General features: G+C 41.2%; 4 protein-coding genes across 12 annotated transcripts in view; 1 reads left to right on the forward strand and 3 right to left on the reverse strand.

Moving 5' to 3' along the window:
• Positions 1-1,688: 1,688 nt before the first annotated feature.
• On the reverse strand, positions 1,689-7,008 carry gmppab (GDP-mannose pyrophosphorylase Ab; the record flags this gene model as incomplete). The annotated part of the gene is made up of 12 exons (XM_080833817.1): positions 1,689-1,817; positions 2,624-2,792; positions 3,171-3,263; positions 3,423-3,469; positions 3,555-3,652; positions 3,783-3,917; positions 4,613-4,743; positions 4,922-4,981; positions 5,333-5,525; positions 6,093-6,196; positions 6,520-6,617; positions 6,969-7,008. The coding sequence occupies 12 exons, from the start codon at positions 7,006-7,008 to the stop codon at positions 1,717-1,719; spliced, it is 1,269 nt and encodes a 422-aa protein (XP_080689943.1). The 3' UTR covers positions 1,689-1,716.
• Positions 7,009-16,480: 9,472 nt separating this feature from the next.
• Positions 16,481-23,899, forward strand: LOC308363099 (uncharacterized protein; the record flags this gene model as incomplete). Its single annotated transcript, XM_080835873.1, has 5 exons — positions 16,481-16,544; positions 19,142-19,417; positions 19,525-19,779; positions 20,053-20,187; positions 23,643-23,899. 5 exons carry the CDS (start codon positions 16,481-16,483, stop codon positions 23,897-23,899), a joined length of 987 nt encoding a protein of 328 aa, XP_080691999.1.
• A 34,227-nt stretch (positions 23,900-58,126) lies between these two features.
• Positions 58,127-58,885, reverse strand: LOC308362831 (leucine-rich repeat-containing protein 3-like; the record flags this gene model as incomplete). The annotated part of the gene is made up of 1 exon (XM_080835559.1): positions 58,127-58,885. One exon carries the CDS (start codon positions 58,883-58,885, stop codon positions 58,127-58,129), a length of 759 nt encoding a protein of 252 aa, XP_080691685.1.
• Positions 58,886-71,024: 12,139 nt separating this feature from the next.
• The window catches only part of LOC308361605 (poly(rC)-binding protein 3), a gene marked incomplete at both ends in the record, with an annotated part of 6,531 nt that continues 5,466 nt past the window's right edge, over positions 71,025-72,089 (reverse strand). For all 9 annotated transcript variants that reach the window (XM_080834011.1, XM_080834010.1, XM_080834008.1 and 6 more), the window contains 2 exons: positions 71,025-71,198; positions 71,882-71,934. In XM_080834011.1, coding sequence (XP_080690137.1) covers positions 71,025-71,198; positions 71,882-71,934 — 227 coding nt within the window. The remainder of the gene's footprint in view (positions 71,199-71,881; positions 71,935-72,089) is intronic.

The following is a 72,089-nucleotide window of genomic DNA, read 5'->3' on the forward strand; positions in this document are numbered from 1 at the left end:
CCCCAGCCCTTATCACACACACCCAAACACCACACACACACACACACACACACACACACACCATCATTACCCCCCATACACACACATTCACTGACAGATTCCCTAGGGTTAACAATCACAGCGCAGCTTTGTTCTCTCACACGGAGCCCTCTCTCTCTCTCTCAAACAAAGCCCCCCCTGATTGCCTCGCACTTGTTGCCTTTCAAGGCCAATCAATGATTTCTTTGATTACTGAAATGAAAATTAAAAAAGAAAAACAATTCCCAACTGTTACGCAAATGTGGCCAATTAAAGTCACACAATTAGCAGGGGTCTTTGAGAGTGAAGAGGCCGTGTTAAAAACTAGCAATCATCTCACGCAGAGAGCCATTTTCATCTGCTTCTACCCAATATTGAGAGCTTAACCTTGCACACTCCGGAAACACAAAGCCCTTGTGAATAAAGAGGGGCACTAATGCAGTCCTACTAACACTCCATGCATTCAGCAGTGAGACGAGATGACTGTAGAGTCACAGCAACACGGTTTACACTAACAGGTTATCTGCCAGTGCAAGGCCCCGGCATAGAACACAGAGATTATTAAAGGTTCTTGGCTACGCAGCTATGGATCTGCTTAAAATCATTATGAAACCCCAGGTTGAGCGAGACGAGTTAACATATAAAATCATTATGAAACCCTAGGTTTAGTGACACAAGTAAACGTATAAAATCATAACGAAACCCTAGGTTTAGTGACACAAGTAAACGTATACAATGATTATGAACCTCTAGGTTCAGTGACACGAGTAAAAATATTAAATCAGTATGCATCAGTATTATCAGTAAAGTCATATGCAAGCAATAAAGGCAAAAGTGCTTGATGATGCTCTGTATCAGAGATGCGTAAGGCTCTTTTTGACTGTCATGTCTTTATCATGGCCAAACTGTAGACTTAAAGGCCTTGTTGCCATGTTCCACTAGTTGTGCTGGTAACTTGGTATTGTGTTATGGAGTGATTAGCTTAACAGGTAGCTAAACTGGTAGAGGGAGAACACCAAGATCATAGGCACACATGCTGATGGAAATGGATATCTGTACTGTAAGTCACTCTGGATAAAAGTTTCTGCTACATGAATTAATAAATATATCATGAATGAAAAAAAAAAAACTCAGTAACAGTAGGGAGACTTGGGTAAGTGGTCCATGTGAATAAACATCCAGCAGTAGCTGTGGCTCCCCCTTTTGTTGACTAAACTAAATCAGTTTGGCAACTCACGCATTTTAAGGACTGTATTTTTTTTGCTTATTGTGGTCTTTGCTTCAATCTAAGCAGCTACCAAAAAAGTACCAAAGAAGAAAGAGAAAGAAAAATAAAAGGCTGCATGAGTCAACCAGTCAGTGGCACCTATGTCAGTAACCATGCACCAGACTACTTCTGTTGCATTTAGCATGGTTGTCTATTCGCATAAGAGTAGTCATGCTCATAACATTTGGGCGTGACAGTGCAAAAGAGCTCTTCAAGCTATTCACATATAGCCTGGTTGCACAGCTACACATCATCCTAGTGTTCATGAATATAACATCTGTCCTATGCATACATATACCAGTACTAAAATCATACCCTTCAATTAGATCTTAGTGTCTCAAATCCCAGTATGGATTTCACAAACTTTTCCCTTTGTGAGTACCAAGTCATATATCCACTCCTCTCCAGTCTCTCTGTGCCCTGTGAGAGGCCTAGAGGATGATTTGGTTCTTGAAGCTTCGGTTCAGGTCCTTGTGAGGCAGAACTATGGAGTTCCGGATGATGACCTCAGAGGGAATGTTCACGTTACAGCCTGGAGGGAATGAAGAACACAGACCTGTCATAAGCAGTAGGGGGTGGACAGAAGAACTAGTGTCTGAAGGGGCTGAAGTCCAGAAAAATAAGAGTTGAACCGGGTTCGTATACCCTCAAGCTTTTGTGCTATATATAGTAAACTGTCTCTCTCTCTCTCTCTCTCGCTCTCTGTAACTATCCCCAGCTCTCTCTATGTCTCTTCAATTCCTGCTCTGCTAGCAAAAACTGCCCCCACATCTATCATTCCTTCAGCCTCGTTGTAAAGAATAGATGTGTTCACAATTGCCCTCTCCGGTGAAATGAAGGACTCGCAGAAAACAGGCCAAAACTGGGCAACAGTGAACGAAAAATCAGGGCTTGTATTTACAACAGATGAGAGTGGTCCAGTTGAGCTACAATCAGTCTGCTTTTTTCTAACCACGTATCTGCCTTTTTATTTTCAACAGGGTAAAGTCACACGTTCAACGTTGAATAACTTGAAATTCCTGTTATTACAATATCATGTGTTATGATGACAGCTGCAAAAGGCAAATCTGAAATATATGCTGTAGATAAATAGAAGTGAATCTTCACAATTCTGTCAATCATGGGATCATTAACAGCATACAACAGCTCCCCCTAGTGGGCATGCCTCTCCTCACAGGGCTTTCACATTTTGGCTCGATATTCACTCCTCCTCCTGAGATGCCCCTTCTCTGAATGTTTTTCTCTGATCTGCATAACCTGGCTAATGTAATCAACGGAGCCCTTGATTACCTGAACACACGTGATTGGTCTAATCAATAGCAGCCTAATAACACATACCTAGGATAGTGATGGATGGAGTAAGTCCGCCATCTCTGAAGAGCGTCTCACTGTCCATCTTGGCGTAGGGGTCGTTGGGGTTGGGGTCACTGGGCGTCCCTTCAACGCGGGCCCACTTCCCCACGGTGCTCTCCCATCCCACAATGCTGTTCAGGACACAGCTGTGGTCCTGCAGCCAATGAGATTGACAGGGAGTAGATTAGTGTATGAATGCAAGAAGTGGACAAGTGGTTTATCAATGTGGCTAAAAAGATGTACCAAAATAAAAACATATATTATTATATTGTTATATTTTATTGTAAATAAAAAATAAAACTGAACAATGACTGTACTAAGCAGCTCCCTGGATAAATACATGGATAAATAAGTGTGCTAAAATAATGCACAGTAACAAAGAAAGAAAGACACTGCATGAGTGAAAACCCAAATCATTTTAACCATGCGCTTGAGCTCTTTAACAGCATTTCGGCTGTCTAATCACTCAGAGGAACCCATGCTAAGAGGACCATGCTAAGAGGACCATGCTAAGAGAAGTAAAGACACCTGCCTGTAAAGTGGCTCCGTGTAGGATGATGGATTCTCGGACTCGTACCCCCGCACCGAGACACACACCTTTACCTATAGACACATTGGGACCCAGCTGGAGGGAAGGGAACAGGGGGTCATTTATGAGTGAAGGTAGCAGATGGTAGGTGTGTGTGTGCATGTGTGTGTTTGTGTGTGTGTGTATGTGTGAGAATGAGAGCAAGAATGAGAGTGTGTTGTGTGTGAGTGTAAGAAAGTAAATGAGTGCACTCACCACAGCTGTGGGGTCAATGTTGGCCGTTGGATGAATGTATACGTTCCCTGGAGAAAGCAAATACAATCATCATTAGTTTTCAGTGTGTTTGACACAGAGAATAATGATTATGGATGAGTGAGGTGTAATTACCGATGATCTTTGGGCCTCCCTCCTGGTTGACAGCAAGCCTCTCTGGGTGTGTGTGGTGGTACTGGCTCAGATACAGACGGCTGGCGTATATTGCTGATCTGTTAGGACAATGCAATTTAACATTTCATGACCTTTGCATTGTATAGAAATTCCTTTGATAAATTCAAATAAAGATGAATAAAAGTGTCTACTGAATGACTATAAAATAGGGGCGCTCTTCTTTCTCACCCTGCTGATTTGATCTGGCTCCAGAAGTGCTGTGTTTTGTAGACGCAGAGCTGCTGCTGCCCGGCCAGCGCTGTGAAGATGTCCTGCTCCAGGTGGATGACCTCCGCCCTTTGCCTTCCCAAAGGCTGCTCATCCCTGGGGAGATAAAAACAGCGTTATACCCCCACAGACTCACAGTTAAAGGCACAGTACACAACTGTTCTGAAAGGTTGTTGATATTTGAGCTCAACAGCCAATCAAGTTGCACCCTTCTCTTGCATGCTCCTAAAGCAATGTGTTGATTGGCTGTAATAGTGTATGGCTTGGCCTAAGTCACAGGACCACAAAAATCAGGAAACAATATGCAGGAATTTACCATTTTTTTGAGTTATGTTTATAAAGGCAACTAGTCATCATCAAATTGAAGTTGAACTGAACATCCAGTCAAGTTCACCCTTCCCTTCAGTGTTGCTATAGGGATGTTGTAACACGTTGTTGAACACGTTGTTGTAACACGTTGTTGAACACGTTGTTGGAACACGTTGTTGGAACACATTGTTGAATAGTGCATTGCCACTCTGTTTGTTTACCATTTAGAGAGTCAGGACAAGAGGAATGTGAGGTGAATTTTACTGAAATTGACAAAGAGTGTAACAGATTATAGCCAAAAACTACACCTTAAGGTGGTTGGGAGGGTGAAGGAAAGAAAGCAGAATGGGACGTGCTATTGTCCACTCTTGAGCTATATCATATATAGGTGGTACTGTAAGGTCCACTTTTAGAGTGCAAGTGTGAGTAAATAAAACAAGGAATCAAGGCCATGAATTAGTGTGGTGCTCTGGCAGACTCACTGCAGTCGCTCCTGCTGGTTGCGTTGGAACACTGCCCCTATGTGGACAAAGATCTCCGGGGTGAACAGGTAGATACCGCAGTTGATAATGTCACTCACAAATGTGCTTGGCTTCTCTACGTAATGCAGCGCCTGAAAAAGGGATTGATATTTCACTTGACTAAGATGAAAAGCAAGATGACGAAAAGCAAGAAAACAAATACATAGAGGTTCCTGCATTATTATAAAGTAATGTATACAATTACTATACACTATCCCTAACATAATATGCTGTAACTGGAGGTGAAAAAAAAAGTGTTTCTACAGATACCTCATTAGTCTGCTGGTTCACCACAATGCAGCCGTAGTTGAGTGACTGTGTCCTATTGGCCTAAAGGTGGAAGAAATAAAATGTAAAATACTAAAAGCTGCGGGAGGCGGAGCTTTTCATTTATTTTATAAAATAAATCAAATCAGTTTTTGTTATCTTTAAATCTGCTAAAATAAACCCATTAGACTCAAGAACATGCCTCATGAAGCTTATAGATAACATATAAAACACAAAGAAAGTGCGCTAAAGATTTGACATAAATGCACATCCTAAAAGTCAATTTTACTTTACAACAAAGAACCCACTGTAGAGTTTGAATAAAAAACAAACTAATCCGATTAATTTTTATGTTTGCATAGATACATCACTAAGCAACAGCTATCGATGGGTCTGACACCACTTTGAACTCACAGTGGTCCCCAGAAGAACGCCGCAGTGGGCGTCACTTTGGTTGCCGTGGAAACGCAGCATGTCCAGCAGGGGGAACTCTGAGCAGACATCTGCGTTCATGAGGAAGAAGGCAGAGGGGCCGCCAGACAGGATCTGGTCCCGGAAGTGATAGATGCCACCTGCAGTTCCCAGGGCAGCGAACTCCTGAAGGTACCTACAGTGTCCGGGGAGACAGATACCTCGGTAAAACAGTAACAGGACGTTTTGGACACCATGCTTCCATAGTATATAGATGCTGTTTGCAGTGATGAACATCAAAGAAAGTGGAATAAAAAACACAATCAAGAATTTGAGGGCTTAGCCCAAAGGGATAATATAAACACTTTGTCAGCAGGGATAACCACGTGGTGGGTCTCTGGCGTTCGAGGATATCTTACTATGCTTTCTGCCATGCAAAGATGTCAATTCGCCCCCTTTTATCACCTCTGGTCCAAACATGCTCTTACACAGGCAGACTAAGTGGCACCTAATAATCTAAGTTACACACACACAGAAACACAGAAAAGCCATGTTCCTGCTTACATAAGCACACAAAATGATCTCTGTCATGTTGCCATGCATATATATCATTAACAGAGATGCTTTACAATCAAAGATGCATCTCTTTAATCTCTATTTGCAGCCTACAGGTGAATCATTTGAGTGATAGATAAACATGCTATTACAGTGTGACTATTCTGTGGCCCTGGAAGTGGCATAAATTCATGCAGAACAAGCAAACCTGACTGAGATTTTAAACTCTTGTTGCATAGTCATCAGAAAGCGATTGAGCTCCTCATTGGGTTGATAAAAACCAAGCAGTATTATCTCCTTCATACCGGGCACCTGGAGAGAGTGACGCATGCATTACATGCTTATTACATACACACATACACACTTGGTGCATCCCCACATACATTTGCTTTTGGGTTTGCTAGCCCATCTAACAGTAGACCTACCCCAAAAACTGAGCTGGCAGGTGTGTGAGTGTTTAATGTATATTCTTGGAGTGCCGGTATATAGAATAATGTTAGAATGTTACATGATATTTAAAAGCACACATCAAATCAAACAGTTTTTACTTTACATCTTCTTTATCTAAGTGCCAAAGACAGGATGAGGTTTTCCAGGTACTGGACCAGCCTATATGGTTTGCAACGCCATCCCACCTTAGCACAGGCCTCAATGTGGTGTTGGAGCATGGGGACACCGGCCACTGGGAAAAGGGGTTTGGCAACCTCGAACGACAGGGGGCGAAACCGTGTCCCTGGAAGAAAAGCATCAATACTCTATCTAGTGCTGTATTCATTCAAGATTGACAGTGAATCCAAGTTAGGAAATATCGCGCACGTTTGACAACACATATAGCCTACGCAAGTTTTTTACGCAAGTCAATTGCTTTCGATCCATTTTGACTTTGAGCCTACGGTGTTCGGGTTATCTTAAAGATACACAATACATAGAACATGCGAACAGTGGTGGAGACAGGTGCCGTCCGGTCATGTGACAGTTCTCTGTTGGCGACATCATCTGTGCCACGTCACCTCGAAACGACTGAATGAGCCTACTCTCATTCATTCACAGATTAGACGTATTCATATGAAGTTGGTCTACTCACCTTTCTGTGGACCTCCGATTAAAATAACCGCTTTCAGCATCTTCGTCTTCTCTCTCAGACAGGACTGTGCAAAATCACTAGAATACCGCAGCTATGTTATCACAATTGAATCCAAAGGCTGTTTTGAATAGAATTATCAACACTGCAGATAATCAGTTCGGGTTCTTAGTGTCAAAATAAGTTTGCGACTAGCTACCTATTCAAGCTCAGCCTTATTTTTATGTTTGCTCTCTTTGCAAAGCCTTTCCTTTCATTTGCCCTTTTCTTCATTAAAAGATTCTGTGTTTATTACAGATGTCTCTTATCTTGTGTATGGAAAGGAGTAGCAGACATGCGGAAGTAGGACGGCACAGTGAAATCCTTTGGACCCACCCCTTTTCCCTCCCTAGACTGACGTCATATTCCCCAACAGCCAATCTAACTGTGTGATTTTCTGCCCCAGACCTATTTCATTGACTGTTTTCAATGTATCATGTATTTTAGGCCTACTGTCCAGTATATTAAACTATATTGCTATATAACTATATTTAAGGTCTGAAACTAAGAACACTGGGCCAAAATTAGGCATTTGCTTAAAAGAAGTCGGATCATAATAGAGACATTTTTTTCAATTATAATATTATGACAGAGGAGGAAGGAATGAAAAGATCAGAAGTTAAAATATATATTTCCAGATGTCTGACAGTGACAGAAGCAATGACTACTAAATCTTAATTTGCTTAATCTGACATTATTTAGCAGACAGAATTTTCTCCCCGAGGATTTGCAGTGCCAGTAGAGCAGATACAGCCTGTTGTTATTACCTCTGGTCTGCATTGTTAACACCTTGCTCTACCTGTTGAACGACACACATACACCTTCAGATAGGTTTGGTCAGCCAGTCTAAGGTTTTCTCTTGTCTTGCTTGGTTTTCAGTGCTGCTTCAAAGAATAACCATTAACCCTCTTTCATGAGCCTTACAACAAGTTTGTTGTTTGGACACCAGTTAATTGGTTAAACCAATGATTTTCTTAATCTTGCCAAATAAATAACAGTTTTGTGATGTAAACATAATGAATGTTCAGGGGAAAACGCCCACATTCCTACTCTTGACTGTGTTTTTGTCCACCCTTAGTTTACTAAGATTGCTACATTGTATCAGTGGTAGTGGATCTCATTTTGAATAAGTGGTTAAAGTTATAGATGAATGATTAATACATAAGATAAAAAGATGTATAGGTACATATTTAAGTGTTTAAGCCAGACCATCTTCTGAATAAAGTTCTGGTTAGTTTATAGTCCCTCACACCCTGGACACAACCTATTCCAACTCCTCCCCTCTGGTAGGTGCTACAGATCTCTGTTCACCAAAACCTCCAGACAGAAAAAGAGTTTCTTCCCCCTCGCCGTCTCTTAACTCAAAAGCTTACCCACTGTGGCACTGTGAAATAACCCTGGATCATTATAATAACCAATGTACAATTACTCCAGCAATAAATCAAACTTATTTATTTCACCCTTACTGTATAACCGTCATACTCATACCGTATAGTATTTATTTCTCCCCGCATTTCCTGGACTCTCCACTATTCCTCCTTGTATATACTTTTTTAGACTTCTTGGGCTGTTAGACCATTGCACTGTTGTATTTTTTTATTCTGTCTAATATGTGTAAGCACACTGAGAGCCACTTTACCAAGACAAATTCCTTGTTTGTGTTAGGTTCCGTAGGGGGGAAAAGAGACCCAATAGCAGACCGAAATTACTGGCAAAAACTTGTGTTTATTTGTCCACAACAGGTTACCAAAAGGGTTCAAAAATCAAAACACAAAAGATCCAAAAATGCAAATTCACAAAATCCAAAAATACCGAGCAGGCAGGGCAGAGGGAACAAACACAAAAAGCAAAAGACTTATCTTCCAACAGGCAGAACGGTTACACTCATGATAACAGGTAACAGGCAGAGTCTTTCTGACAGACATAGGTGACGATCCGACATGAAACAATGGGGAGACTGAACTTAAATACAGGAGAGGAGACATGTAATTGGTGGGGAGCAAACAAGTGGCAGGAGAAACTAATCAAGACAATGAATACTGAACTGATTAACGGACAGGTGTGGTAATTGGTGACAGGGGAATCCAGGAAGTGACAGAGGGCAGGTGGGGGCGGAGTCTTAGGACAAAACAGAAAACACATGGCATAACAAAAACACAAAAAGCACATGTAAGAACAAACACAGGGAAACACAAGGCAAACAACACACACAAGAAACACGAGACAAAACAGGCAAACATAAAATAGACCGAGCAGGATCCTGACACTACCCCCTCCCTAAGGGCCGGATTCCAGACGGCCCTTGCAAAACCTGAAAGAGTCCGCGTAGGGTGGGTGGAGGGGGTCAAGGGCAAGGCAGGTGGGCAGAAAGCTGGACACAGACCACAGGTCAGGAAGCTAGCCGAGTGGACGGCCAAAGAGCCTGGTGGATGGCCGGGTGGGTGGACAATCATGGGCAGAATGTCTGGCGGTCGACCGGACGAGCGGCCAAACAGGGGAAGAGTGTCTGGTGGCCGGCCGGATGAGGACCCAAACAGGGGCAGAGTATCTGGTGGCCGGCCGGATGAGGACCCCAACAGGGGCAGAGTATCTGGTGGCCGGCCGGATGAGCGGTCACCCAGGGGCAGAGTATCTGGTGGCTGGCCGGATGAGGGCCCAAACAGGGGCAGAGTATCTGGTGGCCGGCCGGATGAGCAGCCAAACACAGGCAGAGTCTTTAGCGGCCAGCCAGGTGGACGCCCAGAATTAGGTAGGAGTCCGGGAGCCTTGTTGGGGGCGACGAGATAATGACCCACCTCCTCGACGTGGGCCTTGGAGAGCAATGCCTTGGTACCAGTGATGACTGGGGTTACCGGGCCGGTGGATGGGGTAGTCGTGGCGCCTGGACTCACTGGTTCACTAGGACTGGAGGCAACAGGGACTGGGAATGTTGCACCTGAGACAGGTGCATCCGGGAGGCTTGGGACAGGGCCGCCTGGGGTGCTTGGGCCAGGGGCGCATGGGACAGGAGCGCATGGGACGCTTGGGATGGGGACAGGAACACAGGCGCCTGGGTCACTCGGAACAGGGGCAGTCTGGGCAGCCGGGACGCTGCGGACAGGGGCAGCCGGGACGCTGCGGACAGGGGCAGCCGGGGCACTGCGGACAGGGGCAGCCGGGGCACTGCGGACAGGGGCAGCCGGGGCACTGCGGACAGGGGCAGCCGGGGCACTGCGGACAGGGGCAGCCGGGGCACTGCGGACAGGGGCAGCCGGGGCACTGCGGACAGGGGCAGTCGGGGCACTGCGGACAGGGGCAGTCGGGGCACTGCGGACAGGGGCAGTCGGGGCACTGCGGACAGGGGCAGTCGGGGCACTGCGGACAGGGGTCAGCCGGGGAGCTGGAACTCGAAGAGGTGCAAGAGTCAGCCGGGGAGCTGGAGCTCGACGAGGTGCAGGGGTCAGCCGGGAAGCTGGAGCTCGAAGAGGTGCAGGGTTCAGCCGGGGAGCTGGAGCTTGAAGAGGTGCAGGAGTCAGCTGGGGAGCTGGAGCAGGAGTCGTGTCCGCCATCTCCAGCTCATCTGTGTAGATGAAGTGCTGATCACGCATGAAATAACCCCCACCGATCCACCCACCGGGCTCACAGTGGAGTGTAGGAACGGGGATCCGGCAGGGTGCTGGCACTGGCACTGGTGTGAGAGGTGCAGGAGGTGCTGGAGATGGAGTCTTAGGTGCGGGAGCAACGGAGGCGACGGCGGTCATCTGAGCAGGGGCGGGTGCTGTGTCCATCTCTTCCTCCTCATCCGAGTCACCCTCAGAGTCATAGGCCTCCCAGTCATCAGCACCGGCTGGCTTCTCAAAAAAGCGGTCCCCCAATATAAAGCCCCCATCGATCCACTCGCTGACATCCTCCTCAATATCATAAGGGGGTGCTGGAAGCGGAGGGGACGAGAACAGAGGTGGCGTTCTGAATGGGGTTGGCCGGATGGCCAACCGACTACCCGCAAACAGAGCGTCTCGGCTGGGCCCGGGTTCAGGAACTGGTTGTGGCGAGACCAGAGGTGGTGTTCTGAATGGGGTTGGCCGGATAGCCAACCGCCTACCCTCAAACAGAGAGTCTCGGCTGGGTCCGGGTTCGGGCTCAATGACGCCGCTCTCAGACCACTCACCCTCTGAGAACTCGTCATCGGTAACCCAGTCCTCTCCACTCGCTGAATCACCGTCCCAAAAGATCTCCCACGGGAGCAGATGTATGGCCTCATTAGCTTCAAAATCAAACGGTGTGTAATACGGGTCAAACTGTGTTTGTCTGTTCTCCATCAGGTTCGGGTCCGCTGGGTCCATCTTGGTCGGATCGTCCTGTTAGGTTCCGTAGGGGGGAAAAGAGACCCAATAGCAGACCGAAATTACTGGCAAAAACTTGTGTTTATTTGTCCACAACAGGTTACCAAAAGGGTTCAAAAATCAAAACACAAAAGATGCAAAAATGCAAATTCACAAAATCCAAAAATACCGAGCAGCAGGGCAGAGGGAACAAACACAAAAAGCAAAAGACTTATCTTCCAACAGGCAGAACGGTTACACTCCAGATAACAGGTAACAGGCAGAGGCTTTCTGACAGACATAGGTGACGATCCGACATGAAACAATGGGGAGACTGAACTTAAATACAGGAGAGGAGACATGTAATTGGTGGGGAGCAAACAAGTGGCAGGAGAAACTAATCAAGACAATGAATACTGAACTGATTAACGGACAGGTGTGGTAATTGGTGACAGGGGAATCCAGGAAGTGACAGAGGGCAGGTGGGGGCAGAGTCTTAGGACAAAACAGAAAACACATGGCATAACAAAAACACAAAAAGCACATGTAAGAACAAACACAGGGAAACACAAGGCAAACAACACACACAAGAAACACGAGACAAAACAGGCAAACATAAAATAGACCGAGCAGGATCCTGACAGTTTGTGCAAACTTGCCTGGCCAATAAAACCTGATTCTGATTCAAAAGAATATTAAACACGTCTACATGTAGGCCATTTTAAAATTAAATTTTTGTTCATCTCACACAAATGAAAAGGTATAATTTAATTTGTGATATTATCCTTCAACAGATATAATACCTCACACTCATGCAAAATACAAAGTGACACCAGGTGACAGTAGCAGTTAAAAGACTGGCAGCTGCCCTAATACACTCCAGATTTCTGCTGCCTATTTTAGTTAATAACTCAAATATATTCACTTACTTTGGCAATGGCATTTTGAATCATATTACCGCAGCCAATGGGTTAGCTGGTGGGAGTGTTGACTTAAGGGATCATTACTCACCTATCCAGTAAAATATATACTGTAATATTACTCTTGTGGAGTACTTAATGACTGCGGATTCATCAGACTAAACAGAAGTAGTATTTACTATTTACTTAATTATAATCATCATAAACTACAGATGGAATCATGTCCTTATTACTGAGACGCTCAATCACACACATGCACGCACACAAGCGTGAGAGAGAGAGAGAGAGAGAGAGAGAGAGAGAGAGAGAGAGAGAGAGAGAGAGAGAACTTGTAAGCATACACACTCAAAAACAGGGAACTATTTCTGCCAGCTGGAACCAGCTATTTTTGCTCCAAGACACAATAGAGTATGATCCTCCAAACTACTAATTTGTTTCTGAGTCTCTCTGTTTTTGTTATAAATGCATTCGCAGGTGGGTAACATTTTATTTTAAGATATTGGATCTGAAATCGTCTGAAATGTGTATTAGTTAGGAGTAGCTTTCTTCCTCATATTATTCTAAATAAGAATGCATACATACTACAAATGTAGAGTAGCTCTTTCCTCTTCTCTTCTCACAGATACATGTATGGATATTCATTAGTTCTGTCCTCTTCTCTTCTCACAGATAAATGTATTGATACATTGGAAGGAGCCTCCCTTACCATTATACTTGATTCACCTAAACAAGACGGAGATATGCTAATCTGGAAATGTGATGATAAGGTTATTTATGAAAGGAAAAAGGGAAAGCAGAGTAAATTTCCTGTGAATGTGAATAACAATGGCTCCCTTCTCCTGACAACTCTCAGTCCTTCAATGTCTTGCACATACAAAGCTGAACATCACGATAAAGTAGGGAAGTTAATGAAAAATGTAACAGAAAGGCTCTGTGTGCTTCGTAAGTACTACAATCAACATGTCACAACTTTTGTGAATTCTCTGGAAATGTCTTCTCACATTTTTTGAACTGTCTTCAGTCTGTCCTCTCATGACAAATCCCATGTGGAACTCTGTCTGTTCCAGCCAGGGCTCCGGTCCCAACGTTGGTCGTGAAATGTTCCCCAACAGGTGTGGGAACCCTCCACTGTGGCCCTCAGAGCATCACAGGCTTCAAACGCTCATGGATCCACAACAACAAGGACATAAATGAGAAGAGTAACCCTTTTCAGCCCAAGCAGCATGGGGAGAAGGATCGCTACAAATGTAGACTAGCCAATAGCCTTGATAAACAGGACAGTAATGAAGTCACCATATCATGCAAAGCCTCTGGTAAATAACACTTATTTTTGCATTTCTATGCATTTGTGTGTGTGTGTATTATTGGAACGTTTCAGTGCCATAAAGCCCATGGTTGTCTGTAAGTCATTGCTGAAATGAGCTGCATGGTCCCTGTTTTTCTCAAATTCGAATGGCTCTACTGGTTACTGGTATGACAAACAGTTACATGAGTATTTCCAAAGCATGCAACAAACACCAGCAACAAAAAAATAAATGTAATGTATAGATTTTCGCTCTCTTGCTCTCTCTCTCTCTCTCTCTCTCTCTCTCTCTCTCTCTCTCTCTCTCTCTCTTAGGTCAGGGTCCAGAACCTTCAGATTTCAAGATGTTATACAATAATAAATGGATGATGGCGATCTTAGTTGGTGCTGGGATTCTGTTACTGGTTCTGACTGTGTCACTAGTTGTTGTCAGCTGCAAAAACCGTCGCCTGCAGAACAGGAAGCCTGGTAAACACTTCCCCTTGCCCTCGCTCTCTTGTTGCACAACTACACTTTGACTGTGGATCTTAGTCATCAGCTCATAAGCAAGGTTTCACATCACTGCAGCTGAACACATGGCATTCCAAAACAGATCTTTCAGAGGGGAAGCTATTTGGAAAAAAAATGTGTTTTTAAATCTGATTACTTTCTCTCACTCTCAAACATATGTACACACACACACACACACACACACACACACACACACACACACTCATTGACTTATTCACTTATTGAAGTCTTGACAAGTGACAAATCATGACAAGTCTTTTTTTAATTTTTGTATCTCACCAGACAATGAGGAACTGAGGCTTACCCACCTCCAAGACATCAGCACAGGTCCTCCTCAACTGAAGCAAACTCCTGAGGACCGGGGACACCAGACCCAGGAAGTGGTGCCTGACCCAGCTGCCAGCCAGCCCGATACCCAGCTCTCTACACCCCCCGCAGAAAAGGACCCAGCTACCCCAGTGCCGCAGCCACGGAAGAAGCTGAACCTTATCCCGAAGACCCAAGACTGTGCCAACTCAGATAGTACATAAGCTGTTTGTTGGCAAATCTCTTTTCCGCATATTCATGACATTTATTGTCTTTGGTGTATTGAACTGAACGTAGACAACACCAGTTATTTCAAAAAGGGCTTCAGCAAATGTGGCTAAAAGATTTTTGCAATCAGTTTGACGTTCGAGTCAGAGCAGAGTTGACTTTTACTTTTGATGTTCACTACCAGAAAAACTCCATACATCTACAGCAAATTTGGCAGACATTGAGATACTCTGATCAAAAGAGGTAACTTGATTTTAGAGAAAAATCTTTACAGTTTTTTCCAATACTTTTCACACTTGTTTCAATGGCATGTACGCTTTTTTAAAACATTGAACACCTTCCCCTTATCAGTACACTATGTGAACTATACTGTGGATACTTTTGCTAAAAACTTTAGTTCAAAATTTTGATTACTGTAGATGAAAATATGCTATATTTTGACAGACAAATGAAACTATATACTTGAAAAAATAAATAAATCATATACTTATTTTTGCTGAAATGTTTTCAGTATTCTATTTTGTTGTGTTTGTTTGTAATACATAAGTGGTAATTCAGCGTTTACATTGAAATGTGCATGTATGAAAGAAAATGTTTGATGTATTTGTCGCTGAAGACACTTTTACCACGATTGCTGCTGTATATGTAAGGCACGGGCCATCAATGAGACAAAGTGACCCGAAAATGCACCCTCAACCAAGGTCTGTAGTTGGCAGAACCTTTCATTCACAGTGACTTATAATAGCCTCTGGCATTTCCCAGGAATTGAACCCAGGACAGCTACTTGTTAGACAATGACTACAACTTATCTCACATGGTAAATGTACCACTCTCCAAAGTTGCAAAAGTGTGATAACACAAGTGTGTAATATGACCAAACAACAGATCAAAAAAGTGTGTTCTTGGTGTCATGACAACTGCTTGCCTTGAAATATCTGTGGACTATGAGGGTTTTTATGAAGTTCATAAAAAATGCCAATCATATTTTTATAGGCAAGTAGTTTTGATATCATCTTCAATTTAAATTTGGTGGTCTAAGTCCATGTGAAGAACAGACAAACAGACCTGTTGTCTCCGACTTGCCATCCTGGATATGTACTATGCAGTTCTGTGTACCCGGCCAGAACAACCTACAAACATATGAGAAGAGGTTTCATAGCATAGCATTGCAAACTATATTGGTAAAAGACACTAGTTAGCATGTTAACAAGTTTTTATCAATGCCAAATGTGCTGTTGTTGGTGTTGGAAAGGTTTTAAGATGCCGTTTAGGTAATTAACACGCTAGTTTCAGACCAAAACCTTCTGCTTCTTCAAGTTTCTACAAAGTCTGCATCTCATCAAGTTGACTATCTTGCACATGCAGCATGAGCCATCCGCCACCCTCACAGTGAACCAACTCCGTACACCCCCAAGTGAGGCAGCACTGAAAATGTCTGCATGGTCAGCAGATTCAGTTCCTTGTCTGTGCTCTGTCTTTGGTGATGCATGATCACAATGTCTTAGCCCCCTGCAGCATTTTTCGCCCCAACAAGCTCAAACAAAATACTATACAAACGGATGAAGAAGCGTGAATACAAATCTTTTGAATGCTGGTGTGAAGCTTGACAAATAAAATGTTATTTCTCACATTATTTGCTGCTATTGAATTGCGTATTTGCTGTGTTTAAGTGCAAATGATCCATGCCAGGGTTAAATAAATGAATAGCCTGAATTAAATAAATAAAAGTTGTAACCATGGTCTTATTTGTAAAGATTTTTTTTAAACATGGATGTTTGTTCCTCGTTGCTGTGTGGATGAAGTTCCCCTGATCCTCTGCCCAGATCAGCCAATCTGCTATAGCGCAGTGTAGGACGATCCGCTGATTCACTCAGTCAGGTAAACGGTCTGGATCAGCGATTGTCCACTATGTTTCTGGCTCTGCAAGAAGTTACCCTGATCCACTCAGTCAGCTCACCTGTGTCCAAACAAGGTAAACAATGACTTAAGTATATGATAAGTTATGGAACTTCTGGCAGCTAGGTGCTGAAGGCTAGGCAGAGGGACGAGGGTATGTTATAATTCAATTTTGTAAAGGTTATAGGTGTCAAGTTCGCTTAATAATGCGCGTGAGACAGACTGTGTACTAAGGTTGACATGTTTAATCAGATGCTCACCCCATATCTGACCCCGGCACCCCACATTCACTCCCTCATCCTATTGGTCCCAAGCCTATCAACATACGGCTTCCTATTGGTTAACATACATGTCAATCAACTGCTTTCAGTAACATTGAACAATACCACAATAAGGACAGTACTGAGTGACGCAATTAATCGTTTTAATTTGTATCCATCACCTGGTGTGAGCAGCAGTTGCGGAACCGAAACAATGCTGGTTAACTGTTCCCAGGTTAGTAAAAGGAGAACATTGTAGACAGGAAGTAAACACATGGAACAGAAACATAAGATATGGCAAAATAAGAGGCTGAGGACAAGGAACAGACAGTGAAGAGGTGCAGAGCATGACAAGAACCAACATTATACTGGTAACACATGTGAATTATTTTGGGCCCTGCCCATTGTACCATTGTCCTTACATTAACTGGTACCCCTGCATGAGGACAAAGCTAACGTACTTGCAGACATACTGTATAAGTTACACAAACGTATGTAATCCACTTACTAAATAAATATTTTTAATTAGAGAACAAAACCTCATACATAGTTAATTATTACAAGTTTAAGTTTACAGGTTGAAAAGAAACAAGTGTTCAAATCCTCCCTCTATCCATATGAAATAAGAGATAATATGTAGAGGTGAAAGACAACTGAAGAGATGAGAAAAGGTGCGTGCGCTGTAATACTACATTTGTTCATTTAGCATAAACACTTATCTAAGCAAGGGATAATGTATATTCCAACATACTACCTGCTGACTAAGTTACACTGAATTTCCATTGCGAAAAGTGAATGGAATATTTGCAGAATTATATGAAAGATGTGAATTAGTAGCACAAAACTCTTTGCCAATGGCAGCGGCCATTCATTTTTTTGCAGCAGTCATTATAAAGAAATATTGGACCACTGAACATTGGGATTGCCCATTCTGTTCAACTGACCTTTTTGCAACATTCTGAGCAAATTACTAACGACATGGGATATACAAATGTGCTGTTTTTGTCCTGGGAATAGAACCCATGACCTGGACAGAAGTAGTTCTATCTTAACCTTTGGAGCCCCATAGGAACATTATTTTGGCAATGTCTGTTGGTAGAATAAGGTTTAGTTTCTCTTGCTCTCAATTCATAGAAAGGACCAATACAATTTGAGAATGTACTACATGTTTGGTAGAAAAGAAATTGCAACAGGTTTCAGATAGCTCACCAACACAGCTAACGTCTCATGAAAATAAGCGTCACTAGGTGTCAGTAACTATTCAAAGATTGGTAGGTGCACTAATCATAGGCTTCAGAGTTGTCCTGCCTGTTGCAGTAAATTTAACTAATTCACTTACTTCTACTGCAATTCTATGGCAATTTAAGTCACATTGCATCAGCCTCAAGTGTTTGGCTCTGGTTAATCATCATAAATATGCAATAGAAATATTACTCCAGTGCAGGTCTTTTCAATCCTTGAGCATGCCGAGCTTCAAACACGGAACATTTTTAGTAACACAAATAACATAAACGTAAAACTTCAGGGTCAAGATGCCTGGTGGAAACAACAGTTTGTCTGTTTGGGAAAAGAGGGTTGCCTGACAGCAAGTTAAGGTAGGTGAGGGGTTAAGATGACTTCTGGACCATAGATAGATTTCAGGCTGAAAGCCTTAAGATGACAGGAAGGGGGAGCTTTTTCTTGATCATAATCATCTTAAACCACTGTCAGGTTCATTTCCTCTGAATTTGAACCATTAACCACTCAAGAACACTCACACATGCACAGTCACCTATAAACCGGCATGAACGCACCCCCACACACACTTGCAGGCATTCACACTCACATACAGGAAACTATCTCTCTCAGCTGAAAACTGACATTTTTGTTCCAAGGCTGTTAGAAGATGAACTTCCAAATTGCTTTTGTGGTTCTGTGTCTTTGTGGACTTGAGATAAATGCATCCACAGGTGGGTAATACTTTGTTTAGATCTGTATGAAATTATCTTCAATGTTGTTTTATTAAGTGTAGCTTTCAGCCCCAGTATCACAGTTGTTCTTTTTAAAATGGATATACACTACATATGCTAAGATAATTATATCTGTTGAATGTGTTCTTTTTTAGCCTGATAATTACCGTGTGTTCCAGTGTTTTATATACTATATACTGTGATTAATTAAAAATATTATTTCAACCCACCTGACATTTTAATTAAATGTTTCCATTTAAACAATATATGTAATAAAAATCAAGTAATTTCATCCTCATGGCACTTTTATAAGTAAAATAAGCTGTGGCATAGAAGATGGTGCCATGAAAGGTACCATAGAAATCACAATTACATTTTTAAAGACAAGCGTAATGTATTTTTGGAGATTCTATTATGTGCATTTTCTGTGACTGATCTCATTGTACTCTCTTCTTTCAACACAGAATGTCAAGAAAAGAAATTGGAGGGAGACTCTTATACCATTGTACTGAAATCCGCTAAAAAAGATCAAGATTCGCTTACCTGGAAATGCAATGATACAGTTATTTATCAAAGGAGGAAGGGAAAGCCTCCTTTTTTTTCTGTAAACGTAAACGAAGAAGGCAACCTTCTACTGACAAATCTTAAAAGTACAATGTCTTGCACATACAAAGCTGAACATTTTGATGTCCTAGGGAAATTATTGAAAAGGCTAGAACCGGTCTCCCTCTGTGTGTTGGGTGAGTAGCAAAGCTGAAATGGTACAACTGTGGTGAATTCTCAATGAAATATTCAGTCATACAATCTTTGATAGAACCAAATCGATGTGGTCATCTGTCTCTTCTAGCCAAGGCTCCGGTTCCAAAGTTGGTCTGGGCATGTTCCCCTGAAGGTGTGCCTGTCCTAACATGTGAGCCTAAGAGTCTTCAAGGATATACACTTTCATGGAGCCGCAACGACGTCCCCATACCTGAGAAAGCAAACCCTTTGAAACGCAAGAATTATGCGTCAACGGAACGCTATAAATGTAGTCTTATTAATGATGCGTATCAGGCTGATAAACAAGATAGTGAAGAAGTCAACTTATCATGTGGAGACTCAGGTTAATAACTGTCATCTGTGATTTAAAATGTGTGTGTGTGTGTGTGTATATGTTTGCTTGGATCTTTTTATGGTGTAGAGTATACTGTTATCTGTTGTAAGATGTATTAAGGCATGTTACTATTGTATTCAAGATTTAAATACGCCAGCAGTTACTACATTTTAGTGATACGTATAATAGCACTGTGTATCTGATTGTGAAGCATGATATTCAGTCACTTCTAGTTATATCTTTATCTCTCTTTCTTTCTCTCTGTCTGTCTTTTGTCCTTAGAGAAATGGTTTGGCTATAACAAGTGGTTGATGTTGGGAATCATCGCTGGTGGTGGGACTCTGTTGCTGATTCTGATCGTGTCACTTATTGTCATCTGCTGCAAGAATCATCGGCGAAATCGAAGGAGGCAACGCGGTAAACTCTCTCCCTCACCTCTTTCTCTCTCTCTCTCTCCCTCACCTCATTCTCTTTCTCTCTCTCTCCCCCTCCGACTCTTTGTCTACACACATCCTGTTGTGCAGGCCACAAAGCATTGTGATGGTGCAGCCAGTCTCCCCACATTACACGCAGTAGTCTGTCTGTTCTGTGTCACAGTTGGAATGTAAATTCTGTTTTTGTATACTCCTAAAACTGATACACCAGTTAGGAAGCATTCATTCGATTCATAGACTTAGTTATGTGACAAGAGTTATGTGACAAAACCCAATTCTAAGGAATCTACAAGAATTTAAATTTTAAAAGCCTTTTTGTTTGGTGTAATCTGTCAACATGTAGCATTGGTATTCCACTTTGTTGTGCAGCCAACAACACTGTGTGTATGTACACCAGGGGCCGTATTCACAAAGAATCTTAGGGCTAAAAGTAGCTCATAAGTGGCGAATTTAGGAGAAACTCCTAAAAATAATGGGCGTGTCAGTCTTAAATTTAGGACTCCTATTTTTTTTTACTAAGAGCAATTCACAAAGTATTTTATCCCTAAAAGTAGCACCTAAGTCTAAGACAGCTTAAAACTCCTCATGAGGACTCCTAAGTCACTAAGACTTGTTCACAAAAAATCGTAAGATGGCTGCAGCCGACTTGGAATTGATAAAAGACATTGCTTAAACCGTGAAGGTATTAATATTGTCGTAGAATTAGCGCGGGATGCAATGACACCTTTAAACAACGATGTGTCCCGAAGTGAAATGTTTGGAAACATAAAGATAGCCTATTTGCCTTCGCGGAAAACGCAAATTACGACACTGGGAATCATCAGTCAGCCGTTTAATTCATCAAACTATCAACGCACTGTAGACCCCACATCATCCAACTGTCCAGTTGCCTTTGGACAATCGCCAATTACACAAGATCAAAGTAAATTCCATGGCGATCGCAGGAATGTCCAGTGACGGGACACACATTACAATAATTGCCCCATCAAAAGATGAGGACGTTTTCGTCCACCGTGGCCTGGATGTACCGATGACTCGTGCATTTCAACGGAGAGCGGTCTGCAGCAGGTTTTTGAGAACTTACCAGCTGGATGCCGCTGGGGTGACAGTGGCTATTGGTCCTGGGACCAGTAGGCTTTCGCTTAGGCTACGTTTCACGTTCGTTTCGCTTGAAGGGCCGTATGTGCTGATATTTGAAGTGGTCAAGGGCTGGAAATATAAAAGCCTAACAGTTTGCTGGGTGCTTTAATTATTACTGCCTTGATTACATGCAATTGCCATATTTTATATTGATCGCTTTCTTTTTCTCTTAACGTGCAAAGTGTCATTCCCGTTGGATGCACAAACTTGTCATCATGCGTGTGCATTCTGCTAACTGCACTGTCCATAACTATTTAATATGACTTAATTTGAAGCCTAGCTTATTCTCTTATTTTCAGTTGATATAGTGGGATTGTTAGAGGGACGTCCCAAATGAGTTTTTAATACGAGAGCCTGTCAACAACCAATCACAGTCCTCACCCCTTCTAAACTCGTGCATGAGAATCAACGTCATCCATAGCAACGGTGCTTTTATCTTAAGCTCAGGAGTTTGTATTATCCTTAGTATGAGTAGGTCTCAGAGGTGTTGTGAATCACTTTTAAGAAATTACTCCTACGTAAAATGTTTTAGCGCGAGTTAGGAGCACTCTTAGTGGTAAGATAAAAAGCTTTGTGAATACGGCCCCTGATCCCTGCCCTCTGAGCACAATTTTTCAAGGGAAACTATTGAACTATTTTCCAATCTTTTTAGGTCCAAATTTGTACTAGGGACATGAATTGTAATCCTATGGGGAAAACATCCACGTCAAAGTCACTTGTTTTCACCACTGACAGGCTCATAATGTTAAGTGTGTGACGACATGGAGAGGATCCCTACAGAGATAGCCCTGTGTCTATTCATCTCGTTAAAAGCAACTGTAAAACATTGTTGTTTCTGGATTTTCTTTTCTAGATTTTCTGCGGATGCAGATGCTTGCGTCACAAGATTCCATTGTATAGCCAAGTTGCGGTTGCTGGTTTTAGTGTTCTAGCTCACTAGTGGACCGATATCAGCCCCTAGTTGTCCTTCAGTAGGGCACAGTTCAAAAAAGGTGTGACAAATGTGTCATTTTGAACTTCCTGAAATAGTCTCTGGTTCCATCTGAAACCTGAAGTGGTGGATTACGTTTTGTGTGGGGCCCACTTCACTCATCATGCTTTACCAGTTCTGTTTGGCAAAATCACAACCTCCTAACAGAGACACAAACCAAACTGCTTAAAAGCTCAAATGAAAAATTCAGTTAACACAACAGCAGCACTTTGTAACAGCAATAAGGCACAGCAGCACAATCATTATGCTTTCTTTGCGACATTTTGCGTGATGCTGTCCAATAAATCCAAACTGACCTCATGAACTTGGCCATATCAACCCAATCAGATACTTCATTTTTTAAACGTTTCTTATGGGCCAATAGATTTTAAGACAGTTATCATTTTAACATTTTTAGATTCTTGCCAGTCCGGGACCCTTGTGCACGTCAGAATACATATTTTTGACATCCATATCATTTTGAATACACATTGTGTAGTACCCATTGTGTAGTACCCATGCTCAATGATTTACCTTGAGTTTTTACCTTGAGCCTTTCATCTGGGTGATTGTGTGCAAGGTTCTACGTGAAAAGACCTTGAGGCATCTATGTGGCAGCAATGTTAAGAGCTGGTCTAATTCTCTAAATCCTTAGGAAAGGTGCTTCAATGCTTCCTTTATTATCTCTTTTAGCATAGGTACACTAGACTATCCTTTACAAAAGGAAAGGAAATAATACATCCCACATTTAAGACCCACGTCAATAATATCCGCCGTTGCATAATTATATAGCCTAGTGTAAGTGCAGCCGGATCGGATTCTCTTAGCACTACGGTTGTCTTTTCCTAGTCCTAATTAGTTCTCCTTCATATCTTTCCTTGACCTCATAACATTTTCCAACGAGGTCTGAGTGATCGGCCCTAACAACGCCACTGCAATACGTCAAAAGGAATCTGAAAATGCAATCCAGCATGTTCATGGTTGTTAAGTTTTTTTTTTTTTTTTTTTTACTATATTTTGTCAATCTGTGTGTTTGTTTACTTTTCTGTTCCTCTGTATCTGTGAAAAAACATTTAAAAAAAAAAGGAATTTGAAGATGTTGTACAGACTAGTTACCTTTAAAAACATGCATCAGAAGTAACTTTACGGAAAGATGTCTAAACTGACTCATGACAGTGGATAAAAATCAGCTACCTGGACTGAGTCTGCTCCCTCTTTCTCTCTTTCTCTCTCTCTCTATCGTTCTCTCAGTCTCTCTCCTCATCACAGAATTTCAAAGAAAAATTCTGTGTGTTTCACCCCCAATTTTTTTTTTATCATCTAACCAGATGAGGAGGAGTTACGTCTGTCCAACCTGCAGTACATCGGCACGGGCCCACGTCCCCGACCTAAGCAGACGGCCCGGGGTCAACCAGTGCCCCCCACTCCTGACGAGCAGAGCTACTTCCAGGGCCCAGAGGGCGATCCCACCCAGGCCGACCCCAAGCCCAAAAAACAACCCCGGCCTCGGGCCCCACCCCCTCCTATGGAGGATGAGGACGAGTTGATCCCTCCTTTACCACAGCCCAGGAGGAAGGGGCCCTAGAAGTAAAAGACCTAAGACTCTCGTTATCTTGTTTGTTTTCTTTCTGGGGTCTGACATGATGTGTTTACCTTCTATGCAAAACAATGATATCAATAATAATATTTTCAGTAATACAAAAAAAAAACTTGGGGTTGAATTAAAAAGTGGGAAACTGGTTCCTTGCCCTTTGATTGATGTGTACATTCTTATAGAAAATGTATTTAATTAATTTGGTGTCTGACATATGGAGCTGAATGTTACATTGCACAGAAGTGTTTTAGTGTGAACATTTATGTTATGTTGTGTAGTGTTTTACAGAATAATGTTATTGGCGTGTTCCTTAAAATTGCAAAAATGATATACCTGTCAGTTAAGCTGTGTAAAAGTGCGTTTGAACAGGAAGCATTTAAAATTGCATTTATTTGTACATATAGAGATTTTGCCAAGTAACATTTCGTACAGGGTAGTTCATATTGTCATTTTGTTAGTGCTAAATAAATGTCATTGTTTTGTGCACACATTAATTGTAAAGGCTCTAATTTGTCAATGATGACCTGGCTGTGGTATCAAATTTTTCTGATAAAATTAAAAACATTTGAAGGCACATACAAAAGTGTATGTATGTCTCTGTGACTGTGGTTTATGGTTATCGTTAATTTTCCAAAAAACAGTGAGAACCAGTATATGAACAAACTGAATAGACGCGCCGGTTGCAACAAGCATTGGCCCCAGAGCTGACTGACTGAGCACTCTGTGCTTCGGTATGGCTCCTCTGTGCTTGTTGTACATTGGTCTGGTGACCACATATGCATCTGTCTTAATTGCATTAGTCAAACTCTTTTGATGTGGCCAGCTCATCACAGTGCAACTTGTACTGGCCCTGCTGCATTGTTCCTATGCATGTGAAATATCCCTCCAGTCTAAACGTGTCTGTGTCAGTTTAAAAAAAAAAAAAAACAGTAATGTGGTGAAACTTAGCCTTCATTATTTCCATTTGATGTGATGCATTAGATTAGAGTGAAAATAGAGAATGGACTAGACATTTCCATTGCACTCAATGCTATACTGCTTGTGTCACTCTTTGCTTTACTGCCTGTGTCCACTCTACCGCTTCATAGTGCTTGGATGTAAAACAAATCTGAAACAAAAGTTGCAGGAAGTGTGTCAACTTTTCTTACCCCTCATTCTAAGATTAACACTAAAAGGTCTATATCCCTCGTCCGGGATATTTTTATTTTTGAGTTTTCGTCTTAGAGACATAAAAAGAACAACCACGGAAACATTGAACCCTTTTCTAATATTATTGCTGAGGTCTTCTAGAATAGAATCATGTATTCCATTTGTGCATCAATGTTTTTAGTTAAGCAAAATGTACAAAAACATCAAGGCATGTCAGACAACTTAGAAAAGTCTAAAAGGCCTTGGACCTTAGAGTGTTAAGTGCTGTATACACCCCCTTTCTCTTTTCCCTCAGTCTCTCTCTCACACACACACACACACACATACACACACACACACACACACACACACACACACACATACATACACACACAACACACGCTTATCTGGCAAAGGGATGTGGTTTCAGAACTAAGGCACTGTTTTGTGTGTCACACATGGTGAGCTCTGTCTCAGTTCGTCTCTTTTCCTGTGTTAAAGAGGTGGGGAAGCATGCATGCATCTATGCATCCCTTTGCAAAGTAAGTGCAGTGTTTGGTACTTGTCGGCTACCCTGAGTGGGCCAGTGTAGTCACAGTACATGCAAACTGCTGCTTAAAATTAAACAAGAAGTCAACATCTCATCTGTAAAAGATCATTCCCATGGGTCTGTTGATATCTTTTACAGGATGGGGAAACGGTTTTAATTGTTGCACAATGGCACAATGTTCACAAGCCTATAATATTTTCTCAGCTTGAGGGCTCATTTCATTTAGGCAAAATACACACAAGTGCAGCTTTTCTACTTACATGTTTTAAAAAAACGCTCTGAGGATTGTATTGGAAATCTGTTAATAACCAGTCTAATGCAAGATCAGTCTTTTAATGAGTCATTAGTAATGAGTGTATTAGTCTTCTGCAGAAGGATCAGAAACACACAGAGTGACAAGCAGTCTGTGAGAGTGGGATGAATTCTCTCACAGGCCGTGTCTATTTAACAGAGTTACAGAGATAAGAACAGCGGGGAGTATCAGCACACTATGCTTTCAAGGACAAAAAAAATCACCCCAGTCCTTTTTAATATTTCCCATGGCATGCTTTGAACAATGACATTTGCAATACGCATTCTTTTTTTAATACAGGCTATTAACAGTTATGAATTCCTGAAGTTGAGACCCACAAAATCTGTATATGAGTCAAACAACATTTATTTCACTTTTTTGATGGCGACAAAAACTTCTATACAGTGCCATATGACTATATAAGCTACACTTACATGCAGTGCCGGTTAAAAGTCTGCATATTCCTAACTGAATGAATGTGCTCCTCAACTGAAAGATCTGATTAACTAAAAGACTTCACTTAATTGTTGTTCTCTTTTAAAGACAACCATAAGCGGGTGAGTTTGTAGGAATTAATATAGGAGTTTTTTTGTACCTTTGATTTACAGATATCACAATATACAATATATAAACAAATTATGGTTAACAGGACATATAAGTAACAGCAACTATGATTAATGACAATATTTCATGATAATGTCTTACTACTGTTACTACTACTTACTACTGTATCCACTTATTGCTGCATTACCTGTATTAATTGTACTTCTACCTCATTCACTTCATTTCACTTATTACCACCACTTTACTTACACCTGCACTTTATATACTTATCATATCACTTCAACCTCAATTGCTGCTAGTTCCAATTCTGTTTCTATTACAATTCTGTGTCATATTCTACTTGTTACTGTACATATAATATTTATTCACTTTTTCCGCTTTACATATGCACATACTCTGCACTTTTATTGCTATTTTGCACTTCTGGTTGGATGCTAAACTCGTTTCGTTGTCTCAGTACTTGTACTCTGTGCAATGACAATAAAGTTGAATCTAATCTTATCTAATGATTACAAAATTAAGATTAATAATAAGGTTTATGTGTATAAACCCTCCCCAAACAATTTAATTAAATTCATAACTTGACCCCATGCACACGCTATTTAAGGAACAAGAAAGAACTGTGATAAGAGTATAGTATCAGATGACAACGGTTCTGTTTTCCAGTTCTCGTTCACGAGTTCTCAACGAGTGATTCAAATTCAAACAAGGGGCCCTTGTTTTCCAAACAAGCCCATAGCATGAATGTGCATGCCCTGCTCTTAAGAGTTAGACCTAGGCCTTCTTAATGGACACTGTCCATGGAAACTGTGTTGAAATATCACCTTATTTAGTGACAGCAGATCACATCATAGCTGCCCTTTGAACTTCATAGCTTCAACCTACATACAGTATAATTAACGTGAAGGCGTGACATGAAAAACTGAATTTTCTGCATACCGTACTAAGGAATAGACCCTCTTCGAGAAGGCATATGTTTTCAAGCACGACTTACTGTAAGTTGCAATGCTTTTGGGAAACACTCCAAAAATGAAAGATGATTTGTAGGAGGGATTCTATAAAATAGTCAGGCTTACCATACTTTGGGAAACGCCCTTACAGACAACTGGTTTAAGCCCCTCAGAGCTCCTGGTTTCAAATAAGCTGGGCCAGAGAGAGATGTGAAAGTAGAGGTGAGAGAATACTACTAGCAAACTAAGGGGTTAACCAAGGTGTCGAAAAATAACACAAGTTCTTGGATGGCACATATGCGATACTCATGCAAGTAGGGCTACAACGTGTCTGCATACTGATACAGAGTGAACAAACGAAAACAGAGAATTTTGAGAGAAAATTACAGAAAATCACAGCATGTGTATACAATTATAGTTGTGCAACCAGGCTTTAGTGTGCCTTCCATCATTTGTGTTGTTTTGGGCCAATATGTGGGCTGATGTGACCCCAGCCAGCTTCCTGTCAATGACCATCTAGACAGGAAGTTGCTCACACTGTATTTGGGTCATATGAAAAAAAAGAATACTGGTTCCACTGTCCCACTAGTGACAATATTTTGTCTAAAAAGGGTAAAATGTTGTCTAAAAAGGGTAATCCTTTTTCTCCACTATGTTTAATATGACCTGTTGTCCATAGTAATTACAACATTACAACTAGATGTTTAGTCCTTGGAGACAAAGAGAGATAGACACTATCTTGTTCAAGTACATTTTTTTTTTACCTAAAAACATGTCAACTCTCAGATTAAGAACACAGCTGACAACTTCCTGGGTTTTAGTTCAACTGACTCAGCAAGAATACTTAAAAAAAAGGGCTAAATGCCATGAGCATAATGAGCAAAAATGTGATGTGAGTCAATATTGTGTTGTGTATAATATAAAAAAAAGCAAAAGTCCAATGCATACTGAAGGGGAGAGAGCAATCCACACACACCAGACAGAAACCAATCATTATGTGACAGAAATATCAGTGACCTCAGAAATCAAAGGCATGTGCAATAGGCAAAAAAAATACGAAACAGGTCAATACGTCAAGTGTCAAGTTTAGATGCATGTTTTCACACATAAGACATGCATCCAGAGTTTGATCAACCGTGTTCTTGCTCTCTTGTGCCTCCTTGTGACCCAATCTGTATTACACTGTCAGCACTAGTTCAATTTTTCAGTTTTGTGCCGAAGAGCTGTTAAGCTCAGATTGGGTCGCATATCTGACGTCCATTTTGAATCTTTGACATGTAAGTATATTACACAGGTGTGTACTCACTTCTGTCGAATACTGTTGAATCAAGCAAACTGAGGAAAAAAAGACAATGGTAAGGGAACAATAGGACCAAAGGTGTTAGAGGCGGTAGCAACAAAAGAAGAGGCATCTTTATGCAAAAGAAAGGGAATGACGACATGAAAATGCAATTGTGATGCTAAATGAACATTTATATTTCGTAACAATGTGTGAAAATGAGTGAAATGTCTGCTTTCTGTGGGCTTGTTAAAATTCCCTGCATTCTTTAAGGCTGAAAAACAAACAGACAAAAACAATAACATGAAACTGTAAGAATATCATACAATTCTTTGTAATTTCAGGTTGCTTATACTGGCAGAAACTTACCACTATAGATGGATTTAAGGATAAGAAGCCCTAAGCACTGACATGGTCAGCAGTCTGTTGAACAAAAAATCAACATAGCAATATATCACATACATCTACATTTGTTTTCTGTACAAGTGGTTTCTAGCCTACATTAGTTCAGACTTGTGTGATGTGTGTTACCTCAGCTGCAATGGGGAGTCTGGAGAGCCCAGCCAAAGGTGGACAAGGCTGCATAATGCCTTCGCCCATTTCACTTGCACATACTGTATGAAGAACAAACAAGACAACAATGATAAACATTTAGCTCTAGTTGCAGGAATATGATATAATGATGGCCTCTTTGCCTCTCTGTTCCAGGTTCCTGGTGAACAAGACCACTGATGTCATTAGCATGCTGTAGATCACTATGCCAACATACTAATCAAGAGGTTTACAGCAGGGCTGGGTAATGTGCTAATAATAACACTAAAGAGAAAAAGAGGAATTTCACCAATTTACCTGGACAAAGACAAGTCTTTTTCAAACCCTTTTCAAACTATAATTACAGATCACTGCATGTAAAGCTCTAATTCAAAAGGTCTGATATAGGACCATACACACGGCAGAGTTACAACCAATATACTGCATGCAGTGGAACTAATCTCAGGGCATTAGAAATGATCTTAAGGCTGAATATGTTTAAAAATGGAACTCTACTGTAAAAACTTCAGAAATATTTAGCCAACTAAGTGATCTTATATAGTGAAGACAACAACCTTAAGTCTCTCAGTCTGTGAGATCACTCCATTTAAATATCACACTGACTCAACAGTCAGGTGTTGTTAGTAGCACACTGTCGACAAACTCACCTGCTCTTTTCCGGAACATGTTAGCCGGTGGTCCATTGGTTGGGGGTCCACTAGCTGGGCCTCCCCCTCCTGTTTGACTGCCACTGAGGGGCATCAATGGAAGGCCTATGGATGGTGGTGGAACAGCTTTAGTCTTTGGAGTAAAACTAAATTGATAAGCGTATCTTATCTAATGAGTTCTGTTCTCATTCTGTGATCCATGGGTACTATTTGATTTTACAGATGCTGAGAAGCTTGTCCACGCCTTCATCTCCTCAAGACTGGACTACGGCAATTCACTGTTCACTGGTATCACTGGCAGGAACATCCAAAAGCTGCAGTACATCCAGAACAGCGCTGCCAGGATCCTGATGAGAGTCAGGAAATACAACCACATAACCCCCATTTTACACTCACTGCACTGGCTCCCTGTCTCATCCCGCATTGACTACAAAGTCCTCCTACTCACCCACAAATGCATAAATGGTCAAGCCCCCCCTTACCTGCAAGAACTCATCACTCCCCAAACATCAAACCGCCCCCTCAGATCCAATAACAGTTTGTACCTGCAGATCCCAAACACCAGGCTACGGACCATGGGCAACCGGGCCTTCTCCGCTGCAGCCCCGCGACTGTGGAACAGCCTCCCGGACCACTTAAGGGCAACACAGACTGTTTTAAGACTGGCCTAAAAACCTTTTTATTCATAAAGGCATTTCCTACATTTAAAAAAAACTTATAATTTTCTTAAGCTGTGCTTTTGCTGAGAGCTGTTTTTTAGCACTCTGAGATTCTGCTAGAATGAAGAGTGCTCAACAAATAAAATTAATTATGATTAAATAAACTGCATTATTATTATTTCTAAAATGTGTTTTTTTTCATCTGCATTTTATGGGTTGAAAATCTACTCTAATCTACTGGTTGAAATCAGACCTGAGCCGAACAAGGCCAATGCTGATGTAGAGTTGACCGACAGTATACATCTACCTCACTGACATGATCTTGCTTCACAGTCTCCTCCAGCAGCATGCCACTGAGTGTTGCTGTGGCCACATTGGTGACTGGTTCCACAACCTCTTCCTGTATCAGAGGCTGTAGATGGGGAGCCTCCATGGTAGCAAGAGCAGTTGGCTTGGTGCCACTCGTCACCTCCTGCTGAGAGGAGGCAGGTGTGACACGTTTAATTTGTTCAAAGCTCTCATTAAAGAACGTCTGCACATAGAAACATCCTGTTCGCTACAATTGACTGAATTGTTTATTACTAGGACCATAGCGAATCAATCTTTTGGCAGTCTGTTTCAGCGTTCCGTGTATGTGCTGTGTTTGTGCTGTGTATTGTGTTTAACTTTGTTGTCTTGTCAAAGCAATATCTTGGTCTGAATTAATATGGCTGATTTAAAACCTTCCCCTGCTACGACTGTAACTTTGGCTCGCTTTGTTCTGGAGACCAAATTGAAAAGATGCGATAAAATGAAAAGAGATGGATGGAGTAGTGAGTGGGGCCTTAGACAGAGTTTTGAGTGGTGGTCTGGTTTAATGAACCAAAAACAAAAGGCAAAATATGGCATGTATTTGTGTGCTCTGTTGATTGATAAGCAAAATGGTGTTTTACATTTAGTCATTTAGCAGACGCTTTTGTCCAAAGTGACGTACAAGGGAGAGAACTGGGCCTAACCGGTCAATCTATGGATGCAGAGCAGGATACGGACGCGGTTGTGCAGTCCACAACCAAGTCATGGGGATTGTTTAAGATGGTTCAAGATCGCCTGCTATTGTTGGTTGATGGGGAATGGAGCACTTGATTGGACAGGGTGGTGTGACGGCCTGCTGGCCTGTGTGGTTCCATGTACTATATGTAACCCTCTGTTTGTGCTCTTTTGTCTCTGTGTGCAGTTTGGCTGGTTGGAGGTGATGAGCCTTAATTGGGTGCACCGGGCACACAGGTTCACCTGACTCATTAAAAGCTCTGGCTTCTCCTCCTTCAGGAGATTCAACCTGCAGCAAACACTGCCTAAACCGCTGGTCTTGGCCCAGTATCGGCGTGTGGTGCTGATCCTATGTTTTGTCCTTGGATTTGACGCAGACGTTTTGCTTACATGTTCAGATTGGATAATTGCACCGCTCGAAATCTCAAATAAAACAATTGTTGAATATGGTAAAACCGACCCCGTCCGCTCTTGGTGTATGTAATTTCTTCCCTAGGTGTGACAGTGGTCAAACAATCAGCTTCAGTAGCTTATCCTGTCCTAGCCTCAGCTGCTGGTATTTCTGTTGCTGCTGTTAAACCAGACATTACGTCCCCTCCTGCTTATGCCCCTATCTATTGTAATGTTTCCACTCTTCCATGCTCTCCCATTGTTCCTGCTCCGCAGATTTTGAAAGCCCCTATGGCTCCAGTTTAGCTGTTTCAGGGACACTATCCAACTGTGAACACTTACATACAGTCCATTGCAAAATATCATCCTTGATTTAAAGATTTCAAAGATAATGTACAAGAATTACTTGGAAATGGCTTTGCTACCTTTGTTGATTTATAAATGGTCAGGCATGCTGAGAACCATGACCATTTACAGCCTCAAAGGTCATAGCATGTTTACAGTTGTTTGCAAACATTTTCACATTCAGTAGACAAATGTGAACAAAACTGTGGATACTGTCACGACCCAGCCTGGTCTGCCCCACCCCCTGCTATCAGTGCTCTCTGTGTTCCACAGCTGAGGTAGTAGAGTCTGCGCAGGTGTGATGAATCAGGCCTTTCCACCTTGGTTGTTTTGCTCCCCTATGGTAAACATGGAAACTAAAGAAATAGCTAAATCTGGAGGAGTGTACCAGAATGTAGAGCAATATCTGGAAAGGTTATACAATGACGTGACACAGATTTATACAGATGCATCTAAAGATTCAGAGAGTAAAACGGGTATAAGAGTATATATCCCTGATCATGAAATTTGTATAAAAAACAGAACATCAGATCACTTGTCCATATTTGCAGCTGAAATGATGGCAATTATAATTGCATTACAGTGGATAGAAGAAATCAGGCCCCCTAAGGCAGTTGTTTGTTCTGACTCTCTATCATCTCTCACATCCATTCAAAGTGGAGAATCATCATGCAGACAGGACATATTAAATGAAATTAACAACATCATTTTTAAAACAATGAACAGGGAATATGAATTCAGTTTGTGTGGGTCCCTGCCCATAAAGGAATAGATGGAAACGAGAAAGCCGATAAGCTGGCAAAAGAGGCAACAAAAGAAGAGGTTATTCAGTTAAATATTCTACTCAGTACGTCAGAAATCAAGGTACTCATTCAACACAAAATTAAAATCATATGGCAAACAGAATGGGATAAGGAGGTAAAGGGTAGACACCTGTACAAAATTCAAAAATATATTTCAAATAGCAAATCCAGCTACTCGAACAGACAGGAGGAGGTTTGGTCCACAAGGATGAGAATAGGCCATACTGGTTTAAATAGCAACTTGCATACAATACGTAAACATCCATCTGGAAAATGTGAGATTTGTGCAGTAACAGAAGATGTCGAACATCTTGTTTTATGGTGTTTAAAATTTTCCAGGGTGTTGGGGATTTTTCCAGAGGGAAGTGGAGAAAGTCAAGAAGGTTTTTTTATTCGACACCTTATTAGGTCAGCCTAGGTCAGAAAACATAACGAGTGCTTTGATTATTCGCTACCCTAGAATAATAAGGTTCTATCTGCGTTTTTGTCAAAACATTTTTTTTTTTGCATATTCCTATTCTGGCATAATTTATGAACATTATTTAAGAAGTTTTTTTTTTAAATATATACATTTTGAGTGTTTTATTCTGAAAACAAAAAGGTTTTATCTACAAAGTTATTCTCAGACTTGGTGTTATAAGGTTCTATGTGTGGCCCAATCATCTTTTGGAAACGCAGATGGAACCTTATTATTCTAAGGAAGCGTATTTTCATTAAAGAAACAAAATTAGCAGATAGGATTTAAGTTTGTTGTTTTCTGTTGTTTTTCCTTTATTACTATATATATACAGCCGCGGAAAAAATTAAGAGACCACTTCAAAATGATCAGTTTCTCTGGTTTTACTATTTATTGGTATGTGTTAAAGTAAAATGTACATTTTTGTTTTATTCTATAACCTACTGGCAACATTCCTACCAAATTTCAAATAAAAATATTGTCATTTAGATCATTTATTTGCAGAAAAATGACAATTGGTCAAAATAGCAAAAAAGATGCAGTGTCTTCAGATCTCGAATAATGCCAAGAAAACAACTTCATATTCATTTTTAAACTACACAATACTAATGCTTACACTTAGGAAGAGTTCAGAAATCAATATTTGGTGGAATAACCTTGATTTAAAATCACAACTTTCATGTGTCTTGGCATGCTCTCCACCAGTCTTTCACATTGCCGTTGGGTGACTTTATGCTACTCCTGGCGCAAGAATTCAAGCAGCTCGGCTTCTTTTCATGGCTTGTGACCATCCATCTTCCTCTTGATCACATTTCAGAGGTTTTTTATGGGATTCAGGTCTCGAAATTGGGCTGGCCATGACAGGGTCCTGATCTGGTGGTACTCCATCCACACCTTTACTGGCCTGGCTGTGTGGCATGGAGCATTGCCCTGCTGGAAAAAACACTTCTCAGAGTTGGGGAACATTGTCAGAGCTAAAGGAAGCAAGTTTTTCTTCCGGGACAACGTTGTACTTTGCCTGGCTGAGGTTTGTAAAAGACCATAAAGATTGAAAAAAGCGGACTGGAGGGTCTTCTAGTTCGTCTTCTCTGATGAGTCCAATTTTCAGCTTTGCCCAACACATGGTCGTCTGATGGTTAGACGGAGACCTGGAGAGGCCTACAAGCCAGAGAGTCTTGCACCTACTGTGAAATCGGACTCATCAGAGAAGACGAACTTAGAAGAACCTCCAGTCCGCTTTTTCAATCCTTATGGTCTTTTACAAACCTCAGCCAGGCAAAGTACAACGTTGTCCCGGAAGAAAAACTTGCTTCCTTTTGCTCTGACAATGTTCCCCAACTCTGAGAAGTGTTTTTTCCAGCAGGGCAATGCTCTATGCCACACAGCCAGGCCAGTAAAGGTGTGGATGGAGTACCACCAGATCAGGACCCTGTCATGGCCAGCCCAATTTCGAGACCTGAATCCCATAAAAAACCTCTGAAATGTGATCAAGAGGAAGATGGATGGTCACAAGCCATGAAAAGAAGCCGAGCTGCTTGAATTCTTGCGCCAGGAGTAGCATAAAGTCACCCAACGGCAATGTGAAAGACTGGTGGAGAGCATGCCAAGACACATGAAAGTTGTGATTTTAAATCAAGGTTATTCCACCAAATATTGATTTCTGAACTCTTCCTAAGTGTAAGCATTAGTATTGTGTAGTTTAAAAATGAATATGAGCTTGTTTTCTTTGCATTATTTGAGATCTGAAGACACTGCATCATTTTTGCTATTTTGACCAATTGTCATTTTTCTGCAAATAAATGATCTAAATGACAATATTTTTATTTGAAATTTGGTAGGAATGTTGCCAGTAGGTTATAGAATAAAACTAAAATGTACATTTTACTTTAACACATACCAATAAATAGTAAAACCAGAGAAACTGATAATTTTGAAGTGGTCTCTTAATTTTTTCCGCGGCTGTATATATATAAAAAAAAAACATTTTGATCTACATTCTCGACAATTGACAGCCAACATTCATTAAAGAAGCAAATTAGCAAATAGGATTTAAGGTTGTTGTTTTCTGTTGTTTTTTCCTTTATTGTTATTATTTTGAAATCCAATTGATCGCACCTCAAGTCCAGTAGATGGCAGTAGTGCACATTGTTTGTAAACTGCCAGTAAACACTACAGAAGAAGAAGAAGAAGAAGAAGAAGAAGAAGAAGAAGAAGAAGAAGAAGATGATTCAGGCCTTGATGAACTGCACCATAAGAAGGCCTTGGTGCAGAGTGCAGGGGCTCCCTCTCCTCGACGCGTGGTTTATGTTTGTTTGTTTAACATGTGTACACTACTCAGACACCCGCTTGCACCACACTTTGATTTTTAGACAATTACACTGACTGTTTGTATTATACTTAAATAAATGTAATTGTTTTATACAACCTTGCGTGTTGAACTCCCGTTCATGTCACATGCAAGAGCCATCATGTGACAATACTTTCGCATTGCTCTGATATAAAATGCATTCAATGACCACTCCTTCTAAAAGTCATGGACACCTGTCTCATTCAGCAAACCAGCAGTTTACCACCAGCAATCCAGAACATCTCTGTACAACAACAGTATATATAGCGGACATTTAGATTTTATTAAACAAATGAAACTACACAGTTGAAATAAGATTATTCTGGTTTTTGCAGAAATTTTATTCAGGTTTTTGCTTTGTTTTGTTTGCTTCCAATCTTGTTGCCAACTATACAAAAATGGTACTGTAACACAGCATTTGCACCGAGATATGCATGTATTGAAAAAATAGATGTAGTTGATGCTGAAGTCTGTATATGTAAGTCATGGGCTATCAGTGAGACAAAGTGATCCAAAATGCAACTATCGTAAAGGTCTAGTACGCACAGTAACACTTTAATTCTTAGAGACTTACAATGTAATGGCATCCTGCATTGCCCATGACCAAACTCGGGTAATATGACACCAACCACTTTACCACTGACACCCTTTACCTCAAACATGAGTTTGCCTAACAAAATAGTGGTTTGTAAAGTATTGTTACAGGCAAACCAATAGATTAAAAAGGTCTCTTGGTCCCATGATAGCTGCTTGGCCTGAAATAATTGTGGGGTGTTGGGGATTGTAGAGGTGGATAAGATAATACATATACATCATCCAAATACATAGTACATCATGGATTAGCATTAGGGCTACAGTAGACGTCTAACGGTAGTAGTTTATGTTGTGTTATTTCACTTACTGAACTGAAAAGCATCTTCACACTTTTCGTTCTACTATACCACAGATATTGTAGCATGAAGTATGTGAAGAGTTTCGCTGCTTGTAGTGCATTTTGCATGAAAGCTTAACTTTTTTGTAAAGCACATTGTGTGAATAGCTTTGAAAAATGGACATGGTATTGATACTAAAGGCTGAAAATGCACACTGTGATAATCAATCAAAGATTTTCAGCAGGAGTTGCTTAATTAACGCCCATGCTTCAGGTACCCTGCAGTACCCTTTAAGTCACAATAGTGTGTGGCTGTGTTCTCTTCCTCTCCGCCAAGAAGCACAGTATTGACACCTGTGGATAGCAGTGAAAAAAAGCATAGATTTCATTGTGTGAATCAGTGGGCCACCTGCCAGCATGCCCTTTTTGTAGACAAGTGATACAAACAAAAATGCTTTCTTCAATCGAAAGGTGTACAAAAAATGTGTTGTGACACTAAAACAGAGGGGGCAGGAAATGCTTTTGTCTGAAAACACCTGACAAATGTACGTCAGATAAGACAGGAGTGTGATGTTCAGTGAAGATGAGAGACTGCTTGTGGAACATCTATTTCTGTCTTTCCAAGCACTCAATCAATAGCGGGTTGTTTGTCTGTTGTTTACCGTGCTCCCCAGCTACAGGTTACAGCTGCACTTCCATGATAGCTGCCGGCACCAGTCTGTGTTCAGTCAATTTGTGTCTGAATTCCCTTAATGGAAATGTGGGCTTTGTGTGTGTTTGTGTGTGTGTGTGTGTGTGTGTGTGTGTGTGTGTGTGTGTGTGTGGGTGTGGGTGTGGGTGTGGGTGTGTGTGTGTGTGTGTGTGTGTGTGTGTGTGTGGAACACATCTTGCCAGTCTACACCAGTTTGACTTTGATTAAAGAACGAGAATTGACAAATAATATCTTTGGTCTTGGTCCAGGAACTTATCTAAGATTTTGTTGAATGACTTTCTTTCTTTCTTCATTCGTGTCTGGAGTGTCTTATCTGGAGATGACACACCACTGTGAGACTGTGTGACAGTACTTTGCAGAGTGGATTTGGATGATAAACAAAGAGTCTATCAATAGATATGTCAGAAGTGGTGCTCAGCAAATAATTACATTATCTCCAAGCAGCTGGGCTGTGAATACTTGTCATTACAGACACATCATTTCAGTCATGAGTTCGTCCTACCTGACCATATTTCCCACAGAGTCAAACTCTGAAGTTATTTCTGTGTGCTGTTTTTTATTCAATTTGTTTCTTCACTTCACTGACCACACAAACTGCTGCTGTGTAATGTGTTTTTTTTTAAGGGCGAACAATGAACGTGATCTTCCTTGACACAACAAAGCCTGTTTTTGTTTAGATTTTTTTCCTGGCCAGTGCACATCAAATTGCTTCCCTCTCTCTCAGTTACCTCCTTGCACAGCCATATTAAACTTTGTCAAAGTGATTTGTTTCCCCCTCTTGATAAAACATCCAGGGAAATTAAACAGATGGTGAGATAATGGATGTGATTAGTTCCGACCGGTGGCTTGGTGAAGACTCAGAGCATAGCAAAGCACCCAGCCCAGTAAAGCACAGTTACTGTACCAAAGACCCCCATGGAACTAGAACATAAGGATGCTAAGCCTAATACTGTTGGGAAGCCTTGTGAAAAGAAGGGGAATGAAGTAAAAATGCTGTAAATTATTGAATTTGATGATACAAAAAAATGACACAATACAAAAAAGGTCTAAGCAGTTTCCATGTTTACCTACAGTCTGACCATATTTGGGTAGACAAGAGGAAGAGATCAGTGGGGTCCCGAAAAAGCCCAACTCAAGAGAACCCTTTGTGGATGTGAACTACTGCTATCACAGAACAGCACACTAGGCAGTATTACAGCACTGAAAAGCACCATACTATTAGAAGGTGATGTAGCCAAGCTCAATTGGTGTTAGTCACTCATTATATTATAGAGAGGCCCGAGGAGTGAAAAGGGGAGATGTGAGAGTGCTATAAATAATTAAATGAAACTTACCACGGAGAACTTCAGAACTTACTGAGAACTTCAACTTCAGTTAAATAAATGTTTTATTTATATAGCGCCAAGAACAATGGATATTGTCTATTGGTGCTTTACAGAGCTCAGAGCCTGAACCCCCCAGAGCCAGGAAGAAAGGAAAAAACATTTTTTTAACAGAAAGACACCTCAAGCAGAGACTCAGCTCAAAAGGACTGGTAGAGAGGTAAAGCTTGAAAGGATTGCAGAAAGGATTACAGAATTAATAGTTTAAAAAGGAGAAAACCAGCATTGAAAGAATTGGTTGTAGAACAAATTGGGTATAGTGTCTTCATAAGACTACTATTATAAGGATAAGCAACACAATAAAGCAGAAAACTATATCAACAATGTCATTTGATTATATTATGGGGAAATAGGATGGAATACAGTATGTACTATAAGCCAAGTAAAGATTATGCATTACAGTTTGGTGTGAATGCAGCTGTAAGAAGAGGATTTCTGCAGGTAGATCAGGTGGCAAGACAGGAGGAGATAGTCTAGAGTAGGAGAGGAAGACAGGAGATAGCAGAGTAGACAGAGATAGGTTGCCTTATATGTGTGTGTGTTATATGTTATGGTGATGAGGAACAATGGTGTCACAGCCATCAGTATTTGAAGGTTAAGGTCCTACTATATGGGAGAGAACAGATACGGGTTAAGAGAAAATAAGCAAATGCCAGAAACACAAATAAATAAATTAATACATAAAGAAAGAAAGATAGAAACTACCACTGCCAATAATGTAAACATGAAATTCCAGGTTAGAGGGGGTAAGGTTGGGGGGGTCGGCCAAAGAGAACGGAAAGTAATATGGCCACTTCATCAGTTTCAACGACATAGAACAATATGGTATATATAGAGAGGAAGAGGAGGAAGGAGAGAGACAAGTTGCCTGGCATGGTCATTTTGAATTTCAGTTATACAAAGGAAAAGATGCTTAATTCTTTGGGCTATTTATTGTGAAGTTCCCAGGGGTAAGCACTCCTTAACATGACTCCTTAACCTAGTTAATGTTAAAATGAATATTAAAACTTTACTAGTCCAACCCTAACGTCCTTGTCGTGAGAGGTGCAAACTGTTAATGCTGACCAATAGGGCACTGGTGAAGCTCATAGGCCAATCACCTGTGAAGTGGATAAAAATGATTATAGACCTGGGAGATGAAGACTCTTCAACCACACAGGCTGAAGAGGAAATGAAGACTCATTTCGAAAACCATACGGAGAGGGTGCGTCAGAATCTTCTACCTCCCAGGCAACCTACTAACATTGCAACCTGAAACATCAGGACCATGTACACAGCAGGAAAGACGTCAGTCATAGCCCGTGAGATGAGGAGATCACAGAGCAGGAATTCAAGAAGGAGGGGCTGACGTGGAAACAAACAGCTGTAGAGGATGGCTCAGGACAGACAAGGGTGGAAACAATTCATCAATGGCCTATGGAATACAAAGGCCTAACTAACTAACCATTGAACATAAATGCTTCATGTTTTGAATTTGCTGAAAACTAGAGGGGATCTGAATAACTTGCAACAGTATGAGAGAAAGGTCAGAACACTGGACACTTCATGATGAAAGTGATGAACACTGTCTTTTGGAACGTTCAGCCTGCGGTGCAGAGAAGTGTGTTTGCACCACATATCAGTGAAATATTGTCAGTACACTACCAAGCCACCAACGTCTTCTCCATGGCGACGAATGACAGCACGAAAACTCCGAACGGTGTTATGGATGGAATCTTGGAATCGCATAAAACTTTAATGAGTTCCATTTTTTATTTAGCGCAGTCCTTCAGCCTCCAAGCCTCTGTACCGAAAGATCTCTCCAGGATGCCCAACCCCGAAGTTTCTTTTACCCATTCAAGAATTGCTCTGAGGTACTTCCCCTCATTTCACTTACAATCCTGAACTCTAAATTGCACACTCCTGCATTTTCCATTTGACATATTCTGTAATTTTTTATATATATTTTATATTTAGTTTTTCCTATGTTTGATAACTTAATATGTGTATAATAAATTAATATGTGTATTGTTTATTGTGTATGTTTATTGTTTGCACCAACGTCCCACAAAAAACTCCTGGTAGGTGAAAACTTTTCTGATTCTGATTTCTGATTCTGATTCTGAATACTGATAGAGGCCTCAATGGATCAGACCATAGACAATAACTCATTAATTCATATAAAGTATTACAGTAAGTAACTAATTGATGATATTGATTGAGTGTAACTCACCAGCCTTGGCCCTGACCATCACCATGTTTTTTTATATATAGGTTTAAAATATGTGGTTATCTTTATATAGTTTATATAACCCCTATTAACAAATTATATACAAATATTAAAATGCATGCAGTTATTTAATTGTATTTGTATTAATATTAACTACTTACTAACCGAGAGTGAGGTCATGCAGGGACATATCAGACTGAGGCTGTAACTTATCTACCGAGCGATAGCGAGGTTGATACGGCAAAGCCGAAGTCTGATATGTCCCTGCATGACCGAACGGTCGAGGTTAGTAAGTTGTTTATTATATGGCATTGTTAGCTCTTTTCATTTTGAGAATAAATGGTAATTGTAAATAGAAAACATGTCGTTTTGTTCAGCTCTCAAGTCTTCTCACGACACAATATTCGCGAATTGAGTCTTTATTCTTCAACTGTCATCAACTGTCATGGTACCATGACATTCAATTGGTTTCCTGTTCTCAGATAATTTCATAATAGGAGTCCTGATTCTATCACTACTTATAATTACATGCTCATGGCTGTTGATATATCGCTAATATTTAAGGATGTAATGTTTAGTACTTGGTACATGGTATTGCTCATTTTTAAGATGACGTCGATGGAGGGCAATAAGAATACTTATCAGACCGCAGACCGGCAAGGACGTCAATACGCAGCTGGCATGACTACCCATTAGCCAATCAGAATGCTTGTACTGTCGTTGCCATATAATAAAGTATCAGTATCAGTATAGTGTCAGTAAAATTCATTGTTATTGCATTTTTGATACTTTTTTTCATTGGAGGAAATCTGATTGTTTAGACAGACTTTTGAGTATCTAAGTAGGTTCTCCTGATAGGTTAGGACACATGTCAACACCAAAGACAACACAAGATGCACCTTAAGACCTTAAGATATGCTCAAGCATTGCTGAGAATCTTCCCCACAGCAACCATTACCCAATGCCAGTCCAACCGGGATCTTCAGCTTTACTTGGGCCCATTGGTTTGGTATGGCCTCTTCAGCTGCACCCATGCCATGTTTAAGCAGGCTCTAGGTACGCCAAAATCCAGCTAAAACAAATTAACCTTACCTCGCAAGCCCTGCTCATCGAATATCCATGGCGTGCACCAAACCTGTAAACATTTCTTAACCAAGATGTGTGACCTGTGGAGAAAAAGAGAGAAAAAGAAAAGCCCTATATTTGAAAATAGTTGAAGTGAAGCAGCAACCTTGTAGCTTGAGAGCCCAGCACTGTGATCAGACTTTTAAATCGGAACGTGTTGTTCTAGTAGTGTTCCGTGGAGCTCTGGGCCACTAAGGTGGTTCATATTAGCCCATGCAGGGGCATGCTGAGTAGGGATGGGAACCGAAACCCGGTTCTTGTTTAGAACCGGTTCCTAATGAGCCGAATCTTTGGAATCGTTAGCCAAATTCATAACCGGGTCTGTTAACGGACCTCTGTGCCGTTTGCGCATGCGCAAAAATCAGACCGCAGCAGAAATGGCAACTAGACAGAAGCGATCTAAAGTGTGGCTTTATTTCACTCGAACAAATGCAAACATGGTCACTTGTAACGTCTGTACAACATGTATTTCGTCAAAAGGAGGAGGTACATCTACTATGAATAAGCACTTGAGCACACAACATGGTATTAAATTACAAGATTGTCATGTTTTTGATGCCTGCAGCAGCTCAACTAACGACGGCGCTTCATCCCTAACTTACCAAGGTAAACTCCTCAAAATGTTTTATCATAACGGACCCAGCAAGCAAGCCTCCACGGGCCCCATGCGGGCCCCCTCTGGGCTGGAACAAGGGCCCTGTGAGGGCTGCCCGCGCAGGGCCCGTAAGACTTTGCTCATTGGCAAAACGTTGGCCCCGCTGTGTTGGCCCTGCGTGGGCAGCCCTCACATAGCCCACACAGAGCCCACACAGAGCCCTCACATAGCCCACAGAGCCCTCACATAGCCCTCACTTAGCCCACACAGAGCCCACACAGAGCCCACACAGAGCCCTCACATAGCCCACACAGAGCCCTCACATAGCCCGCACTAAATTTTCACTTATTTATAGTGAATATTTTTATATTTTATAGTATATATATATATATATATATATATATATATATATTCTTTTAAGGAAAAATATATTTATTCTGCAAATCCAAAATGGATGCATTTACAGCATTACTAACACTTGTCAGAAAATGTACAATAGACAAAAGGAATTCAAATTAATGACTTTATTAGATGCAAGTGTGTGTGTGTGTGTGTCTCTTTTAATCTTCTCCCCTCCTTGTGAGTTGCCTCTGGAAGCGCTCCTTCCGTCCTCCTCCTCTGTCTCGTGCATTCCTTAGCCATACCTTGATTTCCTCCTCTACCTCTATATTTTTTGGGTTCTGCGGGCAACTTTTTCTAACAGCTTCTGCAAAGCAAAGAGCAAATAGGTATGAAACAACTAGAATGGTGTTGGGTAGAACGGTGTCTTTTTATATTTAATGTAATGTTTGTAGTACTATAAAGGTAGCTTACCTGTTACGATGTGCCTTAATTTTGACGTTTGAAATGGCCACTTCCCATGAGTGCCACTCCAATTCATTAAGAGGGCCAAACCCTGCCCAAGCAGTGTCACCAGAATTCACCTTGTTGCGACTTGGGCGTTGTGCCCACCAATGGTCGCCAGGTAATTGGTCTAACAGGAAGGGAAAAAACAGGAATCAAAAATAAATAATAATAACAATAATACGAATAATAATGACAGGCACTGTTAAAAAGATTGGGTTCACGACAAAAGATTGTTTCAATGGCTCACTCTCTCTGTTACCAAATTTCCAGCATCTCCAGGTCCTGTGGGGTTTGGAGGGGTAATATTAAGCCCTCAGGCAAAGTGGCATCCCTTCCTGTTGGTCGAGTAATGGCTGCCACTGATCTCTCTAGATTAGTGAGCCTCTCCTTTATTTCCTCCGAAGTGTTGACAATGTAGCTCTCAATACCTGGAAAAAAAATGAACAGGGTTTTACCTCGTAGTCTACATATTATATGACGGCATGTAAACTCTTCTGACCTGCCATCTCCACCACCTTTATGCCGCTCTACAAATGTTTGGCATTTGCATGTAGTTTTAAGATTATGGCGTTACAGCGTTATGGCAGGTGTAGATTTTTACAGGCTACTAAACATACCTGTTGATGGAGTTGGCCTCATCAAAGAGGGGTAGGGTGCTGGTGGGGGCTGTGTTGCTGGTGGGTAAAGTACTGGACTTAGGGCTGTTGGCTGAGGTGTTGCTGGTGGAGGATAATTGGCAAGGGGATGATACATAAATGATGGAGGGGCCTGAATTTGTTTTAACATACAATCATTAAGATCCGCATGTTGAAACAATACAAAGAATAATCATACATTATAATTGCATAGCACTTCACTTCTGATATCGATCTCAAAGCGCAAAAATATGTTTCCTGACAGCATGAAGGCTTTCACGATAACACTTAGACTAGGCTTGGATAATAACTTACCTGTTCTTATGCTTTCCTCTTAAGTCCTCTAATGGAGATCTGACTTCAGCTACCTGCTCTGTTCCCTCAGTCTGACTGCCTAACTTTTCTTGAATAACCTTTTCAAATATAAGTAACTTTAAGTAAATATGTTATGGAAAATGTATCTCATTAAAAGCATGCATGTAATGAAAAGTTAAATGGAAAACATAAGGCTATATAAAACTTGCCTGTAGGCGACTGTTGGTCAGTTGAAAGCCTGACATAAATGTGAGCTTACAAACGCTCAGTCCTTTGCCTCCTTGTTGGACATGGTACTTAAGGTGTACCTCCTCTTTGGAACTTCAGTGTCAGGCCCACGTGGTCGTCTGCGACTCACCTTTTGCTAGAGGTAAAAGTAAAGTAAAAAGACATTTACATACAGCTGAACTCTTTTTGATTGACAGCATGTGTCGAGATTGGAGATTTTCAAGTTCAAGGATGTTAACGTTCGTCTTGGCAATGACAGGTGAAGTCGAGAGGCAAGGCAAGTTGCAGCTCAAATTATCATATATTTGTGAGCAATAGCCTACAGTAGGTTTCTATTCGTTTTTGTACATATCCTACCGTAATTTAAATCGTAATGTGCAGTTAGATTATAGAGTTAGTGTCTTATTGCTTTTGTTTCAATTCTGTATTTAGGCTAAGTTGTAGCCATAGCTCGCTATAACTTATCAGAGCTTCCCCTATTCCAAAGAGGAGCAACTTGTGTATATAGGCTTAGTCTTAAGGGCCGGTTGCTTCTCTTTTATGTAACACGTTTGTTATTTCATGGACCTATTTGTGTTGCATCGTGTAGTTCGCTTACCTGCTCCAAACCAGAAAGAATGATAGCCTGCTGCCTCTCGTAAGAGACAGCATAAAACTCTGTAAAGAGCTGAAGCTTTCTTTGCTCTGTTAGACTTGAACACAGTCTGGAACACGTCTCCTTGCACACCTTGCCCTTAACAGGAACAAAGTCACTTTAACGTTTTTAGCTATAAAACACTGTATAGCTAATAGCAGCCTTTATTAAATTTACAAGCTAGAATATAACAGTTTACACAATCAATGAATGGTAATTAGGCTACTATGCTAGCCTACGTGACACAGCTGGGCTGGCGTTCGGAGACATCAAACACACCTAATACGTTTCGATTAATTTCTCCGTGATTATAAGAAGTAGATACATGCTTTAAACATCCACTGAATCCTCATTTTCTCAGCTTTAATTCCCATTCATGACTTGATCCGTTAAACAGACTTAGCTGCATGAACAGAACAGTAGTAGACGTTCAGTACACGCCCCTCTGACTCTAACCGCTAACGTTAAGTAGATACTTTGTACATAAACGGTTCTTCCACTCACCTCTTTCGGTGGACTTTTCCCTCGTTTCAGGACTCCTCTTCGGTTCAGGTATGGTTTCCCAGCATCCCTCAAAGTCTTCCTGGCTCTGTCCTTCCATTCATTTATGTGTGCTTTCCTTTTTTTGCCAAGGTTTTGCCTTTTAATGTCAGCAGCGGACACGAACGTTGCCGGTGTCTCCATTTTCATCAGTGGACATAAACGGTTTTTCCGCGTGAGACTATTTTAAAGTTTAAACACATACGTTATATGGTTCGAATGTGGCAGCCCACACGGGCCCAGCATAGGTTTTCTGGGCAGTTTTAGAATTTAGAATCTCTCCGGCGAGAGCCCGCATTGAGCCCGCAGTGAACCCAAAGCTGCGGGCCTCGCTTGGCAAGCCCATACCGGGCCTGTGTGGGATTGGTGTGGGCTAGCCCTAGCCCACAGTGCCCACAGAATGCCCGCATGGGGCCCGTGGAGGCTTGCTTGCTGGGGTGTTACTCGTGTGTTATCAGCAAACGTTTGCGTTGTCGTGTTAACCATAACTAAACTTAGCATTTAATTGCTTAACAGAATGGGCGATGTTGGACATTGTCATATAACTTAGGCTAGCTTAGCTGTAGAATCTTCTATTTTCAGCTGTTGGCTTTGAGGCAGAGGCAGTGCTTGCCTCCCCTCTGTTGGTTCTAGAAAGTTTGCTGATAACACACGAGTAACACCGTTATGATAAAACATTTTGAGGAGTTTACCTTAAGTCAGGGATGAAGCGCAAAAGACTCCGTTAATAATGGCGTTGTCTAGCAACGCGTGCAGCTCCCTAGATATGGATACGTTTCTCTTTCAATTCAGTGGCAGCAATAGTTAAGTTTTAAATATACTGAATGCCTAGTTTGCGAATCATCTTTGTTCAAATACGTATGTGAGGCATTGTGTGCATGATACAAGTAAGTATGTTTCAGTACGTTATTGTGTTTGTAGTGGGTTCTACATTGCTATTAGAAGCGTTAAGCATAATAGTTCGCGATTAGCCAAACAACTAAGCAACCTACAAAAAAATATACAGTCCTTCACTCAATAACAAGGGCTTCATGTCAGATCAGAAAATTCAACGATTTTGTTAGTGCCATTTTATTGCCAGATTTAGTTTATCTCAAGAGTGCAATGAGGGAGGGGTTTAGATTGGACTAACTTAAACTAAACCTGGATGTATTGTAATATTCCAACAATTATGAGACATTTCCTGAGGTATATATATAGGGGTTGTTTGCTATTTCACTCATACAATCTGATACAGTATAGATGAGTGAATGAGTGAAATAGCAATGTCAATGTATAGCTTTAGAGTTGACACTCTCACCACATATGCATTTTAATATTGTTGTTTTATATTTAGTGGCAAGAATGTCTGTTTTTTTTAATAAAAGTTTTTGGTTATTTATGTAAACATTCTGTTTATGGTGTGTACAGCATTCTAGATATTTATATAAAAGAACATTAATGTAAAAAATCCGTTTGTGCTCTTTTTTCACCCCTTACCCAATAAGAATCGATAAGGAATTGAATCGATAAGCAGGAATCGATAAGGAACCGGAATCGTTAAAATCTTAAAGGTTCTCATCCCTAATGCTGAGGGAGGAGACTGGAGAGGCACTTGTGTCAGACTAGATAGTGTGCCTCATTAGGGGGAATGGCAGTATGAATACCAATCAACCAATAGCTTTATTGACCCGTCAGTAGATCTAGAGGGAAAAGTATCATTATAAACTGGAAGATAGCATGAAATAAAGTTCCTCTTGGTCCAAACGATTCAGATTTTTTCAGAGTATGGTAATCGATTCTTTTTTTAGGGTGTCAGAAAGGTAAAATTACAGGCTCGCATGAACAGGAATACATGTGAAATCTGTCAGTCATGAACTTAAATGCAGTCCATTAAACACTTAGCTTTTGGTTTTCATTTAGCATTTAGGAAATGCACTCACAGAACTGCACTCAGAGCACAAAGAGTGTATTTGTACTTTCTGAATCCAAAGTGACTTGGAAGAAAGGCACATTTTTTGTTTTTCCCCGGTGCGTACCCCGTGACCTTATTAATTCTAGCACTTTTCCAACACCAGTTGAGCTTCAGGTGAGCTGCGGTGTGTTTGTGCGGTCCATGCAGTAGTAATCATGCAAAGCTACCGGACCGCAGGGCTTTTGTCTCTTCTGAGGGCTGACAAAGCGTGTCAGCAGGCAGACCTCATTAGGTGAGAGGCCAAAAGTGAACGGCACTGTACCACCGCCTTTCAAGGGCTTGTTGCTATGACATTTTTGTTTTGTTCCTGCCGGGAAGTACACGCAGATGTCTTCTTAGCTGGTCACTTTGGCACCATACAAGGTATTACCACATCCTATTCACCTATTATTCTCACATGACTGTATTTATATAATATTTTATTTGGAAGTCTTTCATGCAAAATGACTGCCAGTACAGGGGAAGTATGAACTCTTCATCATGCTGAGTGTTGAAAACACTTGTTGTATGTTGTATGTTCTTCTCATCATCGATAAATTCCCCTGGGAAGAAAACCCATAATCTCACTTTTGTTGCTCTGCCTTTTCAGCTGCAGAAGCACCTAGGATTCTATGAGGGTACAAACTGTCTTCATCCATCTTGATGATGAAGGTGCTGTGGTAATTAGGCCGGTAATTCTGAACAATCTTGCCATACACAACTTTGCTATGTACCAAATTCATTATAAACAAACTGGGAGAGCTAATGGATAAAAAACGTGTTGATCCATAAGTCACTTCTATTCCATAAATATGTATACTGTATCTCTGAAAGTAAACCACTGAGAAAGTCACTCAGAAATTATGAGCATAATTTACTTGCACAGATATTTTTCTATCTGACTCCTCAATCAACCAGGGGGGTTTCAAGTACATTGTTAAGTGGCAAACCTGGATTAGTTAACTCAGAGTAAGCGGTAAACCTAACCCTCTTATAGAAGAGCTCAATGGCTTTGTTTTGTAGAATGAAGTCACAGGGCTCTTAGGAGGTTTACCACTTACTCAGAGTTAACTTACCATGGTTGTCACTTAATCATGTATTTGGAACCCCCCCTCCTGTTGCTATGTTACATAAGGCACATTCTTTGTCTCTTTTGTGGCTATGTAGAATAATCCATACAGTTTAATTTGTTGTACATGAGGAAAAGGGTGTGAGGAGACTGGGAAGTATACAATATATTACACTGATTGTGTTGAATATTTAGGGCCCTATCTTGCACCCAGCGCAATTGACATTGTCACCGACGCATGTATAATTCCTATCTTGCACCCGGCGCACAGCGCGATTTTCCCTCCAGAGGCGCGCTTCGAAATGAACTTGCGTCGACATGGGCGGGGGCGGAACAGAGAAGGCGTTTCTCTGGCGCAAGTGGTATTTTGCAGTTTCAAAACAACGCCGTGCGCCGTGCGCCATTGACCAAAAAAAAGCTGGTCTAATGTGAGGCGCAATGTCTAAAGTCTGTAACGTGTATTCAGAACGCTATTTTAAGGGCGCACGTGCTTGCCCGCACAGTATAGGACCTATAGGCTACTTTACTTCTGTCGTCTTCACGAGAGATTTACACCAATTGTTTGGCAAGCCATATATAATTACAAGGAAAATAAAGTATTTACCACATGAGGAAATCATTGTGATATCCGTATCCAAGACATTTTAAGCATTTTTTTAGGCATACATCTAGCGTACACAATTGACCCAAATGATTCAGGTTAATTGAAGCTGCGTGACATTTGATTTATTGTATGGCTTTGTTGCATTTATTTAATGCCAGTATTATTATAAATCTTGTAAACTCATCTTTGTGTATGTGGACTTTATTTATGTACCTTGGGTTTGGTCAGCTGGTGCACTGGCTTGGGTGCCGATTTCCATGCCCCCAAATCCCTGCAGGCTCTCAGGCGTGAGGGTAGACGTGGCGATGTCCTCTGCTGCCGTCAGATCCTGGGTCGAGGCAGATCCACCTCCCGTGAAGGCATGAGAACGTGTGTTACCTTCCAGCTTGGATGTCCCACGTCTCCGGACGTCATTATAGCGTTTTCGGCAACGTTTTCGGGTGCCCCGTTGCAGAAACAATCACGGCAATATCTTGACATTTTTGCTTGACTTTGCTTACTTTTGGAGGGTTTCTCGCATCCCCATATATATCTATCTCCCGGCTTTTTACAAAGCCATACAATAAATCAAATGTCACACAGCTTCAATTAACCTGAATCATTTGGGTCAATGTGTAGGCTACACTAGATGTATGCCTATTTTTAAAATATCTTGGATATGGATATCACAATGATTTCCTCAAGTGGTAAATACTTTATTTTCCTTGTAATTATATATGGCTTGCCAAAAAATTGGTGTAAATCTCACGTCGGTCTCCTCGGCTGTGAACTTTTCCGGTCTTCCACCAGGTAATTCCGCCATCAAAATAACAAGCCGCTATGGACTATGCGCTCCTCGCTCTTAAAGGGAATGTGAAATGACGCTCGGATTGGTTTATTGTATATTACGCCCAAACCACACCTATGGCTGAGTAACCTCCTTTGGACCAACCCTTTTGACACTTGCGCTGGACGCAAGTGTGTTTTTTCCGCCGTTAAAATAGCAACTGCGCCATAGAGCCGCCCACACAGCTACTTGCGCTTGGCGCCGTCCTACTTGCGTTTCTGATCGGCAAGATAGGGCCCTTAGTGTTTCCTCCTCACGATTACCAACAGCGACTCACAATTAGTAATAATAATGCTGATCTTCTATCTATTTCAACAAAAAGCTTTTGGATGAAATCCTCCATTATTGTCCATTTGGGACACAGACATGTGAGTTTGTTTTCTGCCATTTGTTTTGTTTTTGCTGTTTTGCTGTATTCAGACTCCCATCTCATCTTTCCGGTTTACAGCAACTGTGAGTATGTGTGTGTGTGTGAGTATGTGGGGTGTGTGCGTGTGTGTGTGTGTGTGTATGTGTGTGTGTGTGTGTGTGTGTGTGTGTGTGTGTGTGTGTGTGTGTGTGTGTGTGTGTGTGTGTGTGTGTGTGTGTGTGTGTGTGTCTGTGTGTGTGTGTGAGAGCGAGAGAGAGTATGTTTGTCTGTGTGTGTGTGTGTGTGTGTGTGTACGTGGGTGTGTGTGTGTGTGTGTGTGTGTGTGTGTGTGTGTGTGTGTGTGTGTGTGTGTGTGTGTGTGTGTGTGTGATGGACATCAGGGGAGTATGAAAGTGGGTGGGTTTGTGCATGCTTCAACAACAACCATGCCAACAAAGCAGTTTGAAAAGAAGTGAGAAGTGAGAGAGACATTGCTTGGCTCAGTTTGAAGGGCAGCAGGACTGTTAACATTCCTCCAAAAGTTATTAAGCAATAACATCAATGCATGAAAGCATAAAAGGCGTTTGGATTGAATATCCTCCTAAGAAGCCCTTCCAGTTCCCATATCCCAGATGTGAGCCCACTAATAAATCCAACCCAAAGTTATATCATGGTGCCTTGTCCCAATGCTTTTTGCGATGGTTACTCCATAGCCAGCTCAGGCCCAATGGATTTAACTTATTAATTGCTATTCTGGTCATCCCCTAGTCAACAAAGGATTAAAGCAAAGCCTAAAGTTTACAACAGAGACAAACACAAAAGTAATAATCTTTTCTTAATTTTCCTATTTGATTCATTGGAACATGACTCAGACCATGTCACTGACTGTAAATAAGGTTCTTTGTGGATAACTAACATTTCATGTATATCTGCACAAGATTCTGAGTTACTTTGCATGAAATATTCTGGCAAATTACATTGACAAAAAAATTTAAACATGAAAACCAGCTAATCAACCTTTAAGTGTTAAGATATCCTTGAGTGTTTTTTCAGGTATGTACCATGTGTACCATGTTTATGGAAACCTAATCACTTTAGCACCATTAAACTGAGTCTCCCACCTCAGGAGCCAGTTTCCAAATATGGCTGTTGGTTTCCTCCTTGGTGAGATGACAACCGTAGAAGACAGCTCACTTGATCCTACTGTTCTGTTCTTTTCAATGTCAGAACATAAAGATCCACCCACACTTGGGCTACTGTGAGGCTATCAGGCTCCTGTGAGGCTGTGTGGCTCCTGCGTAGGCTAATGACAGGGTCCATTCATTTTGCCCAGCTTCCCGTCTCAAAGACAAGATGACCTCTGGAATCTCTCCATAGGGTTAATTGATCATGTTACGTCAGTTAGCCACGCTTCGCTGAGTCGTCGGAGCAAATATCACTTTGAGCCAATTGGACAGAAGAGCTCTGTAATTCCAGAGACATCTTCTTGTTTTCGCAGGCCGTGCTGTGCTATTAGAGTCGCTGTGATCTCCAGTCTGTTGCGTCCAATTGGTGTCACTCATGTAAGAAGCCTGCTAATGGGAAAATAAACTGTGCCCATGCCCTTCCTCAGACTTTGACAGCTGAGGGTTTTTTTTTTTTTCAAAGAGCCCTTCCCTATTACCACCATGTCCTCTTTATTTCAATAAGGTAATATCGTAAAGAGAGCATTGAGATATTTTTTTTTGTTTAGCGGATTAAATGATGTTAAATCCCTAGTGGTGACATTGAAGGGGTTCAATCAGGGCCCAGTAACTCACTCCTTCAGCACAACAGAGGATGCTATTATTGACCATAAATGCCATGTTTTCATTTCTAAATTCTAAGAAGTTGAGCACTGAAGTGTGAATAGAAATTAATTTACCAAGATGAGTACATTTACAGGACATGAACTGTAGACACTTTCCTCCTAATGGGTTTCACTAATCCAATGTTAAACTCTGTGAAACAGAGATATAATAATATAATATATAACCCACTCTATCACCTTCTGGACTTCTCATTCAGGCTGATGAGGTGAGCATGTCCTTTAAGTAGGATGTATATCATCTAAGATCCCGGGAGAAATTAATACCCTCACAAATTGTGCAAATGTTTCTTTCCCTCAAAATTGGCAGCCACATGGATTTGGCAGCTTTGGATCCGCGGCCCCCATCTAAAATACCAATTCATCTGGCTCATTGCCCCCGAGGCTGATTGGGGAGGGGAGGGTAATACGTCCTGTAAATGTAGCTGAAATCTTCTGACCTCTTCCACTGAAGACACCCACATTACATTATTGTCTGCCTGGCTAGAGAAACTAACCATTCTTTCCAGAGCTCCTTAATAATCCCTGTTTCCTTTCAATTAATCAAGAGGGCAACATGGAGACGAGGTCAGATTAGGAGGAGAGACATAGCAGGACCTCCTTAAATTCTAAAATAGTTGGAATATTAATTACTTTTAAAATAATATCACCCATAACACAAGCTACAAGTTACTGGCTGAGCAGTTTAGGTTATTTAGACTGTCCAGAGCTGACATAATCTAGTTGACATCAGCCCTTGCTTTTCTGTGCAGTGTTATGTATTAGGGTTAAAATAAGGTGGTTTGACCCATACAAACATCATAATTAATAGCTTCATGACAAGCCCCATTGGCACCAAATTAAACTTGCTTTCTAATTGAAGAAATGTAAATGATTGGGTACACAGGATTTGTTTGATTTATTATTCTTATATGTCATGGCACAAACAACATTAGGTTTGCCATATTTATCCCACTGAAGCAATTGGTTGTGAGTAATTAATTAGCATATTCCAGGCTGCACTGTGGGAATGAAGACAAAGATTACCCTCAGATTTTATGGCAAGCATTGTGTGAAATAATGACATCAGCTCAGAAGTGAACTTACCTTCCCTGTTCAAACCCCTAAGTATCCCTGTTCTATTCACACATTACTGCACCACTCTCAACATGGTAGAGTTTAATAACTTTATCAGAATACATTTAGCTAGTTGCTCTGGTGCAAAACTATGAACATTCTCTGAGAGCTGTAGCACCTGGTGAGATGAACAGTCTACTGAATGTGCCTGAGTGGTTGGCACTGCACTTTGGATACACTTTATGCAGACTGTTGTTAGAGATATTACCTTGGACATGGTAAGTCACATAACCTTAGACTTCGGCATTTTACCTTGAACTGTTGTGTTTCCTCCCTGAGGAGGCGGTGTAGGTGAAGCCACCTTAAAGTCAAGGAAATGAGGATGTTTGTAACAGACGTCTAGCTTTTAAATTCTGGGCTTTGTGTCACTGGAGTTTATGCAGCATAACCTCAAAGGAAATAGGAAGCCTCTCAGTATTTCTGCCAGTGATTCTGACCTTTCTGCTGTGGCTGACATGTTTTATGTCAGGAACCTTCTACCAAAGCCAAAAAGCTCATCAGCACTTAGTATTTCTTGCTGTACGTAACCCTCAATTAATTTTAATATTGAAAGTGCAGTAAAGTGTTGAACTCCATTGAGGTAAATATGTAGGGTCCTTCATCTTTGGAAAGCCTTGACTCAATACGTTTTTGTTAGTGGATTCACATTAACAATAAACAATTTTCAAACTGGTGCGCTGGTGGGTTGTTAAAATATCCAAGCAAAATATCATGTGGACTAGATTACTAGTATATACTGTAGCTGTCTTCTTTGCAAGAAAACCTTTACTGCATTCGAGTGCTATACTGGACTTCTCTGAACTATTATCTTTTGTGTAGGTGTCCTCTGGTGAATAAAAGAGACAGTCTTCATTTATAACTCATTAGAAGCCTCCGTCAGACAGCTGTCACGCGGGGTGTGCTAACTGCTGCACTGCTGCAACATAACAAGGACAAGCACAGCACAGCCTGTGGAATCTGGTAAAACCGATGTCTAATCCAGAAAAATAACTGCAACATAACAAGCAGATGGCTCAAGAGACCGAGAGCCAGACAGAGAGAAGTGAGTGGAAAAAAAGGGAGGGACGAAGACAAGACAAAAAGTGGGTCAGAAGTAGTGTCACGATAACCCACCTGGGATAAGTTGGTGTGTGCTTTAGAAGTTATTACATCTAGTATGCAGGGATGGGATGGCCTTGGGGCGGAGAGATGAGTTGAGTGGTTGTCATAGTCGTCTTGAGGTTTCTAAAGTAGAAAAAAATATATTCAAGGACTTACGATACTTTATAATTACAGTAGTTATTTAAGCAGAGAGACAGTTCTGGGGCACAGAGGCAAAAACTGAGTGCTGAGGTTTTTTAAAAATATTTTTTTATTCAGTGGTCTAGAAGTCCTGTTCGTATTGATACCACCACAGAGGTTCATACACAGCGAGAAGGAAAGAATTCAGCAAACAAAAATAACTATTGTGGCATCTAATCTCTAATTGTGGGCGACTAATTAATCACTTTTATGGAACCCTTCATGTTGTTCAGATTCCCTGTTGAGACGCCAGGGCTGTCATTTTTGCAACTGTTTTTTTTGGGAAACACAGAGAGGGGTCAGTCAGCCCCTACTTCGCATTAAAGCCGATTACGTAGAATAAGCAAACAAAAAAAATCATGCATAAATGAGCCTGTAATTCATTTCTTAGCATGCAGTCCAGTCTGGTAGAAATTATAACAGGAAAAGGGTGATTAATCACGTAATCTATCTGCCAAAGCCATTTATCCAGCTGGGCTTTTTTTGTGGAAACAAATGGTGATGTTGTTAATCACTGGGAAACCAGTTCTAGCAGTCCCCCAGGCATGACGACACATTATTTACACAGAGAGGAGGCAGTGTTCCATTCTACTGTGTACTAACCAAACCATTCTCATCTTCATGACTTTGGGGAGATCTAGACGGTATAAGGATGTCTAGTGGATGTTGCCATTTGGTGACATAGATATTTATATTGGTGACATAGCCAAATGTAGGGCCCCAAAGATTTGGAAAATTTAAGCACATGCTATTTACGGTAAGTATATCATCTGCTTCAAGCCATTGATAGGGACCCTTGGTGAGTACATTCTCTGCTTGAGAACATTGATAAGTGTTATAATGGGTGTGATGGAGGTTCTGTAGAACTAAAGTACGTCCTCATATCAAATATTAAGTGCTTCCTGTACACTGCACCACTTCTTATTTTGGCATCACAGGTACTTAGTTAATAAGACATTAACAGCAGGCTGTCTGAGTGTGTATATACAACAGCCTAATTTGCTGTCAATACCATCTATTTTTAAACAGCCAACTAAACGCACAACACTCTGGCTTGTGCCAATGCACAGCATAAATCAAAGCCCCAGTACAAAAATCTCACACTGCCGTTCTCATGAATTATGCAATTATAATGCACATGGTTTGGCACGTTACCTGATGTTCAGTGGGTAACACTGGTATTTAGACCTATTTGAGGTGGGAAAGCATTAAAAAACACATCTTGAATCCTTCTGACTCTACCGCATGTTAAAGTACCATACCTACGCCTATTACCACAGCATCTGTCTTTTTCCATCCCCTCTCTCCTCTCCACCAACAGCATGTCTCAGTGAGAAAATCCATTTGCACAGAATCTTAGCATGATCTCTGTGCACTCTGGGCGGTCTTGCACAATCTCTGCATAATGTTTCAAGGTTCTGACCAGAGACATCACAGAGCTAAAGAGGTTCCTGAGGGCAAACACAAATAAACAGATGTGCAGTGAAGTCGATATCCATTTAAAGACACTTTAATCAAATATGTTCAAATCAGAACTGACCACATCTGAGCCACACAGTTGAATACAGATCAAGGACATTTGGTGAACATTCAATGGCACATATCAAATAAAAATAAATAAATAGATAAATTAAATTAAATACTTTGACTTTACAGCTTGACAAACAACTCACACCATAACGTTTGGGAGAGATCCTCACTACATATTTATGTTTGGCTCATTTAATGATTTGGGGGGAAGTGCACCCATCCGGACTGGATCTTGTCACTCATACAAACCCATCCCAAATCCCATGTGCCCTGCTGTCTGACTGCTCTTGTTTTTCTCAAACTATCTTCTCAAACTCCTGAAGATCTGTGCAGACCTGCCCACAGTTGGGGACACAAGAAGAGAAAGAGAGAAAAAGACTCTGTACAGAATGTGTTTTTGTATTTGCAAATTCCTTTGGCTTTAACAAAACAGAGAAATGTGTGGTCGATTTTGAATGTGAGGCCTTGGTAGAGCATACATTTGACTTTTGTTGACTGTGGCGAACAATTTCTGAAGGCAATTTGTTTTGCTTTTGTTGCAAGGTCACTTGTTTACATGTATTTCTTCCATTTGTATACTTCACTATAGAAACACCAGACACAGTTTAACTTGAGACACACGCCCTCAGTAAGGTCAATGCAGAGGTGGAATCCATGTACCCAGGACAAGGCCTTTGAGTGAGGAGGTGTAAGAGAGGGCATTCACCTACCGCTTCACCACAGACCAAACAGGTTGAAAATGTCACCAATGATGAGTCAAGTCTCAGCCCTTTCAGTTCTCTGATTGGATGCTGAACCACCAGAATAGAGGCACTTGGAATTCAGGCCGGGATTTATCTGCAGGGATCAAGGTTTTGTCTTGCTGGGATTGCAAGAGCATGATATGGTTTTCGCCTCCTGAATCCCCCTGCTAACATGATTGATTGGGGGGTCCATTACTCATTACGTTTTTCATCAACTGAAAATTGGATAGAGGGGGGATAACACAACTTCACATCCTGAGAATTTATATCCATTTAGGACATACAGTATATATCAAAGAGACAGACATTACTGAACCAAAATTCTAAATTTAGGAGAATAAGCCTGTTATGTTTCAAATTGAAGTTGTCTAAAAATGATTAAAGGTTTCAGATGCAAAAGAAGTGCACATATATTTTCATTCTTCCTAATTTTATATTACATTCAAAAACAGGAATTTAATCTGAATGTTTACCCATAACCTCTACAACACTTAGTTATACACATACTTTTTCTTTCTTAGCGCTGACTATCCAATCTCTCTCTGACATACACAGACCATAGACATCGCCAATACCTGCTACAAGTACATAATCTCTCTCTTTCTTTCTCTCTCTATCTCTCTCTCTCTCTGCCACACACACACACACACACACTTGTTCTTTCTTAGTGCTGACTATCTAATCTCTCTAACATACATAGAGTATAGACATCCCTGACACCTGCTACAAGTACACATAGTCTCTCTCTCTCTCTCTCTCTCTCTTTCTTACACACACACACACACACACACACACACACACACACACACACACACACACACACATACTGACACACTGACACTAGAGCATGGTGCTGGCAGTATCTGAGTCCTTGGAGCTACTGTGCGAGCTGTTTGGCAGGGCCTTGAGGTACTCCATGTGTCGCCGTGCGTCCTCGCGGTTCTGCCGGACGTAGTACACCACATAGGCTATGACCATGGTGAACCAGCCAAACATGGTGATAAACATGGCCACGTCGGTGGTCTTGCGCTGGAAGCTGCAGAAGTTGACGCCGGAGTCGAGGACCTGGATGATTGGCCTGCCGGCGAACTCCTCGCGAACAGCCGTGTGGCAGCTCACCTCGTTCACCGTGTTCTCGTCCAGCCGCAGCTCGCGGAGGACCTCCTGCAGCACGCACTCACAGTGCCACGGGTTGCCCGACAGGCTGATCTTGGCATGCAGCCGTCCGAAGGCCTCCTTGGGCACACCGCGCAGACGGTTGTCGGAGAGGTCGAGCACCCGCAGACTCTCCGTCACGCCCTGGAAGGCCCCGGCTTCCACCGACTCGATGGTGTTGCCCGACAGGTCCAGCTCCTGCAGGCGCCAGAGCCGGCTAAAGGCCTGGCTGGGCACACGGGTGATGTGGTTGGACGAGAGCTGCAGGGTCACCGTGTCCTCTGGCAGGTCGTCCGGGATGGCGTGCAGGTCGCGGGACGAGCACTGGACTATGGTCAGGCCGCCCCGCTCTGAGCAGTGGCATGGCTTGGGACACGTGCGCACCATGGCGGTCAGGAGAGCCAGAATCATGGCCCCTCGAAGCAGCATGTCAAAAACGTCCATGGTGAACCTGCCCATTCTGATGCATGACTGATAACGCCTTCACCACCAGTCTTGATGAATGACTGCGTGACTGAAATTGAGGAAACACCTTGTCTGAATGAAGTCAATGAATGAACTTCTGTTGGTTAAATTTCCAAGACTGAGTTCCCTACCGCCTGTACAATAGGCAGTAAACCATGCTTGAGACCAGAATCTGAGTTCTTTGTTGGGTCAAAACAAGAACAGTGGTAGCTTCAAAGCAGCCACAGTCCCTTCAGGGCGTCTTCAACTTGAAACAAGAGGCAAAAATTAGGGGCAGCAAATCAGACATATGTCTGTGTCCACTGTCTGTGAGGTCCGGCGTCCTTTGGTGAAAGGCTGAGCCTTTGATTCTAAGTGCAAGAAAATGAGAGCTGGATATTACATCATCCTCAGAAACTTGAAAACTGGCAATGAAAGAAAATCAAACAGAAATCCCTTGACAAGACCTTTCAACCTAGACGTGTACTGCCTTTGCCAGAAGACATCAACCATGTTTATTCAGCATCTCAAACAGGAGAAAATTATTTCACCACTATTGATTTCTATGACTCATATTGGTCTTCAAAAAGGATTCTTTTGGCATGGCATTTGCAATTGATCTGAGATAAAATTAGGTTAAGCAAAAGTAATCTGCATAATCAATTGGACTTAAAACAGAGTGCATTTGTTTTTTAGACCACTGCTGTGTCTGCAAGCTGTGAATCATCTGAAATACTTCTAGTAATTATATCAAAGACTTCAACAGAATCATACAATGTTAAACAATTCATTCCTTTCTTGGAACAACTTAATAATAGCCTTAATTCACATGGACTGTGTATTTCAATAATAAGTGATTTGCATTTAACATTGAAGTTTCACTGGAACAGTTTTTTAAATAATATAAATAAAAATAAAAAAAACATATAGAATAGGCAAACATACCCCCTGGCCTTTATGTCGACACTGTACAAGTAATTAGCTTTAATTCCAGATGCGTCTTCCTGGAGGCTCAACCGTCTAATTAGTGGGTTAAATGTCAGCTACCATTGACATCAAATTGTGTCAATGTAGCGTTTATCGCACCCTGTCAGATAGTGCCTATTCATGGTCGTATGTCAGCACCAAAAAGGTCAAAACCTTCATAATCTCAGAGAGGTTTCAATCATGCCTTCAATGGACAAGGATGATAATCAGTCTAAGTAGACTTTTTTTTACAACATAGTTTGTAGAGGAGTTTGTGAACTAACGACATTGCAGACCACTTACTGTGGTGTTTTAGAGTTTTGTCTTAATTCGAACCATATTACCTTAGGCGTATTTAGTTAGTTATAAACCCACAATTAGCCAGAGAAGCTCATGCAGGCTGAAAACACAAGCCTATGTATTCTAGCCTGTCCGAAAAGTTTCTGGAGGCGCCATATGATGATGGCTGAATTACAGCTCTTGAACCCACATTTAGATAACTTAATTGAAATTGAACTGAAATAATTACCTTGACATGAAGTTTACGAATCACCCTTTCTTTGAAAACGTCATTTGATGTTACTGTCAGAATCAGAATGCTTGCAGATTATGCGGAAAGACATGCACTCTGCCTGCGTTTAAAGTGGGAACGGGAGTATCGTCTCGCTAATCTCTTTGTGGACTACCGACTGCAGACAGCACCCCCAATCGCTCAATAGCTCCGAAGTTCCACCTTTGGTTTAATATTCATATTCTAGACTGTACCGAATGCAGTTGGTGGTCCACTGAAACCACATCTTTGTCTGGGCAATTTACCACTGTAAGTCAGCCGCACAGATACATTTCCACATTTTACCTGAAAGAAAACCACGGCATCCAAAGAATAACGCAACACGATTACGAATGCATCCATCTCCTAGGCAAGTGTGGGACAATACGGAGTCGAAAACAACAAGCCCACAACTAAAAAACAAATAAACAGAAAATTTGATTTGTAAGTTAAAAGAAAGGGCATCATAAATCCCAAAAGTGCGAGAAAGAAAGAGTAGCGCGTCGCCGCCACTGTCCTTTTATGAATTCAGCTATGAGGGTCTCGTCCAAGGTCCGCATGTACAGTTACTGATGGAACTAAAAATTACCATTAACCCGAGCTCTTCCAGCGACTCTCTCTCTCACTCTCTCTCTCTCCCCCTCTGTCTCGCGCGCGGCCACGCTCTACGACATAGGTGCCACTGGCACGTTGTACGTGATAAAAGACTTCTAAATCCACTCAACTAACACACTGGGTGTTTGGCTCGGGCCACACACGTCGGAGTGAAATATCTCATGTCATAGAAACCTTTGACACACTGCCTACATAATGAAATTGGGTCCTCCCCTGCAGGATATGGCAACACTGTAGCGATACACCTTGATATACTGCTGCTGAATCCATTGCTTTGTTAAGAGGGTGGATGACGTTTCAGGGTATTTGGTGGGTCTAGAAATATGGAGGACTGAAAGTGCCAAAATTCAATAAATAAATACACCATCAATAATTATTTAAATGTGTCATTAATTAATTAAAATGGGAATTAAATACATACATGTTTTATTAAATGTGTCATTAATTAATTCAAATTGGAAATAAATACATAAATGTTTCATTAAATGTGTCATTAATTAATTAAATACAAATTCATTTTATGTCAAAAAACACATTTAATTATTTCACTATTTAATTAATTATGTCATGGTCCTGTGTTGCAGCGCATCAATAATTTATTTTATCTGTCAAACTCACCCATCAAAGTCAGTGGGCGGATTCCTAAAACCTGATTGGTTACCCTGCACATCAAGTCAAGGCTTACCGATTCAAGATATTTGGATTGACGCAGGCCTCATTCCTAAACGCTGTGTCAAACAAAACTTTTCCTTAAACGCTAAAAATCCAGAGCGTGCGAGATGAAGAAAACGGAAAATCGATCCAGTAGTGGACCATGGATTAAATACCTCGAAAGCAATTTAGCCATCAACAGAAATGCAAAACAAAATTGAAAAGTCAGTAAGGAAAGCTAAAATGTATGGGGAAATACGAGGAGAGTTGGATTCAAAAGGACAGGGTTCAAAAGGACAACAGACCTAATTACAAACTCATTACAAATAATAAAGAGGGCTTTCATCCATCAAAATGTGTTGGTTTGTCTGCTTTGTATACATTATCTCTTTCAATCTGGCTTGTTGTTTTTGTGTGATATTACACTTGATATTAACAGTTGACTAAGCAAGTTCTTGTAGCAGCTAGCTGTCGTGAGGTACTATGCTAGTCAACTCCCATCATGAGCTGCATTGCCTGCTCGTAGAAAACCCGTAGTTGCATCATTAACTGAGACCGTGATGTAGTGCTGGTTTTGTATTGTGTGTACTGTAGAAGACTTGCCACTTGAAAAAAAAAGAAGCTCTTGACTAAGCACGTTCGTGTAGTAACTAGCACTAGCTGCTGTAGGTTACTGCTACAGTTGTTAAGTAGCTAGTCAACTCCCGTCATGAACTGCATTGCCACTCGTCTGATCTACGTGAGAAAATATAGAAAGCCATGGCCAAGTAAACAGAACTTTTATATGTCGTGGAAAATTCTAAGAGTTCTCAAGAAACTTCTCAAGGCAAATAGGTGTGAATATGCTGAACGGTTTATTTCGAAGGAATTAACTACTGCTGAGCTGGTCCATGGAGCATCTCAAAAACTCTAGTCTAAAGTGATCAAGTAAACAGAACTTTAACTTTAGGTCGTATGGTACTACATGGTATTAAAAAGTTAAACAAAATTTAAGTTTTATCGAAATGAATTTGCGTTCTCGCTGGAAGAAGACCACTCGTGAATAACTCACAATTTTAACCAAAGTAACATGTCACAAGATTCCAGCACCAGTTTTGGTGCTGGAACCGGTGGAAAAATGTATCTCTCCAGGCACTTCAGACTAAAGCAACACAGGACCATGACATAATTAATTAAATAGTGAAATAATTAAATGTGTTTTTTTTTTTACATAAAATGAATTGGTATTTAATAAATGAATGACACATTTATTGAAACATTTATGTATTTAATTCCAATTTGAATGAATTAATGACACATTTATTGAAACATTTATTTATTTAATTCCAATTTAAATTAATTAATGACACATTTAAATAATTATTGATGGTGTATTTATTTATTGAATTTTGGCACTTTCAGTCCTCCATATTGAAACAGCATACTGCATCCCTAAGTTATAGTCCTGTCACACAATTCACTTCCCTTCAAAGAAAACCGTTCCCTTTCAAGTTTCAATGTGGACCATTGTGCTATTTTGAAAAAGACAACAAAATAAAGTAGATGGGTCTGATTCACTTTGAAGAGTAAAACAAAAACATTTCCAAAAGATGATCGTACAGCTAAATATGTATTTTACTGCTCACTGTAACCTCACTTTTTGACTGTCTCACTGACCTCTTCTTGACCTCTGGACATCAACAAACACAGATGTTCAGTATCGACCTCGGCCATTTACAAGAGCTAAAGTATTAAATGTTCTTCTATCAGTAATGGATTTCCCTCAAGTCAAATCCCAATGGACATACAGTTCTGAATTCATGGTTTTAGTGATGTGCTGAGTTTTATTGTAGTTATATTAACTGCTACAATAAAAAAAAAGCTGTGTTAGAGTCATCTGGTAATTGCAGCTCTGTGGCTGTTTGCGTGCATCGGCTATTATGTAACAAGTTAGTGACTATCAGGTTTCATACCCACCCTGGTGTGCTAATGGACTAAAGATTACTGCAGTCGTTAAAACATCATAGAGGACACAGTAGTTTCCGTTATGTCATTGGCCTCTGCAGCTGTCTCCGTGTCCCAAGTGTGTCTGGGCTTTTAAGATCATTTGGAATGTATGGTCAGTTTGTCGGTCAGAAGGATCTGTAAGTCAGTTCCATTTAGAAACTCTTTATTATTATTTGTATTATCATCATTATTCTCACACACAGTATCTGATTTAATTGCATAGAACAGACAGACAACCTTTTACATGCTGTGAAACTGAATTGTTAGCCTTAGACAATACAAATATTAAGCCATATTATAGGCTATAGTATAACATGTAAAGCAGATAGCAGTCAGAGTTCCTTTTTTTCCACAATGAAAAAAACACAGCGTATGGTCAAGTGTGTGAATTGATAGTGGAAGTCAGCAGAGCGTGTTTCAGCCTTTGGATGAATAGAGAAAATGGTGTTTTTTGTACCTTGGGAACGCAGTTCAGTGACCATGAATGTGAAACGCTCTCTCCCTCACTGACTCAGGCCTGGCCAGATAATGATGTCTGACATAGTCCCCTACATGAGGGAATGTGCCTGCTGATCATTAGAGGTATACATTCTAATTGGGTGGCACAAAAACAGCCCCTAATTGACAACGTCCCACAGGTGTGTGTGGTGTGTGTGTGTGTCTGTGTGTGTGTGTGTGTGTGTGTGTGTGTGGGCACAGGCGCTGCTGCAAACTCATAATGAACACATCTGCTTCACTGCTGAAAGCACAGTTTTAATACAGAGGAAATGGCTGCTTGTTTTATTTGACTGGGGCCAATCGGACCTTTCTTCAGTGAAGTGAAGTGATGATTTTCTTATCACAAGACAGTGACAGGAAGGTTGTTGCTTCTTGTATTTGTGTGTGTGTGTGTGTGTAAGAGAGTGAGAGGGTGTGCTTGTGCGTGCATGCGTGTGTGTTCTGAACATTCCTCTCTACATCTTGTTAGTGATCATTTAATGGCCTTTTGAGAGCAAACCTGAGCAAGGTAAGCGATGATGCTTGAAAATGTGATGCAGCCATCCGTTATGTTCATAATGATCTGTGTCCTGCTCTTAATTCCTCTCTGTCTAGTTCATGTTTCTTTCTTTCTGTCCTTCTCTGGGAACACAACAAATGACTGTATATATACAGTATATGTTTGTGTATGTGTGTGTGTGTGTGTGTGTGTGTGTGTGTGTGTGTGTGTGTGTGTGTGTGTGTGATATTGTGTGTGTGTGTGTGTGTGTGTGTGTGTATGTGTGTGTGTGTGTGTGTGTGTGTGTGTGTGTGTGTGTGTGTGTGTGTGTGTGATTGTGTGTGTGTGTGTGTGTGTGTGTGTGTGTGTGTGTGTGTGTGTGTTCTGACTAGGAGTTCAGCTTCATCAACTTGAGGCTCTCTCTTGAGGGGGAAGCAAAGCCCTAATTGGCATTGCATACATTCCTGTTGGTGCCATGAGGAACCACGTATAACGACCACAAGAACTGTGTTTCCCCTAAGGTACGTTGTAGTATTGCACAGTCCTTACATATCCTCCGAGCATAAATAGAAGTAACTTTATTGTCTTACACACACTAATAGGTGACTGAAATGGAATAAAATGACTTGCAGTACAACAAGGTGACTGAAGATGTAATATTGCACATTTGACATTCCTCATTTTGTGCATGTGTGAGTTTATTGTTCTGATAGCCGTTGGGAAGAAACTGTCCTTTAGAAGTGTAGTCCTTGCTCCGGTTTTCCAGGGAGGGCAGTGAGCAGCCAGTGATGTTTTTGGGCTGTGTAATTATTCTTTGGATGCCTCTATTGTCTGCCACAGCGTAACCACAGTACCACGCCGAGATTCAGTTCACCAGTAGGCTTTTGATGGTGGAGCGGTAAAAGGCCTCCAGCAGGTTGCACTCCAGGTTACATTTCCTGAGCACTTTGAGCAGGGAAAGGTTTACACTTTACCTCCTATAGTGCAGAGTGAGTTATTGTCTTTATGTGGTGTTCAGTAGCAAATTGTTGTCTGAGTGCCACACTGCCAGATTCTGTACCTCATCTCTGTGAGCTGATTCATCATCTCCTAAGATAAGTCCGATCACAGTAGTGTCATCAGCACATTTGATGAGTGTGTTGGTGGGATGGGTAGGAGTACAAGTGTACTAAGCTATATGTCTACAAGTAGTGTTGACCGTGATAGTTGAGGTGAAGTGAGGGCCAGGCGGGTGTGGGTGGTTTGTGAGGAAGTCCTTTATCCAGGTGCGTGAGGGTTTTTTTCTGTGTTATGTAACAGACTTTCAGTCTCAGCTCAACAGAACAGCACAATTCAGCGCAGCTTCCTTTCATATAGAGCTTCTGTCAGCCCAAGGTCAAAGGCTTAGTGCTACCTGTCCCTAGATGAAGAACTTCCCCATGTCGTTTGAGTCTCACTATGCTGGTGCACCATGACAGGCAAGATTAAGCAAATTAGTCACTTCCCAATTGTTTGGTATAGAATATAACATGTGTTTGTATACAAATAATACTTTTTACGTTGCTTGTATCATAAAAAATTCATGCACTGGTGTTGCATTTTTGTGGTCCATCAATGTGCTATTTTACTGACAGGCTCTAGACCCACCATCAGACAAAGTTGAGCACAGTCAGTGCTTTCAGTTTGGCCTAAAAAAACAAATATCGCTTATCAAAACTACCGCAATGCAGTATGTTGTGATTTTATCTGGAAATCCTAGTTTTAAAGGCACCCAGTGCAACTTTCGAGGCTTAAAAATAAACATTCAATTTCTAGTCTTTTTTACACGTAGTAAGTTTCAATAACTCCATACCATTACATACCGACATTCAAGCAGCAAAGATGAGACGTCGTTGTGTGGTGAGAACTGATAGAAAATCGATAACAACAACAATCGCCGCCATTTTCTTTATTTTTTGGTAACCTACAATAAACAAAGCAGGTTCCAGTCAATGGAAAAATGGCTTCTCCCCACTGGCGATTGTTGTTGTTTACGATTTTCTATCAGTTCTCACCACACAATGACGTCTCATGTTTGCTCCTTGAATGTCGATATGTAATGGTATGGAGTTATTGAAACTTACTACGTGCAAAAAAGACTAGAAATTGAATGTTTATTTTTCATTGAATGTTTACATAAAGTTGCACTGGGTGCCTTTAAAGGCAAACACTGCCTTATAAGATCTCAGTATTAGAATACGTTGTGATTCCTATGGGAAGTCTACTTTGAAAACCAAATGTTGTACCTGCCATGTAAGAGCCTGGCCTTATTACCCTAAGTGTTACTGCAGCACGCTCAGGCTGCTACACTCTGCTCCCACTGACTGCTCGAGCCACAGGAAGTGTTTATTGTGTGCTGCAAACAGGGCAGCTGTTGATTTTACAGCACTATGCCAGTCTCTGGTAGTCAGAGATTGTTTCAACTCTTATCTGCTGTGCTCCCATGAAATGAGGGTCTTATCAGCTGGTAAAATGAAAACACCACAATCTCCCTGGTTCCAAAAAATAAAAAAACATTTGGATATGTATGCTGACGATATGAAACTAAATCTGTTGGTTTTTGATAGGATGGGATAATGTTTTTGATCATTGAAAGCGCACGGGCACTGTGAACGATAAAGGCTAAAGCGAGCTTTATACCTGCTGTTCCTATCCTTGCACACAGCGGCAAAATGATGCTGACGCGCCTAGGTGTCATTTCGGCTGGTCACACACCTCCTACATTTTTGCAGCCTGTCGCGCACGCCACGGCTGATGCATATGCAAAATGAACAAGATAGAGACACGAGTCTATGACTCTTCAATGCAGGAGCATTAGTGGCTGATGTAGTGAAGGTTTCCCACTCAGACTATTCAGTAGCAGACAGACTACTGAGTAGCACTTAGAAGAAGTGGTGTTCTAGGGCCTTTGTACACCTTGTCCAAGATGAAGTTGTGCTGTAGAACTACTCACAGCAGGGAATAAGGTTAACCTTTGAGTAGACTCCTATTGATTTTCGAGAAAATAGTTATTTTTTTAGAGTGTGTAGGCTGTAGAGAAAAAAACAAAACCATTAGGTGACTGATTGAAAGGCTTGAAATCGACCACAGAGATGCTCAAAAGCTCTGTTTAAGAACACTAGCATAGCAAAGAGGAATTCTGCGCGAGTGTGAACATTTTGATCAGATCTTCATCAGTATGCAAAAAAAAAAAAACACATACACATAGGTGACAGAAAAGAAGACTTTATTGACCCTCTTCACAAATCATTTCAAAAGTAACCTAAGAAGTTAAATAATGATCATCTAAAGTAGATCTGCAAGCAGCGAAAAATCACCCAACTAAAAACCTCCGTTACAGTTTTTTTTTTCAAACAGCAAAAATTTTACAGAAGCACAATTTTTAAATATCTGCTAGCACATGAGAAACACAAAAATAACATATATACTAGTAAATGCATCTCGATTACACCAACAGTTCATGTCATTCTTGTTTTTTTTTTCTGGTTGTTTTCCTTTTTTTTACTGAACTGCTGTAAATAGTCATAGTCAAAGATGACAGGACACATATAAAAGTGTGTCCATAGCTAAAACTGATACTATGACATACTGGATGTACAGTATCTGCAAAAGTATGTGAATATGGATCACCAGACAGGACAGCCGCATCTGCCAAGTATCTACCGCTCTGTCCAGTAAAGCATGGACTGAATACATGTATGTCACTCTACGAGCTGTGTCATATGAGATGGCCTGTTATAACATACAATGCAGAAACAAATCAGATCATGCACTTCATGAACTTGTTTTGGATGTCCTAAGAAATATTAATGCATGTAACAGTTATAATCGTAATAATAATAACAATAATAGCAATAACAACCGCAATAATGAATTTGTCAATGCAATGTCATGTAAAACAATAAAATCTAGTCTATAGCTTTGATATAAACGACATTCCATAGAATACAAGTTCCAGTTAACATAGCTAAAGAATAAGACCTACAACACAATTTTAAGTACAGCAACCAATTTTAAGCCATTTGTAAAACATCATCTCACCAAACCGATCATCAAACTGTGTTGATTCATTCCCTTATTTAGGTTAATTTCCTGAAATATCAATTGTCCACAGCATTATGGCATCACTATAACAAACACTAAATAATGAAGAATGCCTTTTGATCGTTCCTGAAAATTACATTCAAAGGCTAGTTCCATGCTTATTTTGAACCCAGGAAACCCCCTTCATTCTCAGTTATTTAAATTGACAACGGAAACACATTTTTATACAATTTCATAATTCATCCAGTTGTCCAATTGACATGTTATAGAGCTGAACATAAACAACACTGAGATGGCCTCAAATGTCAGGAGGGGTAAATATGTCAAGTTGACATCCTTCAACATCCTTCCCCAAAACCATTCCTTTAGAAGTAAACCATGAATAAACATTGAGAATGGCGAAAAATAAAATAACATTCTGCAGGCTACTGCCTATCAGTCGAAAAAACTACTCATAATAAAAAAAGCCTTTTGCAAGGAACGTGGTATATTTTTTTAAAACCATACAATGCTATTGACACAAGGCTTTAAACAAAAGTGACAATTTAGTCAACTCCCTCCCACGCCATTTCATCTCAAACATGAGATAGCACATCAAACTCACTGACCATGGCTCAAGCGGTAGCATTCATTACTGCGTAAAGTGAAGAAATACAAACAAAGAGTACATGGATGTGATCGGGGCTAAGGGTATCTGTGGCCATCTGGCCCAGTAGTTTTGCATTAAGAAGAGTGTCGAGCACTGTTACTATCAACTGAGTATGACAAAAGTCAGCCAGCGTCTCTGTATGTATGTGCAAATTAAATATACAGCAAGAAGCAAGTTATTGCATTTTCAAAGTCAAGGAGGGGAAACTGTTTCCGTCAGGGAGGAAAGGATTTTGGAATTCTAGTCTTACATTGTTCATGAGACTATCGAGGGTGGTGGTGGTGGGGGGGGCTGTGACAAAGACTACAGCCCTCTTAAACTTCCTCCATGACAGATACAACTAAACATACAATAAACAACATGCATTTACAGAGCACAGTTAATTGGTCTCCAGAAATGCAGTTGATGACCGCATCGAGCACACTGTACATAGCGACTGAATAAATAAGGTCCCGAGGACAGACAGAAAGAAGAAATGAAACCGTCTCAATCGCAAACCAAATGAGTAAATATGCAGCATGCTCACACACTGGGCTAAAACTATACAGACAAAAAACAAACAAACAAGTAAACACGCAAAAAAAAAAAGAAAAAAAAAACTGTGACATTGGCTTACACATTAGCCTACACAATGCATCCAGTGCATGCTCAACATCTGTTATAACCATTCAGTGCACTTCATGCTCTATGTGTTCAGTGTGTTTCCACTGAGAATATCACACGGACACACATCTAACATGACAGCGTGGAATAGTTATAGCAGGAGTTCTGGCAACATTCTGACAATAACACTACGTAGGTTTGTTATGACTAGCATGTCACAAAAGCAAACAAACAAACAAACCAATTATAGGAATCAATAGGGTTTTTTTTGTCACTCACAGCCATATAAACTTCCTGAGAATAAAGCTTCAGTTGGGGTTGATTGCTCAGGTTGTTACGGAGGCTGAGAAGGTCCAAAAAAGAAAGGGGAGTGGAAGGGGGTGGTTGTATCTCCAATAGTGCCATAGAATAGTGGGAGGGTCATCCGTCGCGGGCTTTGAGAGAGAGAGAGAGAGAGAGAGGAATGTCGGGGGCTTCAGGAAGTCGTCATGGAGGAGGGGTCAGTCCACATAGCCGCCACATCTCTGAACCTGCCAGAGGTATTGTAGGGAGAAGTGACAACCGTTAATTTGTGTCCAATTATTTTGTTCAAACTCAGGGGGCTAGATTATAGCTCTCCAAGAAAAGCTTATCTGCTTGAAGGACACAAAGACAAGTCTGCATTTGGCATAAATAGGGCATGAGTTGCTCCCTGCATGAATTTACTTTGACATAAACTGTACATTTTCATGTGTAGTTCAAGATCTGCTTTTGCACTTTGGATTGATTAAGGGAAATATTCATTACAGTGAGTGCATTTACAGTGAGTGCGCTGGAGACGGGTTAAGCAGGAGTTTTATTATGCCACACTTGTATGCTGTAAATTGATCTATCATAAATGGGATATAAAATATATGACCAGAAATGCCATAATAATAACTAAGATCTGATGGAGCTCATTGCTGTGCATCTGCAGCAGTAAGCTTGTGAGGGAGCCTTGTCTACTCCAGGTCAGTTTTGGCCCAGATGTGGCCCAGATGTGGCCCAGATGTGGCACTGATTTGGCTCGGATCTGGGAGATGCCTGTAAGGTCACTGTAAACCTACCTAGCATTGATGAGATACTGGGCAAGGCTGATGTTGGCGGGGGTTCCGGTGATGGTGATCTGGCGCTCGGATGACCCTTCCATGGCGTTAGCAATTTTGATCTGCGCCCCAGACATCTGGCGGATCTCGTTGATTTTGGTGCCCTGGCGCCCGATTATGCAGCCTATTAGCTGGGAAGAAACAGCAGAGGTATGATGCAATCCCTGTCCACCAATCACAGCCCAGCTCTGGTGACCCAGGAGAGGCTGACCTGTTCTAGAAGCCGCCCCTGAGCCAAAAGGCCAGTTTCAGGAGGACGGAGTAAAAGAAGTTTTTCGACGCCTTAGCTAACAGGTTTCTTGTTATTCCCATTGTATTCATCACTCACGGTCCTGCTACCTTGTCACATTATAATTAACTACCTAACTACACAGGCCTCTAATGATGCCATTTTTTACTGCTATGTCCCCAACATCCAAACTCATGGGAATGGATGAAGGATTTAGGACATTTGTGCGTTTAAGATATTTGGGTACTTGTGAATAATGTTTAGGTGGAAGCTCTGGTTTGTAATGGTCTTTTTCCACTAAAGATCGGGCCATGTCCTGAAATAGTTTGAAACAGAGGTTTTTTTGTTGCATTATATTCCATTCCTAAAGTCCCTAGTTCCTCCAGGACCGAGCAGAAGCTGATTGGACCACGGCCTAACCTGAGGGATGGAAACCAAAAATGACCCTAATAACCATAACTAACCCCAGGAAGGGTCCGGCCCCGGTCTGGCCCAGACGTGGGAGATCAGAACCGGATCAGAACAGGGCCGGGTTCTGTTGCTGTTCTAGTGTGTAATGCTAACACTGAGGAAGCTAATACTCACATCATTGGGAATGGTGAGCTCATGAGTACTGGCCTGTGGACTGGCATCCACACCTGCAACAGAAAAAGGATGACAGGAGAGGGAGGGATAGGGAGAGAGAGGGAGAGAGAGGGAGAGAGAGGGGGAATAAGACAGAGAGAAAGAGAGACAGAGAGGTTTAGTGAGGGAGGAAGACGCAGAGGGAAAGTTAAACAAGAAACCCAGAGAG

This window comes from Sprattus sprattus (assembly GCF_963457725.1).
Source record: "Sprattus sprattus genome assembly, chromosome: 3".
NCBI lineage: Eukaryota > Metazoa > Chordata > Actinopteri > Clupeiformes > Clupeidae > Sprattus > Sprattus sprattus.